General features: G+C 43.7%; 1 protein-coding gene across 1 annotated transcript; it reads right to left on the bottom strand.

Annotated features, from left to right (window-relative positions):
• Positions 1-6324: 6324 nt before the first annotated feature.
• LOC123774943 (ionotropic receptor 21a) lies at positions 6325-43562 on the bottom strand. The gene is made up of 13 exons (XM_069319079.1): positions 43536-43562; positions 41546-42247; positions 35838-35909; positions 26897-27094; positions 25142-25375; positions 23674-23866; positions 20990-21171; positions 20036-20397; positions 15047-15253; positions 14238-14352; positions 10785-10886; positions 9941-10017; positions 6325-9316 (listed from the first exon to the last, which is right to left on the bottom strand). Exons 1-13 carry the CDS (start codon positions 43560-43562, stop codon positions 9259-9261), a joined length of 2529 nt encoding a protein of 842 aa, XP_069175180.1. The 3' UTR covers positions 6325-9258.
• Positions 43563-63975: the final 20413 nt, after the last annotated feature.

Below are 63975 nucleotides of genomic sequence, written 5' to 3'. Positions count from 1 at the left end.
GGAGAGACACACCATGCACCCCCACACCCCTGGAGAGACACACCATGCACCCCCACACCCCTGGAGACACACCATGCACCCCCACACCCCTGGAGAGACACACCATGCACCCCCACACCCCTGGAGAGACACACCATGCACCCCCACACCCCTGGAGACACACCATGCACCCCCACACCCCTGGAGAGACACACCATGCACCCCCACACCCCTGGAGAGACACACCATGCACCCCAACACCCCTGGAGAGACACACCATGCACCCCCACACCCCTGGAGAGACACACCATGCACCCCCACACCCCTGGAGACACACCATGCACCCCCACACCCCTGGAGAGACACACCATGCACCCCCACACCCCTGGAGAGACACACCATGCACCCCCACACCCCTGGAGAGACACACCATGCACCCCCACACCCCTGGAGACACACCATGCACCCCCACACCCCTGGAGAGACACACCATGCACCCCCACACCCCTGGAGACACACCATGCACCCCCACACCCCTGGAGAGACACACCATGCACCCCCACACCCCTGGAGAGACACACCACGCACCCCCACACCCCTGGAGACACACCATGCACCCCCACACCCCTGGAGAAACACACCACGCACCCCCACACCCCTGGAGAGAGACACCACGCACCCCCACACCTCTGGAGACACACCATGCACCCCCACACCCCTGGAGAGACACACCATGCACCCCCACACCCCTGGAGACACACCATGCACCCCCACACCACTGGAGAGACACACCATGCACCCCCACACCCCTGGAGACACACCATGCACCCCCACACCCCTGGAGAGACACACCACGCACCCCCACACCCCTGGAGACACACCATGCACCCCCACACCCCTGGAGAGAGACACCATGCACCCCCACACCCCTGGAGACACACCATGCACCCCCACACCCCTGGAGAGAGACACCACGCACCCCCACACCCCTGGAGAGACACACCACGCACCCCCACACCCCTGGAGACACACCACGCACCCCCACACCCCTGAAGACACACCACGCACCCCCACATCCCTGGAGAGACACACCATGCACCCCCACACCCCTGGAGAGACACACCATGCACCCCACACCCCTGGAGACACACCATGCACCCCCACACCCCTGGAGAGACACACCACGCACCCCCACACCCCTAGAGAGACACACCACGCACCCCCACACCCCTGGAGAGACACACCATGCACCCCCACACCCCTGGAGACACACCATGCACCCCCACACCCCTGGAGACACACCATGCACCCCCACACCCCTGGAGAGACACACCACGCACCCCCACACCCCTGGAGAGACACACCACGCACCCCCACACCCCTGGAGAGACACACCATGCACCCCCACACCCCTGGAGAGAGACACCATGCATCCCACACCCCTGGAGAGACACACCATGCACCCCCACACCCCTGGAGAGACACACCATGCACCCCCACACCCCTGGAGAGAGACACCATGCACCCCCACACCCCTGGAGAGACACACCACGCACCCCCACACCCCTGGAGAGAGACACCATGCACCCCACACCCCTGGAGAGACACACCATGCACCCCCACACCCCTGGAGAGACCATGCACCCCCACACCCCTGGAGAGACACACCACGCACCCCCACACCCCTGGAGAGACACCATGCACCCCCACACCCCTGGAGAGAGACACCATGCACCCCCACACCCCTGGAGAGACACACCATGCACCCCCACACCCCTGGAGAGACACACCACGCACCCCCACACCCCTGGAGAGACACACCACGCACCCCCACACCCCTGGAGAGACACACCACGCACCCCCACACCCCTGGAGACACACCACGCACCCCCACACCCCTGGAGACACACCACGCACCCCCACATCCCTGGAGAGACACACCATGCACCCCCACACCCCTGGAGAGACACACCATGCACCCCACACCCCTGGAGACACACCATGCACCCCCACACCCCTGGAGAGACACACCACGCACCCCCACACCCCTAGAGAGACACACCACGCACCCCCACACCCCTGGAGAGACACACCATGCACCCCCACACCCCTGGAGACACACCATGCACCCCCACACCCCTGGAGACACACCATGCACCCCCACACCCCTGGAGAGACACACCACGCACCCCCACACCCCTGGAGAGACACACCACGCACCCCCACACCCCTGGAGAGACACACCATGCACCCCCACACCCCTGGAGAGAGACACCATGCATCCCACACCCCTGGAGAGACACACCATGCACCCCCACACCCCTGGAGAGACACACCATGCACCCCCACACCCCTGGAGAGAGACACCATGCACCCCCACACCCCTGGAGAGACACACCACGCACCCCCACACCCCTGGAGAGACACACCACGCACCCCCACACCCCTGGAGAGACACACCATGCACCCCCACACCCCTGGAGAGAGACACCATGCATCCCACACCCCTGGAGAGACACACCATGCACCCCCACACCCCTGGAGAGACACACCATGCACCCCCACACCCCTGGAGAGAGACACCATGCACCCCCACACCCCTGGAGAGACACACCACGCACCCCCACACCCCTGGAGAGAGACACCATGCACCCCACACCCCTGGAGAGACACACCATGCACCCCCACACCCCTGGAGAGACCATGCACCCCCACACCCCTGGAGAGACACACCACGCACCCCCACACCCCTGGAGAGACACCATGCACCCCCACACCCCTGGAGAGAGACACCATGCACCCCCACACCCCTGGAGAGACACACCATGCACCCCCACACCCCTGGAGAGACACACCACGCACCCCCACACCCCTGGAGAGACACACCACGCACCCCCACACCCCTGGAGAGACACACCATGCACCCCCACACCCCTGGAGAGAGACACCACGCACCTCCACACCCCTGGAGAGACACACCATGCACCCCCACACCCTTGGAGAGACACACCACGCACCCCCACACCCCTGGAGAGACACACCATGCACCCCCACTTCCCTGGAGAGACACACCATGCACCCTCACACCCCTGGAGACACACCACGCACCCCCACACCCCTGGAGAGACACACTATGCACCCCCACACCCCTGGAGAGACACACCACGCACCCCCACACCCCTGGAGAGACACACCATGCACCCCCACACCCCTGGAGACACACCATGCACCCCCACACCCCTGGAGAGACACACCATGCACCCCCACACCCCTGGAGAGACACACCATGCACCCCCACACCCCTGGAGAGACACACCATGCACCCCCACACCCCTGGAGAGAGACACCATGCACCCCCACACCCCTGGAGAGACACACCATGCACCCCCACACCCCTGGAGAGACACACCATGCACCCCCACACCCCTGGAGAGACACACCATGCACCCCCACACCCCTGGAGAGACGCACCATGCACCCCCACACCCCTGGAGAGACACCATGCACCCCCACACCCCTGGAGAGACACACCATGCACCCCCACACCCCTGGAGAGACACACCATGCACCCCCACACCCCTGGAGAGACACACCATGCACCCCCACACCCCAGGAGAGACACACCATGCACCCCCACACCCCTGGAGAGACACACCATGCACCCCCACACCCCTGGAGAGAGACACCATGCACCCCCACACCCCTGGAGAGACACACCATGCACCCCCACACCCCTGGAGACACACCATGCACCCCCACACCCCTGGAGAGACACACCATGCACCCCCACACCCCTGGAGAGACACACCATGCACCCCCACACCCCTGGAGAGACACACCATGCACCCCCACACCCCTGGAGACACACCATGCACCCCCACACCCATGGAGAGAGACACCATGCACCCCCACACCCCTGGAGACACACCATGCACCCCCACACCCCTGGAGAGACACACCACGCACCCCCACACCCCTGGAGAGACACACCACGCACCCCCACACCCCTGGAGAGACACACCATGCACCCTCACACCGAGAAACAGATTGTCTTACAACATACGAACTTAAGTAGCTGTTCACTAGCTTAAACAAACCAATAATGAACAAATATGAGTAAATTAAGTGATACAATAAAGAATAGCAAGTATAGTGACAACTCTTATAATGATATATACCAACCTCAGGAGGGATAATTCTGTCGTCAAGACAGTACTGGCTTTCCGTCAAGCACGTCACCATCTTGGTGTTCATAATAATAAAATAATCACTGGAGGGTTCACAGAGATAAAAAGAAACATGGGGGTTGCCTGGGAGCCGTACGTCCTCCCCCTCTGGCTCTCAGGTCGACACTGGCTAGGTACTTCGTCTTTTCGAAGCCTATTGGTTAATAGGAAATTCGTTGCCATATATTGGTGATATTTATTTGTTAACATTTGTATATCTGATAAATAATGTGTGCTACAACGTGTGTATTAAAGAGTTATTTTGCTACGAGCTGTATTGCTCCCATTATTACAACTGGCTTCACACTAATGTACAGGTAATATATATTAATTTATTCAATAGTATTTCTCTTTGCCACTGTTGTCATCTGTCCTCTTAAAAATAACGTCGCTTTTGTCCGTTTGCCCGAATGTGGACGTAATTTGAAAATGAAAATAAATTTGGGATTTTTTTTTTCAACAACAGTAAGTTAAGGGTCCTCTGATAGGTTAGGTGGGCAGGAAATTCTCATAAAGTTTCAAAACGTTATGAAAAACGTGAATTGAAAGTCATCTATTCTAACTTTACAGTGGGCCGGACGACTCAAACAGGAAACGGAACAGTACGTCACTTTTGTGAGTCGATTTCATTTCAAATTACATCCAAATTTGGCCATACCGCGCATACCAGCCAAAAGTGACGTTATTTTTAAGAGGACGGGTTGACTGATCAGCCAGTTTTGGTCTGGTGATCCACTGCTGGTGAACTGGCTTCCACTGCAGCTATTTTAATGACAAATACAAACAAAATACAAATATTTATTCAGGTAAAGAACCATCCAGCAAGCTGACTATAGTCCTTCACAGACCACACTAAGGTGAACTAACTCTCAAGTGTATCTACACCGAGAAGTGGGTTACACCTCTCCCTGTATATACATATCCCTTCCCGCTTACCAGGTTCTAATTTTGAGGTGTTAAGATCATGATTCAGGTTTACATGTTAGTAAGGAGGACTTTCAATGATCATGGTACTATCACTGATGAGGCGGGAGGCAAGATGGCGGCGGCTGGCCGGGGGGGGGGGGGGCACATAGCGTTTGTTCCATAAATAACCTCGTTGTCACTGAGGCCTCCAAGAAACCACCCGCTACATGGCACGCAACCGGATAATGATGGCCCTCCGGTCTCAGAAGAAGATCCAGAAGCAGCTTTCCTGGACAGTAAACACCATAGTCAAGCAAACAGATTAGAAGCGAAGCGCCGCCAGCGTCTCAAGAGGTAAACCAGAGATCATCGCGGTCTGAGCAACCAGCCAGCCCGTCCTTCTAAGGGCTCCCAACGTCAAGAAAACAGTAAATTTAAAATATCTTTTTACTGACAGTTCCTGCGACAGCGCTGGAACCAATCGCATAGGCTTTTGCCTTTCTATTGGAGACTTTCGGCGTCGTGAAGGCAGGGGGGGGACCTGCTGCTTGGGTAACAGCTTCTCCTCCGTATCAACCTCCTATGCCTACCATACTCCTGACTTACTTCAGGACATGTATGACACTTTCGAGAGCCGCTTCCATTTTTCTAGAACGACAATTTTTTGGCCTTAGGTAACGCCTACGAGCGAAAAGCGACGTTCTTTGTAGCAGGACAAGCTGGGACAACCTCCGCTCAACCAAGGTAGACAGATTCTCTCGGTTAGGAAACCTGCATCATTTCCTACAATGCCAATACCTCATTATACAATGCTCACACACTGGAATGCTGGATTCGAATCCCGGCCGGGACAGAGATGGCTGGGCACGTTTCCTTTCGCCTACTGCACTGTTCACCTAGTAGTAAATTAGGTACCGGGGAGTTAAAGTCAACTGTTGTGGGTTGTATCTTGGGGGAGGGTCAGTAGTAGTTCCACCTTGGATAGATCTCGATATGAGCCTAATTATTATAATTATAATTATTACAAGAATTATAATTATTACAAGAATTATAATTATTATAAAAATTATATTATACGAATTATAATCATTATTAAAATTATAAGAATTATAATTATTATACCAATTATATCATAAGAATTATAAGCCTAACGTATATATTTATAATTATAATAAATGCTAACGCCATAATTTTATTAAATTATATAGCATAATTCCAGTGATAATATACTTTAATTTTATTATATATATATATATATATATATTATTGGAACACATACAGACTTTACAAAGCAGCAGCCTATCATGACCTCTTGGGCCCTAATACATAGACAATATTAGGCTCTCCCTCGACACCAGAAATTACTTAAGAAAAACAATTGTTGGTTCATTAAACAACAGCCCACATTATGTAGTTCAGCGTAAGTCTGCATAAACCTCAATCCCTCTAACCTTGGATCAAAACTACGTAGTTTCCTGTCGTATTAAAGACGTTTGAGTTTTCATATATTGTGGTTTGGTAACGGCCATTGTTGTAATGGGCCCATTATTAAATGAAATTTACTTTAGTTACCGGTGCGAACATTTTCTATGAATTTATCATAGAAAATTATATAGTGTATATGGGGAGACTATATTAATTTTCATACTAGATTCACAACTAATAACATCGCCACCCATTGAATGGAGATACCCATTGAATGGAGATAGAGTGCTAAAAAAGGCATATTACAATTGAATATAACTAGCTCACCACAAATGTCAACTGCTCAGCTTAAAGATTATTGGGACCAAGCTCCTGATCGCATTATGTAAGTCTGTAGTCTTCTAGTTACTAAAAGTACTCTTACCAGAACTGGGGATAGACCGTTGCTGTATTTGTTAACAGAGTCTGTAACTAGTTCAAGATATCTTTTTCACAGGCAATCATACGATGGGTACGGGGTCCACTGCTATTCACAGTATGGGTTTGAGTGTTACTCCCACTCTCAGGATGGGTATGGGGACCACTGCCACTCACAGGATAGGTACGAGATCCACTACCGCTCACAGTATGAACATGGGGTCCACTACAGCTCACAGGATGGGTATGGGTTCCACTACCACTCACAAGATGGGTATGGGGTGTACTACCAAACACAGGATGGGTATGGGATCCACTACGACACACAGGATGGGTACGGGTTCCACTACCACTCACAAGACGGGTATGGTGTCTACTACGACACACAGGATGAGTATGGGTTCCACTACCGCTCACAGGATAGGTATGGGGTCTACTACCACTCACAGGATGGGTATGGGGTCCACTACCGCTCACAGGATGGGTATGGGGTCTACTACCACTCACAGGATGGGTATGGGGTCCACTACCGCTCACAGGATGGGTATGGGGTCTACTACCATACACAGGATGGGCATGGGGTCCACTACCACACAGGATGGGTATGGGGTCTACTACCACACACAGGATGGGTATGGGGTCCACTACCATACACATAAGAGGAATGGGGGTCTACTACCACACACAGGATGGGCATGGGGTCTACTACCATACAGAGGAGAGGTATGGGGTCCACTACCACACACATGATGAGTATTTGGTCCACTACTACACACATGATGAGTATTTGGTCCACTACCACACACATGATGAGTATTTGGTTCACTACCACTCAAACACAGAATGGGTATCAGATGCATAATAATATTGCAAGTAAGTAATTATCAAGACGAAGGCACCAAGCCAGGTAGACTGCGTAGCCCCACCAAGAGACGCAGGATATGGCGTTAAAATATCACTGACGATAACATTGCAAACCACATATCATTACATACAATAATAATTCATTGTGTCGGGGGACAGGCAGCCAGAGTGTATTCATACACGTTAGGCTTCTTAGGCTACAAAATCCGTGGAGAGCTAAGCAAGTTACAGCACTAATGAGCTAATTACATAATTTGTTAACATAAATAAAGCAAGAGTGTCTTCAAAAGTTTGTTAAAACTAACATCAACAGGATCTCAAGAGGTAAGACAGTGAAAGTTTGTTTGTCGAGCCAATTACACACAATTATATGTGGCTTATCATGCATTCCCCCCCCCCCCCTCCCACCCCACCCCACCCCCCGTCCAATAAACCAGTGGGTGGAGATGGAAAAGTTACAAGCACGTGAATAAGCTACAGTTAGCAAACTGGGGATAATTAGCTAAAATTCCTATAGCTCATTTTGAATTAAATGCTTAAAAAAAATTTTGACCCTTTTTTTTCAGGATTGTCTTTAAAATCATTTATTTTTCGCACTCCATCACATAAAGCTACCCATGATGTGCGAATAAATTTGATGACACAGTTTACATTTGATCAGCAGGTAATGAACATCACCAGAGATGTTTATAGCAGAATCTAAGTCGAGCAGCAGTAGTAGTAACATCTAAACGTCTTGCAGATGTTATAGGATGATCCATAGATGTGTGGCTCTTCTTGCATGATAGTGTGATGATAGATGGAACTGCTAGTGTAAACTTCACTTCAGCTCTATCTACAAGGCTTTTTGTTGTAGTTGTTGGCTTATTATTTGTTCCTAATCCTGCTCATAGGCAATGCAAGGTTATAGTCAAGTACTTCATTGAAGGCAAATTCTTTGGCTATATCATGTATTCGGATGCCAGTATGAGATGAATTTCACATGAAATGAACTCTTTTTTTTTAACAATCATTAATAATTTTGTTGAAATTGTGTCTAGCTTCAGACACGAGCATGTTACAATGGTGTCTCCAAGAAACAGCCGGCCCCACCCTCCTCTTTTTAACAGGTGGGAACCATTATGAAGCTCAAAGCTTAAGTGTCTGCAGAGACCTCCATCATAGTAGTGTGGTGCCTTGAGTGCCTCCTCCGGAGAGCTCCTCCAACATAGCGGTGAGAATTTAAGTGACAAAAGTAGAAACGGCCGCACGGTGACCCTCGACCACTACCTTCCTTGCCACTTGGAATGCACTAGGCAGTGATGTGGTGGAGGCTGACTCCATACACAGTTTCAAGTGTAGATATGATAGAGCCCAGTAGGCTCAGGAACCTGTACACCAGTTGATTGACAGTTGAGAGGCGGGACCAAAGAGCCAGAGCTCAACAGCCCCACAAGCACAATTAGGTGAGTACTTGAATCTTCCCAGACTTGTTTGAGGACCCGCGGGGAGTCCCAAGCCTGCAAGGTGCACACAAACGTCAATTAGTGGGGGAAATTTTGTTTTAATATTGCACTCTAAAGATATACCAAGATAGGTCTACAGGTGTCAGAACAATGTATACAAGGAGAATGAAGACCAGACCACACACTAGAAGGTGAAGGGACGACGACGTTTCCGTCCGTCGTGGACCATTCTCAAGTCGATTGTCGACTTGAGAATGGTCCAGGACGGACCGAAACGTCGTAGTCCCTTCACCTTCTAGTGTGTGGTCTGGTCTACATACTTTAGCCACGTTATTGTGACTCATCGCCTGCATAAGGAGAATGAACACTGTAGCAATCCTTAACATAGCTTCTTCAGGACAAAAAGAGAGAACATTAAAAGAAGATTAGTAGTACACGAAGATGGGCAGTTGAAGGATGAAAATAATAATGGCAAGAATAAGGTTGGAGTAAATGAAGACAGATAAGGGCAGGAGATGAAGGAGGAAGACGACATAAAGAAAGCCGCCTTGTCCCCCACGAACTAGAGGGTTCAGTTCCTGAACCGATTATGTGCCTCTGTAATCCTTTACACCACCGCCCACGGGATGGGTATGGGGTGCATAATAAAGAAAGAAATTGAATTGTCCCGCCACTCACCTGGACCACATCACCACCTCCAGCAGGAAGGTCGCCCCACCCACAAGCAGCCCAATCAGTAAAAGAATAAAGGCGCCCTGGAAATAGGAAGAGTTCGTATGCCAGAACTTACACAAGGAATCTTATCATTAGTAAGTGCTTTAGACATGAAGTATATAGTGAAAGTACAGATAATTCTGTAACAAAATTTCCGGCATCCATTTCGTGTTAAGAATATGAACAGATTTTGTCTATAAAATGTCAAATGTAACAGCCACCGCCAGCAATGGTCTCTAGTACACACTCATAAATGTATATGTCACCTGTCGCAGGGCCGAGGAGTGTGTGTGTGTGTGTGTGTGTTACATCAACACACACTAGTTTAATCACCTAAACCAGGTGATTAAACTCTAAATCACCTGGGTTAGGGTGTGTGTTGATGTAACAACTTGGCTGAGTCGTGTCGCAGTTAATAACAACGTTTTGGAAGAGTATTAACATCCACTCTCCGAACATATGTGTAAAGGTGTGATAATAGACTCCACGTTGATTCACTTCTTGGGTAGCGGCAGTAAGGAGGAAGGGAGGAGGGGGATTACTTATGGGGACGATTGGGTAATGGGGGTATCGTGGTAAATAAAGGGATGTCTCTTCAGGGCAGAAGAGTGAGCCAGCTGAAGGATGGAGGGACGCCACCTGGAGGCAGGAGGTAAGCCACCTGGAGGCAGGACGAGAGCCACCTGGAGGCAGGAAGGAAGCCACCTGGAGGCAGGACGAGAGCCACCTGGAGGGAGGAAGGAAGCCACCTGGAGGCAGGAGGTAAGCCACCTGAAGGCAGGGGGAGTAAGCCGCCATAAAGACTCACCTGGACATGATAGAGGCCCAACACCATGGTGTGTGAAGAGCTAGTGTCTGGCCTCGTCGACCCTGGCGCCTGACCCTCCCTGTGGTGCTGTAGCCGCACCGCCTGGAGGGTACAGCAGGAAGGATATATGTCCACTGCCATTCCAGGCGGCAAGGACCACACACAATAGCATTACTGAAATCACGAAAAAGCAATTTATATCGAGAAACGTATAGCTTTTTAAGTAAATTTTTTGTTTATAATAGAGACATTAGAAGCTGGTTGTGTGTGTCAGGCAAGTAATTATAAAAAAAATCTCTAAGCCGGGAAGACTATTTAGAACTATTTGTATCGTAGGATATTCAAAAGGTCCTTATTATCACACAGTGCCAATACAAGAACAAAAAAATAAAGACATAAGGCGAGCAACATCAAATGAATCTGATTCACCAAATATTATATCGAGAGCCAGGTAACCCAAAGGGGACATTTGGGAAGTAAAACTGACGATCATCCTGAAAATCAGGACACTCAAGGAGGCGCTGCACGGCTGTAAGAGGGACAATACTGTCCGGACAATATCAGGGCGTTGTGCCATTAAGTGTCCAAGAGTTAAGCGTGCGTGGACGATACGCAACGTCTACACACTATATTTTTATAAAACTGTAATATCAATATATGTATAGGTTAAGTACTAATTGTAATTAAGAAGCAATAAGATGCTTATCTTAACATACTAAGAAGGTTAGGTTAGGTCGGTGTTTTCTATTCAGCTTTTCAAGGTAAACTAAAATATTCACAATAAATTAGTATGCCACATATGCACTCATTAATAAGCCAATATTGACTATAAGGATTCTACTAAATTCTACTAAATCTACACAATTCTACTAAAGACGAGAAACAGCCATTACTGGGTTTCGACCACCACAGGACGTGATGAGTTTACAGACTCCTGAGCCAAAAGTCCAACCACTTGGGCTGGACGGAAGAACGACGATCTCGCTTCATGGAGGTCGGTGTACAATCGCCCGACCGTCGGGCGATTGTACACCGTTGTACACAAATTGTACACAAGTTGTTGGGCATCATTCCTTTCCCCTCATCGTCCCATCCCAAATCCTTATCCACTGGGAAGGCTCAAATTGCTAATACTAGGAACAGAACATTCAGGGGCGTCTGCACATGGCCACCACACACATGGGTGACAACTTTTGGTCCTGCTTCTACCCCCACCAGGCAGTCCAAGGACCTGCTAATAGATTTTGTCGGGGTCAACGAAAGCACTTTCTCCCCACCATCGTAGTAGCTGCCAGAGAGAAATGTTTTCAAAGCCAAAATACAAAATTTCCCTTATATAATTAACAAAAATGTCAGCATTCGTATTTTCGACTATCAGGTACCTGTTTTTTCCCCATAACCAACCCAAGTAATCTATAGATTAGGGTACATGAACTTACTGAATACTTTGATATCTCTTAACTCTTTTTAATAATTATACACAATGTTTCTAAACACTGGTCCCAAATATTGAGCAAAAATTTCATGATTTTTTTCAAACTGTTTCGACTAAGTAATCCTCAGCCGAAGACTGTAACCCCCCCTCCTATCCTACCCCCCAGTCCAGCTGGAAATTATGAAACAATGACTTTTACAGTTCTAGAAACTCAATGACATGAAATAAATTCCTAAAAGGTCATATTGCCTCAAAGGCCTATTCTTCCTTGACATCAAGTGCAGGTGTTTTGACAGCAGGATGCCAGATGAACATGCTGGCAGGCGGCAGGATGCAGGGCATCATGCACATTGCATTAAGACTGGCACTGATTGCATTAAGATTGGCACTGTTGCCACCCTCATACCAGACCACCGCACGCACACGAGTGCATGCCCTCTCCATGGCACCTAATTGCTGCGTGACATCGCAGCTGCCGGAAATCATCTAGCATGAACAAATCCACAAGGGCCGTGCATGACGAGGGTTCGAACCTACGTCCGAGAGAATCCGAAACTCTACCTTCATCGACTGAGCTACGACATGGGTAAAAGAATTGCAACACAACAATTCATCTTGGAGAGGTCTCATACCACAAGTGAACACCGACAGAGTTCCTGGTGAACACTAGGCACAATACACCGAGAACAGGTAAAGAATATAGCTGTAGCTCTGATCTTGTTTCGCCAGGTTTACTGCTTATAATCTTAAGTGGCTGGCTTCCCGTATTCCCAGACACTCACCAGAGCGCAGGTTTTTCTCTCGACCAACACTTAAGCAGCGATTATAGGGGCCTACACAACACCTCTACAGTGACAACGGTAGACAGCAACGGGACTACCAACAAACACCTTCCCCCATTGTAAGGGTATGCGCTATAGCCCTTCATAGTTGTTATAATAAGTATAAAAACTACAGGATTATATACAGTTCTTGTATATATATATATATATATATATATATATATATATATATATATATATATATATATATATATATATATATATATATATATATATATATATATATATATATCAAAATCTCGTCTACTATTATAGTCTATTTTTTCCTTGATGTTCCTGAAGGTAATTGGCGTTCTATTAATTTACGGTTTGTTTAAATGATACTCGGTTCCCTCTGTTTTAATTGTGCAGGCTTCCAACCTTCCCTTGTCAACTGACAGGTGTATTTAAAACATTTCAATTGTTATTTAAAGTCTGTTTAGGTCTTCTTGCATAGATCTCTTTACAATCTCATTTTAACTGAATGCCCACGTCCCTATTTTACCGATATCGGCAAATTTAATATTTTTATTACTGTATCTAGGTGCAAATATATATATATTTATTTATATTGTTACATATAACATATATATATCTATACTAACAAGTTCAATACCCTGACAACATGGCTACCTGACTGTTAAAAGTCATTGGTAGCCTTAGGCTAATTCTTCCAATGACCCAACAGCAACTCTGTACTCTAGTCTGTGCCGTGAGAGTAATTACCAATGGATGAGCTAAGTCAGCATGATAACATTGAACAATACAAGTTACAACGAGGTCTCAGAGGGGCAAGTGACCACGCCCCCCTCCCCCCCCCCCCCAGCTTGCGACATCCTAACAATTTATCCACAAATTTGCTTGTCCATTTTAAAGAATGAAAAACAATTTTTATTTATATTACTTCTAAGCTGCATCACTTATGAACCCATTTCTGCCCTTGTGTGGCAGTGCACAGTAGAAAGTTGTTTTCACATATCCATACATTAAAACATTGATTGTAACCATGATATATATATGTGCTTCAGCCTACAGTTTAGACCTATTGTCTTGTGTATGACCCTCTGTCCTGCGTAACAGTGAATACCAGCATTATCCTCACTTTAATAAGACTATCAAAATCCTCAGATTAGGCAAAATTGTAATTAATTTTGTCAATAAAGATGTTAATAATAATTCCCAGCTTTGCCTCCTTACCTGATCCAGAAGGTCCCGGAGCCACTGGTGAACCAGGCCAGCCTCCACCACCCTAGCCACCACGACGTTGAACCGCGGAGTGTACACGGAGAACCGAGGCATTCCCAGCCCGACCCTAATCGTTCAAGTATCATTTTAAATAACATAAATTTTAAATAACATAAAACATCATTTTTAAATAACATAATAACATTGTCCCAGCTGTGTCTGGGTACAAGTGACAGGATGAACAACCCAGCGGGTTTTCTTCCTATTGGGGAGTGTTGTACATGCTGCTATGGCAGTGTGTCCACTCACAAGATGAGTGGCGCTGCCCAATAAACTCGCCCCTCGGGGCAAAATTAAAATTAAATTATATCAAAGTAAACACACACTTTTAAAAAATATATATAAAGTATACAAATACATCAATAAATACAATATATATAAAACATAATCAGAATGATGAATTTAAATGTGATAATTAAAATTTGCTAGGAATAATTTGGGACAGTTAATAGGTCGTTATTAAAACATAACAAGACAAAAATCATTTCATGTAAAATAAATGTTGTATTTCATTATTTTTAATGTGACATATATATGTATATTGAAACAATCTTATAGGGATATGTGGAATCAATCGAAACCAAACATTTTTGATAGGCTTCCAAATGTAAACATGAGGAAACATTTCACGTAACCGAGAAGCGAGATGTGCAAAAAACGCCCCTAGCCACACCTCACATCCCCAGCCACACCACACATCCCCCAGCCACACCATCTCAGGCCCCCAGCCACACCACACGCCCCCAGCCACACCTCCTCACCTGAAGGGCACGAAGCACTCCCTGGCGACGTGGAGCTTCGTCTCTCCGAAGGCGTCGGTGAAGTTGCTGGCGACAAGGTAGCGGAGGAAGGTGCCGGAGTTCATGAAGGCGAAGCTGCCGTCCAGCACCCTGGCCACGCCTTCCTCGATCCCCTTCACGTACTGGAACCCCGCCGCCACCTTTCGCGAGATCGGGTCGATGGAACTGCTGCATGTGAGAGAGAGAGAGAGAGAGAGACAAGAGACAAGACACAGAGAGATAAGTGAGAGAGACAGAAACAGACACACACATAAACAAGCTATACCATAATCACTAAACACTAAGCAACTCGCTACACGTTCAAACTAACCAAAACACAAGGTCACTTTCATGCAATAATATAATCAATATAATACGGTATAATAGTCGTTAGGTATTCCCACACAGTATTAACGAACAACCATTACGTGTTGATGGCTGAGAAAAAGAGACAAGAAATCTCTACAAACAGTCCAACCACACCATTACAACACCGTCCACTACAACAACCACACCATTACAACACCGTCCACTACAACAACCACACCATTACAACACAGCCCACTACAACAACCAAACCATTACAACACAGCCCACTACAACAACCAAACACTCTCCTTCAACAATGGGCATTAACATCAAGCTTTCACTCACTTCCAATTAACATTCAGAATGAACTTACTGGCACTCTCTCTCCAACAGTCATCAAAGAATCAGTCTTGCATGTACAGATGTTGACGTGTTAGATCTTAATGATGTAACCAATTAGGCGTTTAATGATGTCCTAATGAAGGGTAAAACCAGCTACTCCTGGCAAGGACAGTATTACACACAGGTTATTGAGATTTAGTCTCACATGTACCAGGTAATCCACTTTCAGTGTTATACAGAATGAGTTTAAGTGAAGGAGTATTACCTGATGCTTGGACAGTGTGTGTCATTGTTCCTATCCCCAAACCACATTTAGATAATTATAGACCCATGTCTCTAACATGGTATATTTGTAAAATGGTTGAACGCATTGTCCTTAACTCATATATCGTTTACAGGGGCACATGTCACCCCAACTGTTTGGATTTATGCCTGGGCTCAGTACACAACACTGTTTTGCTGATTCTTCGCTCATACTGAAGCTTCCCCTCAAACAGTATTCGTCGATCTAGCAGCAGACTTCTGGAGTCATATTAGAGTCATACAATTATACTAGAGCAGCTTGATGAGCTATGACCACAAGGTAAGTGACTGAAATGGATAAAGGATTTTTTGTCCAATAGAAAAGCATATGTTTTGTTTAATGGTGTTAAAAGCAGAAGGTAAACAGTTTGAACTTTGAACTCCACAAGGAGAAGGAGGAGTCCTCAGGTCTTTGCAGTTCAACGTTCTGATGCATAAACTTATTAAGAGCTTCAGTAACTGAACACCACAGCTCCATGCACAGTAACTGAACACCACAGCTCCATGCACAGTAACTGAACATTACAACTCCATGCACAGTAACTGAACACCACAGCTCCATGCACAGTAACTGAACATCACAGCTCCATGCACAGTAACTGAACATCACAGCTCCATGCACAGTAACTGAACATCACAGCTCCATGCACAGTAACTGAACATCACAGCTCCATGCACAGTAACTGAACATCACAGCACCATGCACAGTAACTGAACATCACAGCACCATGCACAGTAACTGAACACCACAGCACCATGCACAGTAACTGAACACCACAGCTCCATGCACAGTAACTGAACATTACAACTCCATGCACAGTAACTGAACATTACAGCACCATGCACAGTAACTAAACATTACAGCACCATGCACAGTAACTGAACATTACAGCACCATGCACAGTAACTGAACACCACAGCACCATGCACAGTAACTGAACATTACAGCACCATGCACAGTAACTGAACACCACAGCACCATGCACAGTAACTGAACACCACAGCTCCATGCACAGTAACTGAACATTACAACTCCATGCACAGTAACTGAACACCACAGCTCCATGCACAGTAACTGAACATCACAGCTCCATGCACAGTAACTGAACATTACAGCACCATGCACAGTAACTGAACATTACAGCACCATGCACAGTAACTGAACACCACAGCTCCATGCACAGTAACTGAACATTACAGCACCATGCACAGTAACTGAACATTACAGCACCATGCACAGTAACTGAACATTACAGCACCATGCACAGTAACTGAACACCACAGCACCATGCACAGTAACTGAACATTACAGCACCATTCACAGTAACTGAACACCACAGCACCATGCACAGTAACTGAACACCACAGCTGTACCCATGTTGGACCACCACCCATGCCAGCTCCTCCCACGTGGATGAGGAACTCAACACCTCGATAGATTGACAGACAGACAAATCTTCGTGCAGATAACTGTAGAAGGTGTGGGCCGAGGTGATGATAACAGCGTTTCTAAACAATGCTCCCAAGAGGCAGATCTGAACTATGGAAGCGATATAAAATCACTAAAACGTGTACAGAGAAAGATGACAAAGTTGACCACATGAATTAGAAACTTGTATTATGAAGAGAGAAGCCCAATTTCGAGTCCCTGAAGGGGGGGGGGGCAAGGATTGAGATGGAACAAGAGTGAAGTATGCAAATTGATGAAGGGGAAATACCAGAGGAAATATTAGTTATATGACATTAATACCAACACAAAAAGCAGAACACGGAACAATAAATATAAGTTGGAAAAAAATATTAGATTGAGAAAGAACGTTGGGAAGTACTGATTAGGGAAGAGGGTTGTAGATTTTGGAGCAAATTATTGGGTAATATAATAGACCTGGAACCGCTGGATTGTGTCTATCGTTGGTTAGTTATTGGGTGAATGAGTTTGGTTGGGTATAGATATGAGCTGCCTCGCATGGGTCAATAGTCCTGAAGTTTATTCTATTCTTATGTTAAGATGGACCGTCTCCCAGGGTGCTGCCTCCCAGGGTGCTGCCTCCCAGGGTGCAGCCTCTTAGGGTGCAGCCTCCCAGGGTGCAGCCTCTTAGGGTGCAGCCTCCCAGGGTGCAGCCTCCCAGGGTGCCGCCTCCCAGGGTGTCGAGGAGCGGGCCGCCGGTGCTGGCGTGGGCGTCATACTGCTGTAGGACGCGAAGGATAATTACCATGATCAGTGGGCATCCTGAGTGGCCTCTGTGCCTCCTGCCCTGGCGACAGATGCTCTGCCCCCCCGGGCCATTATCGCAGACAAGGATGCACTAGTCTACATTAATGACTTATATACATATATCCCGGATGGGAGGTACATTTCCCACCAGTGGCTTCAGCCTGCGTACCTGCGAACTGTGGCTCACAGTTGTGAGCCACAGTTCGGCTGCGGCTCACAACTGTGAATATAAGTGTTTCTTATATTCACAGTTGTAAGTGTTTCCCGTGGGATGGAGGCGGGTAGCAGCTTCTGGTGTTACACTTGGAATGATTGCCACTCTCAAACCTTTTCTTTTTTCTCTTGATTCCTGTAGTTGCCTTTCCACCTTATGGGGAAGATACCTTCTGGTCTCCTGTCTATCGTTCCCATCTTGGTCCCCTTATATTTGTTGGAATTGGAGTCTAGTAATCATTTGTTTTCCCTTTCCTGTAGTTGCCAACGTCTTCCTGTAATTGTCAGTAGCTCCTCGGGGTTTTAGATGAATATCAAATGGATTTAAACTATTTCACAAAGATAGAAATATTAGACAAGGCGGGGAAAGTAGCCATATATTAGGGATGATTTGAGATGCAATCTCAAAGAGGGAATCAAAACTGAGCTACACAGTTGCCACACACACACACACAGAACCACACACACAAAGCCACACACACACAGAACCACACACACACAGAACCACACACACAAAGCCACACACACACACAGAACCACACACACAAAGCCACACACACACAGAACCACACACACAAAGCCACACACACACACAGAACCACACACACAAAGCCACACACACACACAGAACCACACACACAAAGCCACACACACACACAGAACCACACACACAAAGCCACACACACAGAGCCACATTATTACCCTGATTCGTCCTAAGGTACAACTTAGGAATTCGTCCTAAGGTACAACTTAGGAATTCGTCCTAAGGTACAACTTAGGAATTCTTCCTAAGGTACAACTTAGGAATTCGTCCTAAGGTACAACTTAGGAATTCGTCCTAAGGTACAACTTAGGAATTCGTCCTAAGGTACAACTTCCTATGGAGATTTTTGATGGGAACGACAGCTGAGTAGTGGAGTTACAAGACCTTTAATGCGTGACGGCCAACGCCATGACCACTACCTGAGAGATTATGCCAATTTAAGAGACAACGGTAATACGAGTTAAAATAATAAACCTCACATTGTTTCAGTTAGTAAAACACTATTTGTCAAATACTGTTCTTAAAAGCTGACCCCCCCCCCCCCAATTTGTACCCGCAAAATATTGTAAGTTAAGGAGATGATGAACGTTAATCTTTTTGTTTGAGAAGCCGTTCACTTGAGACAGTTAAGCAAGTCCCAACTGTGTCTTGGTACAAGTGACAGGATTAACAACCCAGCGGGTTTTCTTCCTATTGGGGGGTGTTGTGAATGCTGCTATGGCGGTGTGTCCACTTATAGGATGAGTGACGCTGCCAAATACTGTCACCATAGGGAGTGTGTGCACTCACAGGATGAGTGACGCTGCCTAATATTGTCACCATAGGGGTGTGTTCACTCACAGGATAAGTGACGCTGCCTAATACTGTCACCATAGGGGTGTGTCCACTCGCAGGATGAGTGACGCTGCCTAATATTGTCACCATAGGGGTGTGTCCACTCACAGGATGAGTGACGCTGCCAAATAAACTCGACCTTTGGGACAAAAAAATATAAAAATAGTATGAGAGCGGAATCCAGAGTATGACCCAGGCCATCGAGGGTTACCTGAACCACTCCTCCCAGCCTCCAGTGTCCCTGACGCCCCAGCGGAGGCCGGAGTGGAGGAGCTGCTCGAGGGTGTCGACGGGGGCTGCAGGCAGCGGCACCATCAAGAAAGCTATCAGCGCCGACTTGTAGACGCTGGAGATGACCGTAGCTGCCACCCAGCTGGTCACCACCACCACACGGAGCCCCGACGACACGGGCACCAGCTGACACGGCTGCGCCTGCGTCAGGAAGAGGCCCACCGCGTACCAGACGGCGTTGTCCAACCGCAGGAACCATGTTCCTGGCTCCAGCACGCCCGCCAGACGCACCACCGGAGGCACCGCGGCCATCATGCCCACGAGGGCGCACCACACACTCGCCTGAAATAACAAAAGATACGTAAGGAAGGAGGAGGAGGAGCCATGATCACCACATCTTTCCATCAACTTCTGTTCTTCATTTGTTCCACCACTTTCTTCTTCCTCCCGTCCTCCCTCTCAGCTCCCCTTCCCTCACTTTTCCTTCCCTCATTACTTCCCTCTTCACTCACTCACACCAAGCGCACGCCGACATCGCTGTCATGTGTGTGGGCGATGAGGCATTTCCTTTGTTTTAACCTCTCCTTCCTTCTTTCAGCTTCCTCGTTGCTTATAGATTCAGCTACTCGGAACATGTTCCAAGTAGCACGGGCTATGGTGAGCCCGTAGTGGACTTAACCTGGCACAGGAGCGGTGCCTCAGCTTCCTTTGTTGTCGTTTCAGATTTAGCTACTCGGAACATGTTCCAAGTAGCACGGGCTATGGTGAGCCCGTAGTGAACTTACCTGGCACAGGAGCCGTGCCTCAGCTTCCGTTGTTGTTGTGTTAGATTTAGCTACTCAGAACGAAGTGTCCATGTAGCACGGGCTATGGTGAGCCCGTAAACTCTCCTCTTCCTCCTTCAGTTGTACACCTCAGCGTCACACCCCCTCACCTGGAAGGGCGAGGTGACGGCTGTGTACTGAGCGTCACCGGGTCGCGGCTTCGGGGTGACGAAGCAAGTGTAGTCGATGTTGTAGGGGCGGGTCATGTCCATGATCTTGAGGCGGTCTGCGGTGATGAAGTAGTTCGCGAACGACACTTCTGTTTCCCCTCGTACCGTCTCTCCGACCGCTCCTGTCAAGCAGTGTGCATGGTAGGCAAGCAACAGTGTTGAGCAGGTAGGTGTGTGTGTGTGTGTGTGTGTGTAATTATCTAAGTGTAGTTACAGGATGAGAGCTACGCTCGTGGTGTCCCGTCTTCCCAGCACTCTTTGTCATATAACGCTTTGAAACTACTGACGGTCTTGGCCTCCACCACCTTCTCACCTAACTTGTTCCAACCGTCTACCACTCAAAAAACACCAGCCACACACCTTACCACCCAGCCACCATAGAGTTGTGTGTGTGTGTGTGTGTGTGTGTGTGTGTGTGTGTGTGTGTGTGTGTGTGTGTGTGTGTGTGTGTGTGTGTGTGTGTGTGTGTGTGTGTGTGTGTATAGAAGCGAACACAAGTGTTGAACAGAATCAGCGCAATACAAGTCTACAACGTCATAACATATTTATATATATAATTAGGTGAACGTTTTGCGAAGACATAAATAATTAGCAAGTGATATTAAGCCATAAATAAACACTACTCAGAACACCAAAAGCGTCCGGCCAAATATTTACCTCAACATCCTGATATAACCAACGCACTCCAAGTTAACCAAAAAAACAAAAAATCATCATGATCTACGCTGAACATCCCACGACACATTTAAACCACACAAAAATAATAACCTTGAAGATAACAGGTATTTATTGGAGTATGATAACAGGTATTTATTGGAGTATATTAAATATCCCGGTGGTATATTGAAAAACAGAAAGCTAGCAGGTATTGTGAGTTATTATTAAACGTGACTAGCTGTTGCAGACTCACTCACTTGGCCTCAGAGGCGACAACTGTTCTGGCGTCAAGAAGTGTTATAACAAGTGTGTATGTAAGTACTAATGGATGTAATGGAAGAAGTTGGCTAGCGTGTGATTTGAAGCCTCATGCGTGTTACATATAGAATCAGTTCGTCAATATCTGTCATTGTGATGACGTGTTATATATATAAACAGTTGGGGGGATATATATATATTCATGAATTACGGGCTATTCATGTCCGTGCCACCTCCTGGTTGGCTTAATCTTAATCAATCAATCGATCTATTCATGAACACGGGTACAGGGGAGCGGAGCCGGCGGCGGCAGCCAGGCTGGGCGGGAAGGAAGCCATTGTCCCAGCCGTTCACAAGCCTATCTTGGCCCGCGTAAAACCACACCAAAACTATATCTTCATCTCTTCCAGGTCTTTAGGGGTATTATCATCGAAGCCTCGCCCAATAGATACCCGTAGATACATACTCTGCCTCCTATTACCCGTCTATCAGGTTCAAGTATGTTTATTGAGATATGAAAATACATTTCAAAGGGATAGAATATCTTAGGCTATTTCTACCCACCTCTTTCCCCCCTGTCTATCTATCTACTGAGATAAAGTACTGTCTGTTATACCCCTTTGACTCACCTTTCCCATGATTCCTCATGGCCTCCTGAGCCCCTCATAACACTCACAGTGACATGTTTAGGAACTTTTATGTTAGAATACGAAGCAACGCGTCTTTATTAATTCACAAGTATTGGCGTGTCTGGAGTCTGGCCGGTTGTATTATATTGTATTCTGTATGGAGGTTTGTATTGTATTTGTGTATATTTAAGTAAATTGACGCGTTGGGATTCGGGCAGTCAGATGCTGCTTAATAGAAGTGTAACACTATTCACGGTTATGATTCAATGTCAATGAGTTCTGCCACTTGAGGGAGATAAGATAAGATTGGGTAAAATTTTAGACACAGGCCGTTGACTTGAAGTAATTGTGTACAATCACCTAGTTGTGCTTGCGGGGGTTGAGCTCTGCTCTTTCGGCCCGCCTCTTTCATAGGGTGAAAGAAACTCAGCTCATCGTTTCGCGCCGGCGCCCGGGATCGAACCCGGGACCACAGGATCACGTGCCCAGCGTGCTGTCCGCTCGGCCACCGGCTCCGTGTACTCACCTAATTGTGTTTGCGGGGGTTGAGCTTTGTCTCTTTGGTCCCGCCTTTCAACTATCAATCAACTGGTGTACAGATTCCTGAGCCTACTGGGCTCTTATCATATTTCTATTGTGTGTGTGTATTCACCTAGTTGTGCTTGCGGGGGTTGAGCTCTGGCTCTTTGAGCCTATTGGGGTCTATCATACCTACACTTAAAACTGTGTATGGAGTCAGCCTCCACCACATCACTTCCTAATGCATTCCATTTGTCAACCAAATGGAATCGAATACACACACACACACACAGTGTGTGTGTGTGTGTGTGTGTGTGTGTGTGTGTGTGTGTGTGTGTGTGTGTGTGTGTGTGTGTGTGTGTGTGTGTGTGTGTGTGTGTATGTGTGTGTGTGTGTGTATGTGTGTGTATGTGTGTGTGCGCGCGCAATTCTTACAGTTTATGCTTACAATCCTTTCACATTCCTATGCAACTCAAAATTCATTCACTATTCCGTCATTACACCCTGACACGCCTCTACCCTTCCCCGTCACTCTCTCTCCTCTTCCCGGCTTCCTCTCACCTGTCCAGCTGCCATTCGCCAGCCGGCTGCCCCATTTCTCGCCATCTGCAGGCTGGTGGATCTCCAGGGTGAAGTTGAGGGCGGAGGCCAGCGTCTGGAGAAGCCTGATCTCCAGCCCGTCGTAGGTCGCCCTCCCGCCCGGCCCACGCTCCAAGATGGTGAATGGCCGGTAATCAAAGGTTGTCGCGCGGAACTGGGTCGAGTCATGAGAGTGAGTGAGAGTGAGAGTGAGAGAGAGAGAGAGAGAGAGAGAGAGAGAGAGAGAGAGAGAGAGAGAGAGAGAGAGAGAGAGAGAGAGAGAGAGAGAGAGAGAGAGAGAGAGAGAGAGAGAGAGAAAAAAAAAACTACCGCTCAGGATGAGTAAGGGGTGCACAATAAACTACCACTCACAGGATGAGTATGGGGTGCACAATAAACTACCACTCACAGGATGAGTATGGGGTGCACAATAAACTACCACTCACAGGATGAGTATGGGGTGCACAATAAACTATCGCTCACAGGATGAGTATGGGGTGCACAATAAACTATCGCTCACAGGATGAGTATGGGGTGCACAATAAACTACCGCTCACAGGATGAGTATGGGGTGCACAATAAACTACCACTCACAGGATGAGTATGGGGTGCACAATAAACTACCACTCACAGAATGAGTATGGGGTGCACAATAAACTACCACTCACAGAATGAGTATGGGGTGCACAATAAACTACCACTCACAGAATGAGTATGGGGTGCACAATAAACTACCACTCACAGAATGAGTATGGGGTGCACAATAAACTACCACTCACAGGATGAGTATGGGGTGCACAATAAACTACCACTCACAGAATGAGTATGGGGTGCACAATAAACTACCACTCACAGAATGAGTATGGGGTGCACAATAAACTACCGCTCACAGGATGAGTATGCGGTGCACAATAAACTACCGCTCACAGGATGAGTATGGGGTGCACAATAAACTACCACTCACAGGATGAGTATGGGGTGCACAATAAACTACCGCTCACAGAATGAGTATGGGGTGCACAATAAACTACCACTCACAGAATGAGTATGGGGTGCACAATAAACTACCACTCACAGAATGAGTATGGGGTGCACAATAAACTACCGCTCACAGAATGAGAATGGGGTGCACAATAAACTACCACTCACAGAATGAGTATGGGGTGCACAATAAACTATCACTCACAGAATGAGTATGGGGTGCACAATAAACTATCACTCACAAAATGAGTATGGGGTGCACAATAAACTACCACTCACAGAATGAGAATGAAATGAGCAATAAAGTAGCCATCACTCACAGCAACAATCAATTATTTTCCTTCAGTAAATTACTTTACTGTGGCCCAAAACCACAACTAAGTACATTATTGAATATATAAATCAGAATGCAAAAATAACAAATTCGGAAAAAATAAAGGAAAAAACTTGAATTCTCTCCAAACTTTACCGTGAACCCGTGGAAGTGAGCGAGCTTCCTGGGAAACCACTGGACGCCGCCAAAGTTCCTCCCATGTGGCCACGTGCCCAAGTTCCACCCACGTGGCCACGTGCCCAAGTTCGTTAAGGAAATACGCTGTTGGGCCAGGAAGAAGAGGTGGGTATACAGCGTCAGCGCCACTTGGCCGCCAGCGGCAGAGGATGTAACTAACAGCACGTTCGGGATCTTGTTGATCGGAGACGCCTGTAAGGTAGTATTGATCTCTTGATATGGCTGCGTTTAATGAACTCTTTTTAATGAACATATCATCATGCTGGACAAGACCTACGTGAAACAGTATCCATACAAAGGAGATTTTTTGAAACTCTTGCTACGTGCATCAGTCATGTTGTTTACATTGGATATTACAACATTCCTAGTATCTGAACAAATCCACAAGGGTCGTAATGAGGATTCGAACCTACGCATGGGATGTTCCTAGCGGCGCCTTCACAGTTGACTAAGGCGCAGCTGGGAACATCCCTTGCGTCGGTTCGAACCCTCATCACGGCCCTTGTGGATTTGTTCATTTGATATATCACGCTATTGTGATTTCTGCGTGTATTCCTAGTATCTATTTTGCATGTTTCGTTTGTTCTTGTCACCACATTTATTGTGTGCGGGGTGGATAGATATTGTTTATTGTTCCACAGCCTGGTTGATCAGTCCAGCAACCAGGAGGCCTGGTCGACGACCGGGCCGCGGGGACGCTAAGCCCCGGAAGCACCTCAAGGTATCCTCAAGGTATTATGTTGAGTCTATTTTCACTTTTAACTCTTATACATCGGCTCACTTCCCTATAGAAATGTAATGACATTAGATGTTTTTTCTATAAATCTCAATAGTCATCAGGATTTGACATCTCTTTGGCTATTATTATCTAATACAACGAGTAAACAATGTTATTGTCCATAAAAGATAATTATTTAGAAGTACTTGGGAGCTGTGGCAAGCAGTGAGCTCACAAAATGTTGTTCTACAAAATATTAAGTCAGAGATAATTTTTTTGTCTGTATTTTCATGTTGTTTAATTTACACAAATGTACTTTGTTCTCTGGGTCATCATTCCTTGTACGGAACACGTAAATTAAGATGTGACTATCCAAATTAAGAAAACATCACTATCAGAATTTAATTCATTATATATTATGTATATCCAAGGAAGTACAGTTTAAGAAAGTTTTTAATATTTAAAAAATTTTTTAACTTATAATATGCAAACAGGTTTATACAAGCAAATCGATTCTTATAAAAATTGCGCATAGTAGTGATCCACAGCCAAGATAATTGCGCATTCTAAGGGCTAGCTCTAAGCTCTGATAACTAACTTGGTTCCTCTTCCTTTTTAAGGAAATTACAATAATTCAATAAACCAATACGATATATTAAGAACTTTAATGTAAATTGTGTCTGATCAAAGAGACCGCTTAGAACCCAAGACGAAATAGTCAGTATAGAACCATTTATCAGTTGAGAAATATTGATATACGTATGCAAGTGCAGGGTGTTTAGAAATTATACAGGTAATCCCCTCCCCCTTCCGGGTCTATCCCTTGGACTGGTTGGTACAGCGAGCCTATAGTTCCTTCACGACATCCTAGAAACCTAGCTCCTATTCTAACTATCCTTTTCATCCTCGTATCTACTGTAGTCTCATCCATCCTCGTATCCTAGCGCCTATAGTCCCACTATTCCTTCCATCGTCACAACTTCCTGTAAGCTCACCTGCAGGAAGGCGAGGACACCGTCGGGGCGAAGGTGTGTAACTAAAACAAACTTGGCGTGAAGATCGAGGCTGTCCTGGTGGAGGGCGTCAAGCAGCTGGAGTAGTCTGTGCGGGTCGGTGACCAGGAACAGGTAGTGGGTGCAGGTTTCTTGCCCCACCCTCAGGTACTGGCTAGCCAGGAGCGGCCCACCGTCTTCCTGTGAGACACACAGTGATCACTCTGTAAATACTATCTGAGTACTGGAACACTTGATGATATACTGGACTTTTATACCCAATATTGACTGTGTAAGGCATCGGCTATGTAATATGTGTGATTTAACTAAGGCTTGAGATTATGAAAGCATTAAACACCCTTTGTGATTAACAATACACTAGGGTGTATTTCAACTTTTTGGTTAGGGAAATATTTGATGGTATGGTAAATACAGGCGTCATTAGGCTCATCGCAGCGCTTAATTTAATACCAATCTTAAGTTTGAATAAATATAAACTGCACTTTTACCATATAATCCAAGTTGCGGTGATTAACAATGCCACCCATCTTAAAAAAAATCAAGAGGCCATCAAAATAGCAAATAACACATTTAAAAAGATATAAACAAATGGAAGGAGAGGTATATTTAGGTGAGGATGATAGGCTGGTGATGAAGGCGCGTGTAATAGTGGGAGGTTGAGCCCTAAACGAGTCTCAAAGCGTTGATAGAGTTCCAGCCGAACAGACAAGTGACCTACAACCAGGGAAATGACTACGGACTTGCTGGCCTTGACCCAGTGCCATCCCGGGACGCTGTTTATATGGTGACATTTTATTCAAACAGCCGACTGGATTACATACACCCTTAAAGCCAAGCATTAGTGGATTTAATGAGGTTTGTAATGTTTCATGTTGATATAAAATGTAAGAAAATTAAAAATGCAATAATTATGCTACTTTCTGAATACATTTTTTGTGTGTATATAGGCAGGCAAGAGGGTTACTCAGTAGACAAAATATTGAAGTTCTTGCGAGACAGGATCACGTATAACATTTGGGGTTGACGGCTCAAGCTTTATGATGATATGGAAAATTGGTTTACTGAGAATTATATAAAATATATATAAATGGAGCTAAAAATTTATATATATAAATTATACTGTATATTATTTAATAAAGATAAAAAATAACAGCCGACTGAATGACCCTTTGAGTTATATCAACCAAACAGCAAGTGTATAGAGATAAACATGCATCAAATAATAAACAATTATTTTCAAAGGTCAGCGTTGGTAATACAATAATAACACCAATCTTCAATAAATACAAATTAAATTAAACTTAACCAGAATTTCGTCCAGTCTTTTAAAAATATATAACCTCTTGATACACCTCACACGAGTCTACGGCGAATATGTTAAGAACAAATTTTGAATTATTAAGCTCAAATAAACCAACGAAGGAGAGGAAGACGTAAGCTGTTGGAGACACTAGGCTGCTGGAGAGGTAACGAGCAATGCTATTGATTGATTGATGAAGATTAAGCCACCCAAAAGGTAGCACGGGCATGAATAGCCCGTAAGTGGTGGCCCTTTTGAGCCATTACCAGTATCAATAGATGATACTGGAGATCTGTGGGGGTGCGACTGCACCCTGCGTGAAGAGAGATGTCTCCCGTGTGGAGCAATGCTAACGGCGTTGATTACTTTATAATAGTGCCGCTGCGCACATTACAGGGTTAAGGAGTGTGTGTGTATACACCAACTGCAAATGTCTGAAACAGCAAAATAAATAAATAAAATACGTTTAATAGGATATAACGCTCAACAGACACAAAATCTGTTTATTTCAATGTGCTTAATTTTGTATATAAATATTTAAAAGCTCAAAATTATAACAAGCGCAGACTTTTAAGATAAAGGATTGAAACAACAAGCAGCAGACTTTAAAAACATGCTTGCGAACACGGCTTTATCAAGTTGCAGGAGGGTGAAGCAGGCGGCCAAGGTATACGAACGACGCAGTTGACCTCGGGTTTTAATGTTCCTTTAGGATAAACTCTTGAATATTGAGCAAAATGACACATTGTTGCTGATGTTGGAACCCCGAACACCTGCTTTTAAGACTTGCAGCGAAAAGCAACTATTTTGTTCTCTTTACTAAATAATATACAATATAAATATCATATATTCATCAATTTATAAGGGAATATAAATTGTATATAGTTTCTATAATTCTCAGTAAACAAATTTTCCAAACTCATTCATTAAACAACCAACCGAGTCATCTTCACGGTTAAAGAAATTAACAAATTATACAAATTACGTATGTTAATCAATTCAAAACATGGCTTATAAATTCAGCAAGGTGTGCCACGGGTTCAGATCCAATGTCGTATAAGTCTGCAGGGTTCAATCTTCGAGACCGATGTCAAGGCTCTATGTAAAGTGAATTTGCATTGCGCCCATGTTTGCATATTAACCCAAGAAAATACAGCGCGCAGGTGCAATAATAAGTAGCTTTTATGATTATATGCAACACGCAGCTTCATATGGCTCCTCCATATAAGCAACATTCTCCTCTTGAATGGGTACTGTTGCATCACGGAGACCACAGCCTAATGGAGTTCATCGTACCTGGAACATGTACCCGCAACATTCTCCAGTTGAACCGCCCGCAATATTCTCTATATACATTATCCAGTTGAATGTGTGTTGTTGCATCGCGGGGATCGCCTAATTCATAAAGCAAGTATCACAACTGCTTCAGTCTCATCAATATTTTAAAAAGGTTTTCTTGTCTCTCGGTGTCCCAAATTTCATGTCATTCAAGAAACATTAAAAGTTACGAAATCTTCTTCAACAACGAAGTAACCTCATTGTTTAATTTCACTGACCTTATTGTATACGCAGTTTATTAATTAACTGATTATGCCTAATTTACGATGCTCTTAACTAGAATCAACCTAAAGTTGGTATTAGGGGGGTAGAAATAGCCTAAGCTACTCTATCCCTTTGAGATGTATTTCTTTCCTTTCTTAGTCTCAATAAACATACTTGAACTTGAAAGTTGGTACTCTTACGAAAACTTTCCCTCTTACGTGTACTGTATAATCAATCGTGAAAGAAACTTTGCCCATTGTTTCTCGCCGGCGCCCGGGATCGAACCCGGGACCACAGGATCACAAGTCCAGCGTGCTGTCCGCTCGGTCGACCGACTCCTAATTGTTTTAATTTGTATTTTGTATTAAATAAACTGGATGGTGTTTCTCTGCATTTTAATTATTAAATAAACTAGACACAGCTGTTATTTCCACTTGAATACTAGCAAATCAACGAAAACAATGTTATTCCGCCCAAGCAGCCTATCAACGCCCAGTTAAAAACATCACCAGTTTTAAAACAACAGCCCATCACCAGTTAAAAGCATCACCAGTTTTAAAACAACAGCCTATCACCAGTTAAACCAATGCTCTTCCAATCAAGCGACATAGCAACGAATCAACGTCCATCCCGCTATTAAAACTATGCTACCCCCCGATCCAGTAGCATAGGAGCCAACCACTGACCTTCACACTAACAACAACAAATGCGCCGATCTAGTAGGCTACAGCAGCCAATCAACGGCCTTCAATCGCCAACAACAACAAACCTAATCCGGACGAGTGTTCCAAGCCATCACTCTCGTCAGGAGGCGGCGGGGGTGCGCGAGTGGCTCTGTGGGGGAGGCACTTCGTCATCAACACCATGGTGAGGACGACCATTTAGTCTGGCGGGAGGATGGGCCAGACATTAGCGTCTTCCTGGGCCCTGTACACACACACACGCGCGCGCACCTTCTCCACCCCCTACCGCTAGCCTCGTGCGAAAACGAGGCGAGGATGCACATTGCAACAATACATGTATATGTATTTTAATTGATTTAAATGAGAAGTAGGTGTTTAACTTCTGTTGGAATATTTGAAGTACTAAGGTGAAGCATTTATAGCAATCCGTCCTCGACTCAAGTCCATTACATCCAGCGGTCGACCCCCACAGACGCATTCATCAATTTTTACATGTTGTTCATACAAAACGCGAATTTTCTCGAATATAAATTAATATTATAATAGCATATAGTGCATATATAGGCATAGATTAGGTGTTTAGGTTCTGTTGGTGATTATTTGTAGTACGTGGGTGAAGGATTTATAGCGTTGTGGTTCGAACAAAATTCATCAGTGAAGCACTTGTTCCCGAAGTGTTCGAACGTCATCAGTTGTGTGTCCTGTGTAAACCGCTTTTCATTCATAAACAGGGGGGTTTGGCGGTTGGATTAACGAGCTTGGATCTTTGTATGCGAGGACGGGCTGGTGGATTAACGAGCTTGGACTTGTGTTCATGAGGACGGGCTGAATCTGCAACCCGTCCTCAGAGCGTAAGGACTCGGAATCCTCAACTCGATTGTTTACGCAATAATTGTCGTCTAATTTTAAGCACGTTGTTGAGTTTTAAATATATTTCTTTCTTGTGCATATATCTTTGTCCTTTATTGTGTATATAGTTTATTTTAGGTTTTAATTTTAGTATGTTTTAATATACATATGTATATATATATATATATATATATATATATATATATATATATATATATATATATATATATATATATATATATATTTATATATATATATATATATATATTATATAGATCGATCATTGGTACGGTGGTCACGGTACTGTGTACGTTTAGGGGTGATCCTGGACGGCATGGGTTCGAATCCTGGCCGGGTCAAAGAGTTCTTAGTGATCTATGGCTTGCGCGTTCATGCAGCTTTCTCACGCACATATATATGTGTGTGTGTGTGTGTGTGTGTGTGTGTGTGTGTGTGTGTGTGTGTGTGTGTTTATATAACAATGATGATCCTCTGAGGGATCATAGTCACAATAAATGTGGGTAATAACATTTCATTCACTTGGGCTTTAAGAGCCTCAAACAACAATCCCAAGAGCTGGAGACTTACTACTTAGATGCTCACGAATTAACCCCTTTCACTGCTCAGCCCGTCCTCCAAACAAAAACCCAAAAGTGATTCCATCCACCCACCAAACCCCCTGTTTGTGAATGAAAAACAGTTTACACACGACTCACAACTGATTTCGTTCGAACACTTCCAGGACATGTGCTTCACTGACAAATTATGTTCGAACCACAATGCTGTAAATGCTTCACCTACGTACTACAAATACAAATAATGGCCAACAGAACCTAAACACGTAACCTATCCTAATCTATGCCTACATATGCACAATATGCTAATATATAATATTAATTTATATTTGAGAAAATTCCTGTTTCGAATGAACAGCATGTTACAATTTATGAATGCGTCTGTGGGGTCCACCGCTGGATGTAATGAACATGAGTCGAGAACGGATTGCTCTGCTCGAATCGCCAAATTAGATTTTCCCATTTGATTTGTTAACTATTTTTAGCCATGCGCACCTTGATGTACTGATTTTAAAATAGCTGCGCAGTTTAAAGGTTAAAAGTACTCGTGCAGGACGCTGTTGTTCTTTGTTGCACAATATTCATAATAGCTTCGAGATGGTGTTCTCCGCATACAAGACGAGGCTATGTACACTACCGCAGGACGCGGGATAATACTGCCAATACCATACACCACCAGTTAACTTCAGTGTGGTTCGGTAACTCGCTGGTATAAACATTACCAGTGTTCAGAGGAAGGGAGGAATGACAGGGAGTGGAAGCTCTCCGGCCGAGGTCAGGTCCCAGAGCTGGTTAAGACAGTGCGGTATGGGATTGTGATTACTTATGTGATAAGTAATATAAGTATGAGATTGATTACTTGGTGCCTTTAGTCGGAATCTTTCACCTACACGGGTTGATATCCTTTACACGGAAAGATTACACAGTCTGAGATTGATTACCTGCAATGACTCGAAAATATGTTTTGTTGATACGTTAAAGATTGCATTATTACTTAAACCAACTTAAGGCACTATGTGAACAATTGTCCGCAGAAAGAATGCATGGCATTATAACACTGTGTGGCATGGAACATTCTAGAGAGTGAATACATGGCAAATAACGTATCATGGAACATTCTAGAGTGAATACATGGCAAATAACGTATCATGGAACATTCTAGAGAGAGAGAACGCATGGCGATACAACAATACGTGTGTCATAGAACATTCTAGAGTTTCTAGATGTTACAGACTGCCAATACAGGAGAAGACACAAGTTGACGAATATCAAAGGATTCAGTCACTGATGATTTTCTGGAGAGGACGACTATTATATACCAAACACATACGCAACTACTTACGAAACCTATACATCTTTCGTAAATTGTGGGGACTTTTGTTTACATTTATTGAACACTTTATGAACCCTGAAGCATTACGAGGCTATTTATAACAACAGTAATCTTAGGTTGTGAAACTTTAAATGCTCACAAGGTGTTTAGTTAATGCAAACAATGCCATGATTATAGCACAGACGGACGGGTTTCAAAAAACGGTTGCATCAAATCATACTACTTGTGTAAAGGGGAAATCTGTATGTTTATCTCTCAGAATGTTCGGTAATATGTTTATTATTTGTGATGTGTTTCTATGTATATATTAACACGATGTACTGAACGGGGTGAGGATAGCTTGAGCTACCTCGTCCCTTTGTGTGTATTTTACCTCAATAAACTTATTTCAATTTCAATGCTGGGTGAACCCTGGCTAGGGCATGATAAAGCTTGTAGCATCTTGAAGTGAACCCTAGGGAGCGAGAGGAGACACAAGGAGCCCAGCAGCTGGCGGGGAGCCAGGAGGAGGAAATTAGCCCCAAGGTCATGAGTACATCAAGAGACACATGTTGTACGATACACAACATGCTGGAGTGTAATCAGCAAGGGGCTCACTCTCCAGTGTCACGCCAGGCTAGGCTTTATCATTACCGCCAATTATAATACACACACACACACACACACACACACACACACACACACACACACACACACACACACACACACACACACACATATATATATATATATATATATATATATATATATATATATATATATATATATATATATATATATTATTATACCATCAATAGGTCAACCTCAGCTAATTCCAAGTATTGAAAATGTGGGGCGTAGAAGTAGCTTCCTTACTCTACCATCTATTGCAGGTCTTAATGCAAGCGGCAGAGGCTACCCTAGAGGAATATATATATATATATATATATATATATATATATATATATATATATATATATATATATATATATATATATATATCAAAAGGAGAGCACTGGGTACGAGCAAAAGGAGAGCACTGGGTACGAGCAAAAGGAGAGCACTGGGTACGAGCAAAAGGAGAGCACTGGGTACGGATTTCACCATTTCTTTAGAAGCAGAAAAAGGAGGGTAGAAATAGCCTAAGCTTCTCTATCCCTTTGAGATGTATTTTTTCTTGTCTCAATAAACATACTTGAATTTGAACTTGAAGCAGAAAAATCGAAGCATTGTTTTTTTTTTAAGATTAGTATCAGAGTTAGAGTAACTCTACTATGAAAACAGGCTATTCAATATCAATTTAATAAAACTAGTATACTAGTATCTACAAACGAGCAAAGAAATTTGCAGAAGTATCCAGCCTAAAACAAGCAAAAACAAGATTTCACGAAAACCCGCCTACAAGGTCCGTAGAAGACACAAGAATTTGCAGTGGCCAGACTTGGGAAATTCTAACGCGGGACACAGGAATCCTCACGGAACCTCAAAAGTCGATACAGTTTAAGTCATACAGTCTAAGATTCTGAGTGGTCTGTACAAGCAGCTCCAAGAACTCATACACCGCCAAAAGCAACATTTCTTAGCTTTTTAAAAATAAATATGTTAATATAAAGCTTTTATAGACCCCCTCAAAGCAATGATGTCACGTGAACGCCTGTTTTATGTAAACATATCTAAGAAACGATCAAGCATCGTTTGCCTTTGCTCCAAGTGATTGGAAATATCGACGGTTCCAGTATTGTTGATGATACTCCTTTCATATCAGAACAGCCATCAAAACTGCAAATTCAAAAAGATTTAAAAAATGTCAACATCCGCAGTGATATCGTAGGCTACTGTGGCGGGAGCCATATTCAAATTGCGCGCCGGCGGGAGCCATATTCAAATTGTGCGCCGGCGGGAGCCATATTCAAATTGCGCGCCGGCGGGAGCCATATTTAAATTGCGCGCCGGCGGGAGCCATATTCAAATTGCGCGCCGGCGGGAGCCATATTCAAATTGTGCGCCGGCGGGAGCCATATTAAAATTGCGCGCCGGCGGGAGCCCTATTAAAATTGCGCGCCGGCGGGAACATTTCCCTCCTCCAGGTAATACCCGGCTACTGGCCGCGCCGCCGTCAGTAAACAACCTCACCTCCTGGGGACCACAACTGACTTCCACACTGCACCTTCGTTCTGCATCCAAGGACTCTGAGCTCGGGGGCTCTCCCGTCTACTCCAGAAGCCTACTAGACTCCAAAGACCCTAGCCTCAAGGTAAGCCTCATATCTTATGTAACCCCCTAATCACCTTGTGGAGGTTTGCAACTAGATTAGTCCCCAAATTCAGAGACCTCAGTTATGATGATAGAACTCAGCTTCATAACCTTAGAGAAGAGAAGAAACAGCGGGTATATGAAAACTACCTACACAATTTTGAAGTGAAATAGGTAAAGTGGATAAAATTTTGAAGTGAAATAGGCAAAGTGAATAAAAAGAAGTTTATTTGAATTAAAAAAGAGGCAGGAGAAGTCGGTGTAAACACAATTGAGTCGAAGAGATTTAAGGAAGTTCTCATTCTCTGTACAGGTCTGAGGTTGTCGTCTGGTTATGTTTAAAAATTATTTATATATATACATATAATTGAATTATATATAAACAAGAGAGAGAGCATAAGGCACGTACCTGGGAGGGAGGTGGCAGAGTAAAGACTGTCACTGGGCACACCTGTTCCTCTTCCGACCCTCCGCTTCCCACCTGAAACATTAAAGTGTTCCTCTTCGGTTATCAGAAGCAAGAAGGTCGGGGCCATGAGCATTTGAGTTAAGGGAGTCTTAGTCAAACGTTTTGAAGCAAGGAAGTCAAGTATAAACAAGTTTTGAGACAAGGAAGTAAGGTATAAACAAGTTTTGAAGCAAGGAAGTCAAGTATAAACAAGTTTTGAGGCAAGGAAGTAAGGTATAAACAAGGTTTGAAGCAAGGAAGTAAGGTATAAACAAGTTTTGAAGCAAGAAAGTAAGGTATAAACAAGTTTTGAAGCAAGGAAGTAAGGTATAAACAAGTTTTGAAGCAAGGAAGTCAGGTATAAACAAGTTTTGAGGCAAGGAAGTAAGGTATAAACAAGTTTTGAAGCAAGGAAGTCAGGTATAAAAAAGTTTTGAAGCCAGCTAGTCATGGATAAGGACTGACTCATCGAAATTATGAATAAGTAGCACTGATGGGGTGTGAAACAAGGGTGGGCCTTAATATGGAGAATGATGACAAAGGGGCTAAGACGGTGACTGTGGAGGGAGTAAGGTTAAGGGAGGGAATGAAGGATTAATTAAGGTAAAGGCGTCTGGAACATGTTCTTCTGAGGTATATTAACAATATATGGAAGAAAATGTACTAAACATTGGGTATATATATATATATATATATATATATATGTCGTACCTAATAGCCAGAACGCACTTCTCAGCCTACTATTCAAGGCCCGATTTGCCTAATAAGCCAAGTTTTCATGAATTAATGTTTTTTCGTCTACCTAACCTACCTAACCTAACCTAACCTAGCTTTTTTTGGCTACCTAACCTAACCTTACCTATAAATATAGGTTAGGTTAGGTTAGGTAGGGTTGGTTAGGTTCGGTCATATATCTACGTTACTTTTAGCTCCAATAAAAAAAAATTGACCTCATACATAGAGAAAAGGGTTGCTTTATCATTTCATAAGAAAAAAATTATAGTAAATATATTAATTCAGGAAAACTTGGCTTATTAGGCAAATCGGGCCTTGAATAGTAGGCTGAGAAGTGAGTTCTGGCTACTAGGTACGACATATATATATATATATATATATATATATATATATATATATATATATATATATATATATATATATATATATATTATATAATATATATATATATATTTATTATATAATATATATATATATATATATATATATATATATATATATATATATATATATATATATATATATATATATATATATATATATATGTCGTACCTAGTAGCCAGAATGCACTTCTCGGCCTACTATGCAAGGCCCGATTTGCCTAATAAGCCAAGTTTTCCTGAATTAATATATTTTCTCTAATTTTTTTCTTATGAAATGAAAAACCTTCCCATTTCTTTATGTATGAGGTCAATTTTTTTTTATTGGAGTTAAAATTAACGTAGATATATGACCGAACCTAACCAACCCTACCTAACCTAACCTAACCTATCTTTATGGGTTAGGTTAGGTTGGGTAGCCGAAAAAGTTAGGTTAGGTTAGGTTAGGTAGTCCAAAAACAATTAATTCATGAAAACTTGGCTTATTAGGCAAATCGGGCCTTGCATAGTAGGCTGAGAACTGCGTTCTGGCTACTAGGTACGACATATATATATATATATATATATATATATATATATATATATATATATATATATATATATATATATATATATATATATATATATATATATATAACGAAGAAGTCACGAAGTCACGACGAAGTCACGACGAAGTCAACGACATCATTAAAAGAAGCCTTGCCTCTGCTCAGTGTCCAGCGGAGAGAGAGCCCCGCAACCTACTGAACCGTGACTCTGTTAGCTTTGCCGGCCGACCAGACGGAATCACACTGCGTCCGTGGAAGGGTGGCAGGCAGTTAGCATGGGACTATACTTGCGTATCCACCCTGGCAACGACATACATCACCCTCTCTGCCGGCACGGCAGGAGCCGCAGCGACACACAGAGAAAAACAAAAGTCAGTCAAGTACAGGCAATTAGATCAAAGGTACAATTTCGTTCCAATAGGGTCTGAGACCCTAGGCCCATGGGGTGAGAGTGCAAGAAGGTTTCTTAAGGATCTTGGTTCCAAGCTCATTGACACCACAAGAGACCCTAGAGCAGCAAGTTTTCTCTTTCAGCGCCTCAGTGTCGCGATCCAGAGGGGAAATGCCCGCTGCATCCTCGGTTCCTGCCCGGCGTCGGAGGAGTTCGAGGAAATCTACAGCCTCTAGGAAGCGAACTTTTTCTTGTGTCCTCTTAATGTTCATTTTTTGTATAAAATCAGATATGTAACTGTATAACCTTGCATAATAAAGTGTACATCATAATAAAAAAAAAAAGGGGGTGGTAGGAGAAGTGAACACTCTTTCGTATTCAGAGTTAAATGTCAAGTTTTTCCCTGAGTGCTCTGTGTTCCCTTCTCTGAGGCTGTGGGTCCCTATAATTACACCAGTGGTGGTACCCCCCTATATATATATATATATATATATATATATATATATATATATATATATATATATATATATATATATATATATAGACAACTAACACAACACCTATACCCCCTATTAGACTATTTTACAGGAACTTCTTTTCCACAGCTCATAAAACAGAGGAAAGGGTCCTGAAAGATATTGTTAATAGAAACGTCATCCCTACAGACAAAAATCAGAGGATACAACTGACGATTTACTATAAAACCAGAAAAACGGCCAGCCTACTCATGAGAAACTCTCCAGACACAAAACAGAACGCTTTAAAAGAGACAAACGTCGTCTATGCCTTCAAATGCCCACTTGGGGACTGTAAGCTCCAAAAAACCCAGTATATAGGCAAGACAACAACATCTCTTTCTAGGCGTTTAACGATGCATAAACAACAGGGCTCCATTAAGGAACATATAATCTCTTCCCATAACCAAACCATCGCCAGAGAAATCCTAGTAAACAACACAGAAATCATCGATAGATACAGCGATAGCAGGCGGCTTGACGTTTGCGAGGCACTACACATCAAGAAGTCAACACCAGCAATCAACAGCCAATTATTGCACAACTATATTCTACCCACCTTAAGACTCCGCTCCAATATAGAAGCATCAAGAAATATGGACCAATAGGCTTTCTACAAACACTTCTATTCAATACCCATTGTTTCTGTTCTGTCTTGTGTTGATACTTTTAATACCCTATTAATATCCCCTAGTGTTCTGTCTTGTGTTAATGCCACATCACCCTTCCCACCTCACTCAAATGTAATGCCACATCACCCTTCCCACCTCACTCAAATGTAGATATAAAATCAGGGAAACGCAAGTTCTAATCAGTTGTGTATTTGTGAAGTCTTTGAAAATGTAATAAGTTTTACGAAACGCGCCCGTGTCGCGTCAGACTAGAAATAAAAATGAATTTTGGAGAAGTGATTTTTGATTTACCTCCAACAGTGAAGCGTAATGTACGAAAGATTGAGAAAATTCGTGTTAGAATTATTAATCTTACTTTTTCGGTCATATTTAATAATATATATATATATATATATATATATATATATATATATATATATATATATATATATATATATATATATAATATATATATAATATATAATTATTGAATTTTAACTATCCACGGTATTGCTGCAACTATACATATTCTATATCTCTATATATACTATACCTGCAACAAAATCTTATATGTATACTTTTGTAAATGTATATTTCGGAGGCAGTGGTACTGAAGGTTAAGTCTGGTCCAAATGAATTTTTGTATCCGCTGTAATTCCTCCAGTTTTTATTTTTTATTTTTTACGTCTTCTATAATGGGGTTTCTACGTTGGTTCTTTGTAAACAACTCTTGAAACCTATTCTTGAGCTCTTCTCACATAACTTGTTATCGTTTTCCATGGCAATTTCCTCTCTTCTCTTCTACCTGATTGCGCGGTCTCTTATTGTGTTCTTCTCCATATATGGCTCTAGATCAGCTGTTGTGGATATGTATGTACTCACCTAGTTGTGCTGGCGAGGGGTAGAGCTTCGGCTCTTTGGTCCCGCCTCTCAAGTGGCACTCTAATGGTGTTCCTGAAACCTGTACGTGTGCAGGTGGCATTCACCTAGTTGTGCTTGCGGGGGTTGAGCTCTGCTCTTTCGGCCCGACCCGCCTCTTAACTGTCAATCAACTGTTACTAACTACTAATTATTTTTTCCACACACACACACACACAACTAGGAAGTAGCCCGTAACAGCTGGTTAACTCCCAGGTACCTATTAACTGCTAGGTAATAGGAGAATCAGGGTGAAAGGAACTCTGCCCATCTGTTTCCGCCGGCGCCAGGAACCGAACCCCGGTCCACAGGACTACGTATCCAGCGTGTTGTCCACTCAGCCACCAGTGCCCTGCCCTGACACACACACACACGTGTGTGTGTGTGCTTACAAGTGTGTACGTGCGTATTTGTAAGCATCGATGCAGGTGAAGCCAGAGCATATAAATATGTGGATGTGTGAATAAAACTTACACGTATTAATTCTAAGTTGCAAGGCAGCATACATACATACGTGTTTATGCTGTGGTCGACACCCCTTGTATTATGTCTTCAGCACACGCCGTCTCTAATACACCTGTCTCTCTCTACACCAGACGCGTCTTGTCATATATATATATATATATATATATATATATATATATATATATATATATATATATATATATATATATATATATATATATATATATATATATATATATATATATATATATATACACACACACACACCTTACGCAAGGTTCAATTAATGCTCACACCTGGTTTGTATTGGGGGACGGTGCCAGCTGCAAAGTTGGAGGTTTGCGAGTCAGGAATCGTAGGCTGTTTCGGGTCTGGTTAAGGTAGGTTACGTTATGTTAGGATTAGGTTAAGTTAGGGTACGCTAAGTTAAGGTAGGTTAAGTTAGGTACTTGTCATGCCTACATAATAATACGTAATAAACTAAGGCTATTTGGTGTCGATGGATACGTTTTGCACGTAATTAGGCCTAAGGTAGTTTTTTTTATTAGGCTTAAAGCATGTTATTTTTTGTATTAGGCTTAAGGTAGGTTATTTTATATTGCTTGCAAGATACATTTAACACTGTATAACAATATTATGTGTTATTTTTGCAACATATTAAATTACATGATGTCACGGCCGTGTAAAGTTAGCAACTCCCCCGATTTGTGTATCAAAAATTAGTTCATGTGTCATCTGGATACACATTAAAATAGGAAAGAGCGGCTTCACACTAACTTACAAGGGGGGGGGGGGAATCCTTATCCACAAACATCCATTCGCTGTGAGACATTACCAAGACATCCTACCTGTTGGCTGCCTGTTAAAAGATTCAACGTCATCCTTAAGACGCATTTGATACGTACGTCATCAACATGCACCTCTCATGTACGTCAATAACACGTCTTACGTACGAGGACACCTCTAATGTACGTCAACAACACCTCTCACGTACGACATCTTTCACGTACGTCACCACCTCTCACGAACGTCAACACAAGTCAGATATCGGTGGACGCGTCAACCGTTCCACGCTTCACGGACACACCAAAACCCAAGAGGCTCACCTCATTGTGCTGGAGGAAGAGTTGCACGGCCGGCAGGTGCAGGAGGTCGGTGGTGATGGCCAAGGCGCAGCGCCCCAGCTGCTGCCCTTTCACCGCCGTCAGCAGCGACGCCACCTCCAGCGCCCTCCCCCAGAACCTGTCGTCTGCAGCTTTTTGTGGGAAGGCCTTGGTGGGTTGTTCTTCGTCGTGGAGGTCTTCGGTGGGTTGTTCTTCGTCGTGGAGGTCTTTGGTGGGTTGTTCTTCGTCGTGGAGGTCTTTGGTGGGTTGTTCTTCGTCGTGGAGGCCCTTGGTGCGTTGTTCTTCGTCGTGGAGGCCCTTGGTGGGTTGTTCTTCGTCGTGGAGGCCCTTGGTGGGTTGTTCTTCGTCGTGGAGGCTATTGGTGGGTAGTTCATTGTCACTGTGTACCTTGGTGGCAACTGTATCCTTTGGAGCAACATTCGTAGCGTGGAGTGGTGTTCGTAGCACAGACCAGCGTTCGGAGTCAGCGTTCGTAGCGTGGAACAACGTTCGTAGTGAAACTGTTAATCGTTCCTCGGCTTGGAACGAGGAGAGAGAGGAAGGGATTGTCGAGGGAAGGGTTGACGGGCGGGCCGCAGGAACGGGTGTATTGGGTGCGGCGAGGAGCGCAGGGCGAGCATAGAGGGCGCATGCAGGACGGGTGAGAATAAAGAGTAGCAATAGAGCACACGCAGCAGAGAGAACCTGCAAAGAGAGAAAACAAATATATTGTAGCGAGGAATACATGTTGTGTACAACGGATATGTAACGTTATATATATATATATATATATATATATATATATATATATATATATATATATATATATATATATATATATATATATATATATATATATATATATATATATATATATATATATATATATATCTATATATATCTATATATATCTATATATATATATATATCTGGAAACTTCTTAGGCAATACGGGTACACATGAGGTGAGTACAGTGCTCTTGAGCTGGGTACAGTGATCTCAGGTGGGTGTCGTTGGCTCAGCGCTGAATCCACGTTGATCTTGGATATTTGGTCCCACTGGGTAGTCGGGGTATAATGTATATGAAACTGAAAGTATCCTCACCAACATGTTCTTATTTTGTATTGTTTACAATATCGTTGTTGATTGTTGAGTCTTAGAGATTGTCGCAGCAGGAGCAGCTAGTGGCTGACACAGCAGGAAGTGACCGTCTGGGAAGATGCAGTGCGTTCTGCTTCCTCTTATACTTAGGCTTCTCAACCACTCACATCGATCCTCACACCTCAGCTCACTTCACCTGAGCCTGCCTCACCTGAGCCTGCCTCACCTCAGCCCGCCTCACCTCAGCCCGCCTCACCTCAGCCCGCCTCACCTCAGCCTGCCTCACCTCAGCCCGCCTCACCTCAGCCCGCCTCACCTCAGCCCGCCTCACCTCAGCCTGCCTCACCTCAGCCCGCCTCACCTCAGCCTGCCTCACCTCAGCCCGCCTCACCTCAGCCCGCCTTACCTCAGTCTGCCTCACCTAATGCGTCGCATTTGGAACAAAGTCGAACAAACCGTTAAATAAGCGACGTAGCTGAATAAATCAAAGCACCGTAAAATTAACGTTTACTTCGTACCGGCCTCGATAAGTTATGTGAGAGGTTTGACTCTTGTGTGAGGGACTATCTTACACGGGTCTAGGTCGGCCACATTGCTCCCACTTAAGGTGGGTTGACCCCTATGGCAACAACCCCTCCGTCCCCCTACTTCACTGTAAAGTCATTGGAGATGAAAGGATTGCCTCAGACTCCATATATTATTGTTTTTTCAACTATTCCAAATATTACAGATACTGATATGCAAAGTGCGCGTTCTTCGGGCAGGTTTGCAGGCTCCTGTCACCAACATGGCGCAACCTTTTGTGGGTCAACCCAGGCCCTTTCCGACGCTCCGTCTAGTGACAAATACACAAATATCAGTCAGTTCTTTACTTGACCTTCTCATTGCATACCTGCGCAGTCTTGGGGCGTAAGGTCATCCTTCGTCTAATTGGTCCTTCAATTATGAAGACAATTTTGGTGTCACAGAGGCTGCTTTTCCCAGAGGAGCGAAGTAGGCAGGTGGATGGCTGTTGGCTGATTGGTTGGCTGGTTAGTTTGGACGGTTAACCAGCTGTCTGGCGGAATGGATAGCTGGATGGCTGACTGGTTGATTGGCTGGCTGGCAGGCAGACTCTTCGACTGGTTGATTATCTGGTCGTTTGGCTGTCTGCTGCTAACCTAGCTGGATGGTTGGTTACCTAATTGATTGGTCGGCTGGCTGTTTTGGCTGGATGTCTGACTGGTTGGCTGGCTGGCTGGCTGGCTGGCTGGCTGGATGTCTGACTGACTGACTGACTGACTGACTGACTGACTGACTGACTGACTGACTGACTGACTTGCTGGCTGGCTGACTGGTTGGCTGGATGTCTGACTGGCTGGCTGGTTAGCCGGAGGGCCTTCCATGAACTGATCATTGATCACCATAACTTCAGGAGGGCAACGAGACCTGACTCACCCTCTCCCCCACACCCCGACGCAGGTCCCCGGACTGGTAATAATTAATACAATCATAAATATATATGTAAGGCTGTCAAGCACCTTGACGCCCGGATACCTTCAATTTCCTCATCACGCAAGGCACTGGGCTTCTAAGCCACCCTCTTCTTCCACCACCACCCCTCTGCTGCACCTCTTTCATTCTCCCCTCTCTCCTTCCACTTCCTTCACCCCCCTCCCCTCTTCCCTCTCCTTTGCCCCCTCCACCCACTGGCCTACCCCCCCCCCATCCATCCTGTTTCTAAATCCCCCCCCCCTGCCCCCCACCCATGGCGAACGACACGCACGTCCATTGTCCCCAGGTAATTGGTGACAGAGAGGGACAGAAGGGGCTCACTCTGTTCACGAGGTGGACACAAGGACTCTCGTCACGACAAACTTTACTCGACATTGTATTTCCTTGTCACGAATGGAGATTTTGCATGTTGCCTTCTAGCCTTCGTACGTGTGTCCGGGCGGTGACCTGCAGGAACAGCTTCACCTCACATACCAGTCGTCAAACACTGATCTAAATTACAGGACATTTGAACTAGGGATTCCACAGAGATTCACTGCAATACTGGGCGGCTTCAGAGACAGTAGAACAGGTAAGGTCAATATTGGCAGCTACTTGGATGACGAAATTGAAATGAAAAATGGAGTGCCGCAGGGAAGTTGCCCGTCACCCACTCTTTTTTAATATATATATATATATATATATATATATATATATATATATATATATATATATATATATATATATATATATATATATATATATATATTATATATACATATACACCGCTGACCTGCCCCCTCCCCAGCATGGAGTATAGATCTCATACGGTGAAGATGCAACTTACGATACTTTGCCAATCAGGAGAATGAACGTTGTTACTGGTAAAAAAAAAAAAAAAAAAATCGAATTAAACAACTTTAAAAATCGATGGAAAATTAGTACCAAGAAATAAACATTCGAAATAATACTTGTCGGAATAATAAATCCTAAGCCCATTATCCTTGACCAGGCGATTCTATCCAACATACGAGTCAAACAAAATCATGTCCAAGCGCAGTGAAAAGCTCTGTACCTCGGGGGAGGGGGGGCACATTCCTTGCACCACTGCTGCTGCTCATATCGAATGTAAACAAAATTTAGAATTTACAGTTGCGTGTCATCCTATGCAAATGACACACACACATCAGCATGAAACAGGGTACATGACACATGTAAAGCCTACTCATAGAAGAAAAACGATCTTCAGGCCGTTTTGTTCACTATATTTACTTGGTTATGTTCACTAAATGACGTTTAGTGAACATAATCAAGTAAATATAACATCAGCCAGGAAAATGATAGGATGGATTATAAGAACCCTCAAATCCATGCTCATACTATTCAAATCACTGGTGATGTCCCGCAATGAGAGGTGCTCAAATCAGTGTATTTGATTTGATAAATAAGTCAAATACCACTCAGTGTACAGTGGTCCACTGAGTGGTATTCAAATCACTGGTACTGCTCAGTACTCACTTCCCCTTTCAGAGCGGGAGAGATTGCTGAAATAGAGGAGATACAGAGAACATATACGACACGCATAGACACGATAAATCACCCAAACTATTGGGTGACCGTCTCAAAGTTTCCGAAATGTGCTCTCTGGAAAGGTGACGAAAGAAGTATCATATAATATACACAATGGAGATACTTGGAAGGCCAAGTCTTAAATTTATACAGTAAAATAACAGCATACTGGAGGAACAGGGAACACTGTATAAAGATCAGAGCCCCAAGCCCATTAAATATTTTTCCAACAAACATAGGAAATGTTGCCGGAACAAAAGTGGACTTCAAGAAAAATTAGTCAAGCTCTAGCAAGGAGTGCCGGACCAACCGGGCCGGAGTGGATATGTGGGCCTGCGGGACCCCTCTAAGCAACAGCCTATTGAACCAAGTTATTACAAATCAAGCCTGGTTCCCAGGCCGGGATTAGGAAGTAAAAGAACTTCCACAACTCACTTCAAATAAAATCCAGATACCTGACTAATGTCAGACGTGCTAGACAGCTTCACCTTTCATATACCTGACTCATGTCAGATGTATATATAGTAACAGTTATTGTTTAATGCAATATATTACAATAGTTTATATTTAGCAAATTCGATGTGTAAACAACCTTCCGTTCGGGTGTTTTAAGTGGTTGATACACCGAGGGGGGGGGGGGGGTGTGTGTGTGTGTGTGTGTGTGTGTGTGTGTGTGTGTGTGTGTGTGTGTGTGTGTGTGTGTGTGTGTGTGTGTGTGTGTGTGTGTGTGTGTGTGTGTGTGTGTGTGTGTGTGTGTGTGTGTGTGTGTGTGTGTGTGTGTGTGTGTGTGTGTGTGTGTGTGTGTGTGTGTGTGTGTGTGTGTGTGTGTGTGTGTGTGTGTGTGTGTGTGTGTGTGTGTGTGTGTGTGTGTGTGTGTGTGTGTGTGTGTGTGTGTGTGTGTGTGTGTGTGTGTGTGTGTGTGTGTGTGTGTGTGTGTGTGTGTGTGTGTGTGCGTGTGTGTGTGAGGGGCTGCAGTATACATGAATATTAATGTTGGGGGCCGCCTGCCTCCATATTATATACCGGGCTGTGAGGCCACGCTTTGGGAATTACAACACCGGGCTGTGTATAGTTGCTGACCGAGGGGTCTGTGTGTGTATGTGCTTGGTTGCTAGATGAGGGGATAGAGATAGTTTGGGTGAGGGAAGGAAGGGAGGGAGGGGTCATGTTAGTGACAAATAGACAAAGACAGACAGACACACACACACACACACACACACACACACACACACACACACACACACACACACACACACACACACACACACACACACACACACACACACACACACACACACACACACAGTTAAGCATCATGAGTATAAATACCACAGCCATGCAGCTCTTGGCATAAGTTACACTCTTATTAAATGCCGTATCGAGCTACCTCGTTGATAATTTCGAATTTGGAAACGAATTACTGGAGAATTTTTTTTTCCTTTCAACGACCTTTTAAGTGCGATACCGAGAGTAATTATAAAAGAAATCTATATCTCGCTGTCAGAAATGTCAAAAGTCAACTGTGTTGAAACATCTTTTATCAGTTTAAAGCAATTTGCACATTCGGAGCAGAAATCCGATTAGCTAAACCAGTAGCTACCGCGACGAATATCAGATTCCTTGATTATTGTCTGATATTTATTGCAACACAACCAGTGACCTTGGCAAGTATTTATCAAGCATTTCCATGTCCACTTTACGAAACCTGTTCATCTTTCCTGCTTCATGGCGGCCTAGTTTGCCTTTATGAAAGTTTGTGAGCTCTCGAAGTGCCACGAGGTTGTCTATAGTCAAAATAATCTTAGGTTGTGAAGTTTCCAGCATCCAAAACTGGCTGGAAATCTTTGGAAACCTCTCGATCTTTGGCAAGATGTTTAGCGACACTGTACCCCACTAAAGGCTAATCAGGAAGGTTGAGACCCGTGGCATTGGGGGAAATGTTCTCAATAAGATCAGAGTTGTGGCTGAGGGATAGGATGCAGGGAGTTAGCCTCAACAGGGATGATGTCGGAGTGAAGAAATGTCACGGGTGGTGTGCCCCGAGGGCTCTGTTTTGGGGCCTTTGTTGTTCATAATATAAATATATCGGCGACCATATGCTGTGGTGAACAGTAATATAATTAAGTTTGCGGATGACACGAATCTCGGCCAAATATTAGACTCTAACGAGAGCTCGGGCGGAAATCCTGAAACACCTCATCGCCTTGCAGAACTGATTTTTTTTTCCATCAAGCCCTGTTATATGGGAGAACACGTGGTCCATGCTTAATGTATACACTTGCCTAAACACGCAAGGTAGAAGTATAGAAATTGCAGAACTGAGCAGACAATTGAAAGATGTCGTTCAACGTTGATAAGTGCAAAATCGTAAACTTGGGAAATGACAGTGACACCATTACCAGATAGATTATGCAAATTTGGTCAAATCAAGTTGCGGAAAATGACTTGGCAAACACGATTAGCCAACACAGCAGTGTAGTAGTGCTCGTAACAAAATCTAACAACCTGATTGACTTTTATAATGGTAAAGTCAGCAATAAATGCATAAACAAATTCTTCTAATTATATTTGACCCAGGTAAAGCCCCCACGGCGGCCAATTTTACCCACATTATTACATGGTGGACATGGAGGCACTCGTGAAACTCCAGTGTAGAATGACCAGACCAGATTCCCGATGTACCGGACCTTCCCTACAAGGAGAGGTTATGAGCCAACATTCTCAGGAGAGGCGGAGAGCGAGGGGGGGGGGGGGGAGAGAGAGAAGGTCTTCCAGAGGTTTAGGAGTCTCAACCTGCCATACGTGAGCACGGTCTTGAAACTCTCTCAGACCAGGTCAAAACCTGTGACAATGGCTGTCAATTGGAGACGTTCACAGTCAAGAGAGGATATGGGGGGCTTGACAACCGGGTGGCAGACGGCCGGAATAGGTTGCCGGCCAACATCATTCAAGCAAATGAATGATTACCTGAATGATGTTGAATGAATTATACAACCTTTACAAAATAGGCTCCGTGGGGACATGGGGAAGAAGGGTTGAATTTAGATAGACACCGCTCACAATGGACCTACTGTGACTTCTATTTCTTTGGTGTCTTGCACCGTTCTGCCGTTTTCTAGATATACTTTTTTCAGGTGTGTGGGGGGGGGGGAGGAGGGTGTCTTGTGAGGTACAATGGACACTAAAAAGGGGAGGGGGAAGGGGGTGTAACAATGATCCCGATTTATATCCTGTACAGGAGATAGAATTATAGCATCTGCGGTTTACAGTTTTGTTTTACAAAAAGATTTGCATTATACATGATGCACATTGATAAATTCTTGATATTTGACCAAGACAGACAACAAATCGAAACAAAGATTTGCTGAATAGTTTAGTGAGTGGAAGTCGTCTTCCCACCTTCTTGACTATGGACCAGCCGGGGTTCGACACCCCTCAATACTTCTTTGTCTGCATTATATCCATAAACATCAGTTTACACGACAGCGTTGTGTGGCGATGTATTGTCAATAATAAATGTAATATTAATATAGAGGCGAGGCGCCTCGGGCTCTCTAGTATAACACGTCTCTATACGAGGCTTGTGTTGTCATAACAGTGGATGACTTCAAGTGGCGACACATACGTTATCAATCTGTGTTTAAGGTATACACAGGTATACACAGGTATACACAGGTATACCTCACTTGTCAGTGGCTATACAATGAGGATTTACCTTAGTGTTGAGCTAAGGGGTAACTATAATACTGACGCTTTTAGGAACTGATGAGCATCGGCTCAGGTAGAATTCATGAGTATGGCCAAGATTTTTTACGCTTTAGGCGAGGCTACGGAGAGGAGCCATAATATCTACCCTCGTTGAGTGAGACAATACACTAGAAGACAATGTGTGTGTATTCTACTTTTCAGTGTGTATATATATATATACTGAAGGTATATTTTTAATTCTTTACTTCGTTCAGAATTAAAATATTGTATACTTGCTTATTGGTTAATAATTTAGCGGCCCCACAGCTGTATTTGTTGTAATATTTTCACCAAATATTATTCATTCTCAGAGAAAATACATCAAGGCTGTTTATAGCAATATTTGATGCATTTTGAATATTACAAATAATTACGTGCACAATGATATTTAACATTGGTGTGTAAAGTTTCTGTAAGTTAAAGTTAAAGTAATATTTTAGCGTCATAATTAAATTATTGTACCATGCCGCCATGGTACCATGGTGGAATTATTGTACCATGCCGCCATGGTACCATGGTGGAATTATTGTACCGTACCGCACATCTTGATGTTTCACTATCGTGTGTATATGTTCTGCAGTGTTCTATCTCTTAATTATTTTATTAACCTGTTAATTATTTAATAAGACTCTGTGGCACGCAGCACTACATTCCTCATCTTAGCTGCATATTTTGGAACTTCACCTGCAATGTTATTCCCCTGGTACTCCTACATGCCTGGACACACGACCAGACTGGTATATGTAATAAATAAATATGTAATATTGAGCACCTTTCATGTCCTAAGGCAGTCAACAATCACCAGCACCTTTCTGCGTTTTGCGGATGGATTAATACATAAAATAAGAGAGGTATACCGATTTGAGGTTTCCAGCTAGTAAGAGAAATTTGGTATACGGTAAACTGCTGTCTGGATTAGGACAGGTATGGAGCTGCGCACACCTGCGGGGGTTAACAGCTGTGAAACTACTCCACACCCGCACGTGGCTTATAGCTGTGCAATCTGTCTTCAGGGAAGAGATCCGCTTAAGGGAATGGCTTGGGAATGCTATATAATTAGTGCTATTATCTACTCTCTATCCATGGTTAGGTTAAGGTTACTCTAGGGTTAAGGTTTGGTCAGGTTAGGTTTTATTACGTTTGGTTATGTTAATATGGTGTATTATTTACGACAATGTGAAATACGCAATTCTAAAACTATTTCAATGTACCGAGAATTCCGTTTACAGGAAACCGAATTCTTAAAAAAAAACGTTTTCAGCATACTTTTTTTTATATTTTAAACCAATGCTTTATAATACAATAAGCATATAATTTGTGAATAATCTGTTTACGACAAATTTTCACTTGTCAGTTTACATGTAGACTATTATTGCCTTAATATGCATTCAGACCATCACAAATATATAGATAACTATCCAAGTGGTTTGAAGTTGAAGTTACCAAATCCTCATGGTAATGGATTTTGTCTGAGGACGGGCTGATGGGCTGTGCAGTTGCGTGTTTCTGTAGTTTTTTTTTTTACATCTGTTGGGGGTACGCGCGCCCTGTGAAGGTGTGCAAGCCTCTGTGGGGGTGAGCGTGCAGGTGTGGGAGGAGAGTGCGTAAGTGTGTGGGCGTACACGCTGCGTCACTAGCCCCGCCCCCTAGTGGATTCAGAATCAACCACAAGCAGGATGTTATACTTAATCTAACGTCTATAATCTTCTCATTTGCGAAATATTGCATCATGGAGGATTTCCTCGGGACTTGTAACAGGGTGACAAAGGTCACATAAACTTACACCAAGAATTTGGTTTAGCCTGAATAAGATTTCAGATGGATTTGACAAGAGATAATAGTGAGAGTGAAAGAATTACTTGGAAGTGGAGGCACTGACTACAAAGAACGAAGGAAACAGCAGGGCAAAGCCGAAAAACAGTGTATATACCTGACGCAGGCCGCTGGCAGAGCAACCCGTCCTCATTACAGAACGTCGCATTTTAACGTATACACTAAGGCCAAAAATTGTACTACACACATGGTAATGGCTCCCGAAATTGACATATTGTCACGTTTTCTGTTTTGGGACCTCTGCCAGGTTCCTCAGCGAAGGGGAGGAATAGGTGGAGTGGGTAAGGGGAAGAGAGGTGTAGGCGGAGAAGAGGTGGTCAGAATTAAGGGAGGCGAGGAAGGTGTTTTGATGGCAAGAGGAAGTGACTACCTCAACAAAACTTAATATTGACGACGTATTACAGAAATTCTTAATGCACGTCGAGGCAACTCTAAGAGCGGGTCGGATGGGCATGTTAGCATGATGTAGCAGCATACAAATATGCCTTTTCAGTATCCCCGTGCATGTTAATCCTGGCCTTAGCTATCAACTCATGAACTGTGCCATAGTACAATTATTAATTTGTATCAAAAGTCATTGAAATTGTGAGGCTGCAGACCATTAAAGGTGTACAAAACACAATTATAAATTTAAAAAAAGTGGTCTGTGTGTACAAAATTACTTCTAACACTCAGGAAACAAGTTATGTCTTTAGGAGAGGTTTCGTCTCCTCTCGTCTAAATTGTTGACAATTATTCCACAAATTATTACAAATATTGCTGCTATTCTAAATGTGATGAGTGTATGTTATCCTTGAATGTTTAATACGTATGTCAACATCTCTCACGGAGATGTTATTATGTCTCACATTTATGTTGATGTCTGTCTCACTGATGTTGATGTGTCTTAGTGATGTTGATACCTATCACAGTGATAATGTTTCTCACAATCAGGTTGATGTTTACTAACGGGATAAGCCAGCAAAATCGAGATTCAGCATATTTACATAATTGACATTATGACGACTACTATTTACAAATGACTTTTTATAGACAATCTACACTAGGCTGCCAACCTGACACCTTTTTCCCGACCACAACTGAAGTTATAAAATTTGGTATTATTGAATCAAATTTGATTCGAATTAATTCCAGGCGAGGAAGGATTGCGATCACATGACATACCTTCGTTTCCAAGGAGGTGAATTTGAGCGGAGACACAGAATGAAGGAAGGAAGGAATGCTGAACGTGGCAACAAAGAAAGTAGGAGAATTTTAGTTGTACTGAATTCGCAGGTGTCATATGGATTATCTTTTAGTGCTTAAGAGACGCAAGAAATATAATTAGGATATGTTATCCTGGAGCTAAGGTGGATAACATGGTGGAGAGAATGGGTAATTTATTGTCAGACTCTACCTTTTTCCATCTACTTCTCAGTAGATGGAAAATGTAAAGCAGCCCTAGATATGATTAGCGATAGGAGGTTCAGGGGAAGTGCGGTGTTGTGTCAAGGCCAACGCCTTGAGAAGTGTAAACCAACGTTGAGTAGTGTAAACCAACGTCTTGAGAAGTAGTCTAAATCAACGTCTTGAGAATTAGTGTAAATCAACGTCTTGAGTAGTGTAAATCAACGTCTTGAGAAGTAGTGCTTAAATAATGTAATAGAGCAATGTAATACCATTCATGGATAACTAGTACTCTTACTCTTGGGAAGAACACGACCCGTGTATCTCCAACCCGTCCTCTTAATAGAACGTCGCATTTTGACGTATACTCTACCTAAGGCCAAAAACCGTCGTACAAAGAAATGGAAGCGGCTGGCGAAAGTGACGTACTGTCCCGTTTTCTGTTTTGGGTCCTCTGGTAGATTCGGATTAGAGGGCACTTTAGTACGACAGTTTCTTGACGTTGGGAAACCTTAAGAGGACGGGATGGTATGGGGGAGGTGGTGATTCGCCTCAGTGGAGAACTGAGGCGAATCATACTTTTGCGGACTTGTGGGAGGGAAAAATGTGTTGGACTTTAAACCAGTGGGTGGATGATAGCGTGGTTGTATATAGCACAAGAAAATAAATAAGTAAGTGTATAAGTTGCAAAATCAGCAACAAACAATCTTGTTCATGTCGCGAAAAAATAATGGAATATTGTTCTATTAAGAACAACGCACAGGAAATTGGAAAAAGTTATTTTTTTGTATTATTATTTTCTACCACAGACGTGGCCACACATTTACAATGCTAACTAGCATATATACATTTTCTTCTGTCCTCCATGGACAGGGTGAAAGATTTGTCAAACATACAGTTTAGAGATTTATTGAACAACCACAGGTGGTCGTAGTGCTTTTAAAATGTTAGGCTAAGCTACATACGTAAATAGGAAAAAGAGTGTTGAGCAGTAAAATTAAACAGTTTGGGAAGAAATAAAAGGGCAGAAAAGGGAGTAAACACCACGATAAAGAACCACACAAACAGTCGAAGCATTACAAACAAAACAGACAAACAAAATAGATAACTTAAGCACACGTTTGCACTTATTTCATTAACGGAAACATTGATGAATGTAGAAAACAGAGAACTATTGTCGGAATATAAAATGAAAGGATACAGATTATTCTACACTAATAATGCAGGGTTAGACGAGGTGGAGAGAAGCACTATATAAATCAGATAACATTTAAAAATGTATCAAATAACGAATAAACACAACCACACAGACACTGAATAAAAATAAATTAAATTAATGATAGCCTAATAATTGAAGCTTTATATACACTGATGGCCAAAATGGTAGAAAGACATATATGGGCAAATGTAACTAAAAAGTTCAAGTAAAAATTGTCATCCACAATCCCGTGGAAATAAACACTTTATTCCCCTGGGCACTAGGAGACTCGAACCGCTCACTCTAAGCATGTGAGGCGTAGCTCTATTGAGTGCTACTCAATAGCTCGGTTTCACTGAATGGAAAGTTCAAGTTAAGTTCAAGTTCACAATCGACTTGAGAAAGGTTCAGGACGGACCGAAACGTCGTCGTCCCTTCACTTTCTAGTGTGGTTTGGTCAATTAGTTGATTTTAACCTTAATAAGACTGTGGAAACTTTGCGTTACTTCACAGGTGGTGATCGCCATTACCAATAACGATAACCACACACCTATGTCACCAAACTACATATTAAATCTAATAAACCATATCTGTGTTCAATCTCTACAACAGCGTATTACCATATTCCTTGATTCAGTAATATATGTATTTAATAAGGGCATTTATAAGTGAAATAATGTTCTATGTAATTATTTCATGACCTTACTTCTCTTGCAAAAGTTTAATTGTAAATATCAACTTACTGGCCGTTTGTTGTTTTTCGTGTTATTAGGGTACCAGAGACTGATTATGTTGAAGCCTAAAGACTGGTCAGACTTAGCTGTTTCAGACTCGTGGCTCCCAGCGTCTAAAGTCTTAAACAGTGACTACGACTATCATAGTAGAATACTTTGTTGTCTACTATAGTAGACTACTATAATCTACTACTACGACTACCTACCTACTTGGGAGCAATGTCTTCTCCTGGGCACTGGGTATAATTAGACTTTAGTCCCATAATCAGGGTAGATGTAGACACAGGTATCTGTAGAGTAGTTTGAGTTGTATCAAAGGATATCTTTTTCAAGGCGAGTGAGGGAGCCGGACTCGTATGTCCTACTATGGCCAGTTTCAGAAGGAAACTGAACCGGATGGCGTGAGAGGTGTCTGGTAGCGCTGCCCCAGTTATCATTCGCATTATTTAATGACTATTTAATACTCCCTTTGCCTCGTAAATTAAGTTATCGTATCCCGATAATCAGACTCCTTCAGAGAAGTCTTGCAGTTGAGAACAAGGAATGATGTGGTTGGTGTATTCATATTGGCGTATTTGCTGGAAAGGCGAAATTTTTGGCATTATAGATTTAGCCTAGCCTTTTCCATTGCATTTCGTTGTGGGTCAAAATATGAAACAATCTGGCATTTGGATGGGTTTCCCATATGGCAACGTTTCGGTTAATATATTAATTGACTTACCCCTCTTCATAAGGTATTATTCTTTTTTAATAATAATAATAATACCTAATAATACCTTCATAAGGTATTATTTTTCTTAAGGTTTTCTTACCCCTCTCCATAAGGTATTATATTATTGGTATGATTAATAATGTAATTATTGTTAATATGTCAACCCAATCCTCCGGTTTGGATAGTAAATATTGTGACAGTCGTCGATAGTCACGAATTCGAACGTACTTAGCTTTTAGATACTAGTATACTGACTAGTAAGAAATTCTTTTAAAGTAAATGAGGCTAAAACACAAATTTAAATATTGCTAGGCCTAGTATAGCACACATATGTACTATATTAGGCCTCAGGTAGCGTATATTAGACCTAGGAAGGTTAGGTTAGGTTAGTTTGTCTTTGCAACATAAGTAGAAAATCGTTTTTCGGTTTGACCAAATTCAATAGGACCGATTTCTACTTTCTAATTGCATTATACGTCGGTATATTTACTATGGTCCTCATCCTTGCTATAAGTACGACCAAAACAGGAGGATTGGCGGGCTGTAAATGAGCATAACGTGGAAGAGGGTTGAAATAGCCTAAGCTATTCTATTCCTTTGAGACGTATTTTATTGTCTCAATAAACGTATTTGACCTTGAACCTGAACAACGTGGGGAATTAAGGTGTAGAAGAAGATTAAGGAATTAATGTAGAAGGTCCTAATTGACCCGCACGGGTCTCCAGTTATTGCCAAACTACAATTATTCACACATATGTCTGACAAATGATTGTTTCAGGCAAGTGATCCTTTGTCTATCATGAAACCCAGTAATCTGTTTTATAAATCAGCAACACTGTTTCCAAACCATTATTTACCCAGGGCTTTATGAAACTAAGCTTATGCATTTGCATCCATTCTTATATATGTATATATATATATATATATATATATATATATATATATATATATATATATATATATATATATATATATATATATATATATATATATATATATATATATATATAACTGAAAACTCACACCCCAGAAGTGACTCGAACCCATACTCCCAGGAGCAACGCAACTGGTATGTACAAGACGCCTTAATCCACTTGACTTAATCCACTTAAGCCAACATTCAGGCTTGTTCGCATATATATATATATATATATATATATATATATATATATATATATATATATATATATATATATATATATATATATATATATATATATATATATATATATATATATATATATATATATATATATATATATATATATATGTGTGTGTGTGTGTATATCACGAAAATAAACACGTGATTAAGAATGTGACAATGTCAGACCACGGAGGAAAAATGAAACAGGAAATTTCCTTAAGTACTTTCGTATATTAAATACATCTTCAGAAGGTCAACCTTCTTCACCTTCTGAAGATGTATTTAATATACGAAAGTACTTAAGGAAATTTCCTGTTTCTTTTTTCCTCCGTGGTCTGACATTGTCATATATATATATATATATATATGTTAGGTTTATATCATGGTCCCCCTAAAGTCGAATTACTAGGAACACCCCCATCGCCAACACGCAACCCCTACAAGAGACTAACTCCTAGGTGCCTACTTACTGCTAGGTGAACAACTAGGTATTTAAGTGATAGAAAATGCGCCCACCTATTTCTGTCCCGTCCGGGGTCCGAACCTTGGAGTTCTCGATTATGAGTCGAGAATGCAACCCCCCTTTAACCAACCTATTCACCTAAACCCTCCCCCTAACCGCCGCACTCCCCTAAACCCCACCCACTTGCATCCAAGCCACTCACCATCCTCTACTACCATCCCACCATCTCCCACAACCCACCCACCCGCCCACAGGCCTGCATCTATCCCACCTGGATCCCACCCACCAGCGCAGCAGTTAAGTGACACCTCATTCCCATCAACAATGAGGCATGAGCTCCTGTCTATCACCGATGTGTCAGTCTAATTACAGCGCTCCCATCTCCACCCCTCCAGCGGGCTACCCTCCCCTAGCCTCTCCTACCCTCGCCTATCCTCCCCTAGCCTCCAATTGTCCTCCCTAGCCTCCCCTGGCTTCCCCACGCCTTCCCTAGCCTCCCATAGCCCTTCCTAACATCTCCTAACCTCCCCTAGCCTCCTAACCCTGCTCTATCCTATCACACACATCCACAAATCACCTGAAGTATGTGATCACTATATTTTGTCGCGTCTAAGTCTCCCCCTCTATACATAACCAATATACATATTGTATTTATTTGATACATGGCACTTTTGGGTTGCCATACGACGACAAATTGATTGTTTGGTGGCAAATATAAATCATCCCATTATTTTTTGAGCGCGAGCTGTAACTTGTACTAGGCTTATTTATTTTTGTAATCTTTCAATAAAAACAATCAAATACCTTAACACACCTCTCTGTAATATTATAATTTATATATTTATGTACAAACATAACATGCACACACACACACACACACACACACACACACACACACACACACACACACACACACACACACACACACACACACACACACACACACACACACACACACACACACACACACACACACACACACACACACACACACACACACACACACACACACACACACACACACACACACACACACACACACACACACACACACACACACACACACACACACACACACACACACACACACACACACACACACACACACACACACACACACACACACACACACACACACACACACACACACACACACACACACACACACACACACACACACACACACACACACACACACACACACACACACACACACACACACACACACACACACACACACACACACACACACACACACACACACACACACACACACACACACACACACACACACACACACACACACACACACACACACACACACACACACACACACACACACACACACACACACACACACACACACACACACACACACACACACACACACACACACACACACACACACACACACACACACACACACACACACACACACACACACACACACACACACACACACACACACACACACACACACACACACACACACACACACACACACACACACACACACACACACACACACACACACACACACACACACACACACACACACACACACACACACACACACACACACACACACACACACACACACACACACACACACACACACACACACACACACACACACACACACACACACACACACACACACACACACACACACACACACACACACACACACACACACACACACACACACACACACACACACACACACACACACACACACACACACACACACACACACACACACACACACACACACACACACACACACACACACACACACACACACACACACACACACACACACACACACACACACACACACACACACACACACACACACACACACACACACACACACACACACACACACACACACACACACACACACACACACACACACACACACACACACACACACACACACACACACACACACACACACACACACACACACACACACACACACACACACACACACACACGTGAGCAAGGGGTATGAGCTACGAGGAGACCTCGGGAATTAAACCTCACGTCACTGGGAGACAGAAGAGTTAGAGGGGACATTATCACCACATACAAGATTCTCAAAGGAATTGATAGGGTAGATAAAGACAGGGTATTTAACACAAGTGGCACACGCTCTAGGGGACACAGATGGAAATTGAGTGCCCAAATGAGCCATAGAGACGTTAGAATTTTTTTTCAGTGTCAGAGTACTAGACAACTGGAATGCATTAGGAAGTGATGTTGTGGAGGCTGACTCCATACACAGCTTTAAGTGTAGATATGATAGAGCCCAGTAGGCTCAGGAACCTGTACACCAGTTGATTGGCAGTTGAGAAGCGGGACCAAAGAGTCAGAGCTCAACCCCTCGCAACATGAGGTCTACCTGAGAACCAAAGACAACACCTTCACCACATAAGTTTATACTAAACCCACCAACATTGGAATGTGTATGATTGGTCACTCCGAATGTCCAGACAGATGAAATAAACACAAGTCCAGACTAGTGTAATAAGCGCATTTATACGCAGAGCCCTTACTCATGTCCCGACTGGCATAACATCCACAAGGAACTAGACAGAAACCTTCAAGTATTAATAAACAACGGCTACAGGAATCGAGAAGTCAACGCCCATATCAAAAGTTAGAAAAATAGTATAACAGAGAATAGCCTCTCCCATAAAATTCCATTATAAATCCACTATGAGCTCACAGTATTAAGAGTATATGAGTCTGTGGTATTCATCTTAGTAAGAAGGTAGGAAAATAAATAAATATGGAAAGATGGATTAGTGGTGCCGTGTAATTAACATTAAACTGAAGAAAGGATTATAAAAATAATTCAACTGGAGAGAAACCAAAAGCCTCAGACCAAAGATTGGAATTCATTATTTATTATAAAACAAAAAAGGATTTTTTTTTGAAAAGAAAAGGAAAACTGTAGATTTAATACTTAAGAACAGACCCAATACATAATACAACTTTCTCCAAACGTGGTACTTGCTCCCTGCATGTCCAGGAGTGTCAGGTGTACACTGCTGCTCCCTGCATGTCCAGGAGTGTCAGGTGTACACTGCTGCTCCCTGCATGTCCAGGAGAGTGTCAGGTGTACACTGCTGCTCCCTGCATGTCCAGGAGAGTGTCAGGTGTACACTGCTGCTCCCTGCATGTCTAGAGGAGTGCCAGGTGTATACTACTGCTCCCTGCATGTCCAGGAGAGTGTCAGGTGTACACTACTGCTCCCTGCATGTCCAGGAGAGTGTCAGGTGTACACTACTGCTCCCTGCATGTCCAGGAGAGTGTCAGGTGTACACTACTGGTCCCTGCATGTCCAGGAGAGTGTCAGGTGTATACTACTGCTCCCTGCATGTCCAGGAGAGTGTCAGGTGTACACTGCTGCTCCCTGCATGTCTAGAGGAGTGCCAGGTGTATACTACTGCTCCCTGCATGTCCAGGAGAGTGTCAGGTGTACACTACTGCTCCCTGCATGTCCAGGAGAGTGTCAGGTGTATACTACTGCTCCCTGCATGTCCAGGAGAGTGTCAGGTGTACACTACTGCTCCCTGCATGTCCAGGAGAGTGTCAGGTGTACACTACTGCTCCCTGCATGTCCAGGAGAGTGTCAGGTGTACACTACTGCTCCCTGTATGTCCAGGAGAGTGTCAGGTGTACACTACTGCTCCCTGCATGTCCAGGAGAGTGTCAGGTGTACACTGCTGCTCCCTGCATGTCCAGAAGAGCGCCAGGTGTACACTGCTGCTCCCTGCATGTCCAGGAGAGTGTCAGGTGTACACTGCTGCTCCCTGCATGTCCAGAAGAGCGCCAGGTGTACACTGCTGCTCCCTGCATGTCCAGGGATGCCACGGAACAAGATGGGGGGGGAGAGGGGAGTGCCATCAGGAACAGGAGCGACATCTAGGGAGTGAAGCAAGACTATAAAGAGTGTGGGTGCCGCCTGCAGCCAGCCAGTCAGTTGCGCGCGCGCGGGGCTTCAACACCGCGTGACCTCACGACAGGTAAGTCAGCGGCCGGACTTATGGGACTTATGTAGCAAGGTGGGCCGGGTCCTCTATACCCATGCCCCCGGCCTCATGCCCTGGCCCTCATGCCCCGGCCCCTCTATACCCATGCCCCCGGCCACAGGCCCACTCGCGTATCTTAAATTGTTATCTTGGGCGGTTTTGGTCCCGTTTGGGAATATCTGTTTAGGGATCATTATGTTTAGTGGTTGGGAGGTCCTGGCACTGTATGATCTGTGGTCTGGTACTGTATTATCTGTATGCCTAGCACTGTATGATCTGTGGTCTGGCACTGTATTATTTGTAGCCTGGCACTGTATGCCTAGCACTGTATGATCTGTAGGTTGGTACTGTATGATCTGTGATCTGGTACTGTATGATCTGTAGCCTGGTACTGTATTATCTGGGGTCTGGTACTGTATGATCTGTGGTCTGGTACTGTATGATCTGTAGTCTGGTACTGTATGATCTGGGGTCTGGTACTGTATGATCTGTAGTCTGGTACTGTATGATCTGTGATCTGGTACTGTATGATCTGTAGTCTGGTACTGTATTATCTGTATGCCTAGCACTGTATGATTTGTAGTCTGGTACTGTATGATCTGTAGTCTGGTACTGTATGATCTGTAGTCTGGGCCTGTATGATCCGTAGTGTGGCACTGTATGACCCGTAGCCTAGCACTGTATGACCCGTAGTGTGGCACTGTATGACCCGTAGTGTGGCACTGTATGACCCGTAGCCTAGCACTGTATGACCCGTAGTGTGGCACTGTATGACCCGTAGCCTAGCACTGTATGACCCGTAGTGTGGCACTGTATGACCCGTAGTGTGGCACTGTATGACCCGTAGCCTAGCACTGTATGACCCGTAGTGTGGCACTGTATGACCCATAGCCTAGCACTGTATGACCCGTAGTGTGGCACTGTATGACCCGTAGTGTGGCACTGTATGACCCGTAGTGTGGCACTGTATGACCCGTAGTGTGGCACTGTATGACCCGTAGCCTAGCACTGTATGACCCGTAGCCTAGCACTGTATGACCCGTAGCCTGGCACTGTATGACCCGTAGCCTGGCACTGTATGACCCGTAGCCTGGCACTGTATGACCTGTAGCCTGGCACTGTATGACCCGTAGCCTGGCACTCTATAACCCGTAGCCTGGCACTGTATGACTCGTAGCCTGGCACTGTATGACCCGTAGCCTGGCACTGTATGACCCGTAGCCTAGCACTGTATGACCCGTAGTGTGGCACTGTATGACCCGTAGTGTGGCACTGTATGACCCGTAGCCTGGCACTGTATGACCCGTAGCCTGGCACTCTATAACCCGTAGCCTGGCACTGTATGACCCATAGTCTGGCACTCTATAACCCGTAGCCTGGCACTGTATGACCCATAGCCTGGCACTCTATAACCCGTAGCCTGGCACTGTATGACCCATAGCCTGGCACTCTATAACCCGTAGCCTGGCACTGTATGACCCATAGCCTGGCACTCTATAACCCGTAGCCTGGCACTGTATGACCAGATTCTCACGAATCATGAATTTTCCGACAGTCCCATTAGGATAACTTTCCAGTGTCTCACTTTTCCCAAAGTTATATTTCTGTTGAATTGTTTTTATCTAGTTTACGTTGAACCTCAGTGACTGTATTTTCCCACTTTCACATGCGTGTGTTCGGTGAGTAAATCTGGGGCCAGATTCACGAAAGCACTTACGAACCTATCCATCTTTTCTCAATCTTTGGCGGCTTTGTTTACAATTATTAAACAGTTAATGAGCTCCGAAGCACCAGGAGGCTGTTTATAACAATAACAACAGTTGATTGGGTAGTTTTCATGCTTGTAAACTGTTTAATAAATGTAACCAAAGTCGTCAAAGATTGTGGAAAGATGTACACGTTCGTAAGTGCTTTCGTGAATCTGGCCCCTGTTTCTCAGGCTATATTTCTCGAAGCCGTACTCCTCCGCCAGGCCGTCGAACGCTGCACTATATGTGTAAACAGGAACAAAACAGTAGTAGGGGGGTAGAAATAGCCTAAGCTACTCTATCCCTTTGAGATGTATTTCTTTCTTATCTCAATAAACATACTTGAACTTGAAGAACTTGAAGGAACAAAACACACTTAGACCAAAAACAGAGACAATCCACTTATCCCACACACAGAAACAAAAAAAAGCACTTAGCCATAAAACAGGGTAAGAACACTTCCTCGAAAACACAGAAGAAACTCTTACTCCAGAAAAGAATAATATAAGCACTTACTCCAGAAAAACATAGAGGACACACTCCAGAAAATTATAATAATATAAGCACTTACTCCAGAAAACATAGAGGACACACTCCAGAAAATTATAATAATATAAGCACTTACTCCAGAAAACATAGAGGACACACTCCAGAAAATTATAATAATATAAGCACTTACTCCAGAAAACATAGAGGACACACTCCAGAAAATTATAATAATATAAGCACTTACTCCAGAAAACATAGAGGACACACTCCAGAAAATTATAATAATATAAGCACTTACTCCAGAAAACATAGAAAAAACACTTAGTCCAGAAAAACATAATATAAAAGCACTTACTCCAGACAAAAATAACAAATACTTACCCTTAAAAAAGAGCAAAAACACTTATCAAAGTTACACAGTTTAATAAATATAAACAAAGTAGCCATGATTGTTGAAAGATGTAAAGGTTTCGTAAGTTGATGTGTAAATGTTTTGATTAATCCTGGAGCTGGTAGATGGCTAATGCAGTCTATAACCAAGCCTCATTTGAGGGAAAGTATTTGCAGTACAGTTCTAGTATGAGAATTATCAGCAAATTTTTCATAATTAAGCAATATAATTTTTTGGTTTGATTTGGTGTTGAGATTAAGGCCTTATCAGCCTTTGAAGATTGATAGGCTTTAATCAAACCTCTCCAGAACGAAGTAAATTCTCTCAGTGTATGTCACAGGGAAGTGAGTATACCTCCCGTTGTATATATCATGGGAAGAGTTGGTCTACTCATATACTATT

Source organism: Procambarus clarkii, chromosome 92 (genome assembly GCF_040958095.1).
Source record: "Procambarus clarkii isolate CNS0578487 chromosome 92, FALCON_Pclarkii_2.0, whole genome shotgun sequence".
Taxonomy (NCBI): Eukaryota; Metazoa; Arthropoda; class Malacostraca; order Decapoda; family Cambaridae; genus Procambarus; species Procambarus clarkii.
Note: the sequence above shows the minus strand (reverse complement) of the source record. Positions and strands in the feature narration are given on the sequence as shown.

Coding starts and splice junctions, on each gene's coding strand:
- LOC123774943 (XM_069319079.1), bottom strand. CDS start 43,562: ATGACCTTACGCCCCAAGACTGCGCAG. Junction 21,172..23,673: donor GGCGAATGGCAGCTGGACAG/GTGAGAGGAAGC, acceptor ACTGCTTGACAG/GAGCGGTCGGAGAGACGGTA. Junction 10,887..14,237: donor TCCGGGACCTTCTGGATCAG/GTAAGGAGGCAA, acceptor TGTACCCTCCAG/GCGGTGCGGCTACAGCACCA.